The 67,044-nt window shown below is 39.2% G+C and overlaps 1 protein-coding gene and 1 long non-coding RNA gene across 2 annotated transcripts; one reads left to right on the top strand and one right to left on the bottom strand.

Annotated features, from left to right (window-relative positions):
* Nucleotides 1-7,843: 7,843 nt before the first annotated feature.
* On the top strand, nt 7,844-34,409 carry LOC139763390 (thioredoxin domain-containing protein 16-like). The gene is made up of 19 exons (XM_071689401.1): nt 7,844-7,853; nt 8,037-8,672; nt 9,813-9,898; nt 10,289-10,437; nt 12,348-12,469; nt 13,084-13,188; nt 14,194-14,336; nt 17,958-18,130; nt 18,610-18,700; nt 19,196-19,319; nt 19,723-19,866; nt 20,105-20,336; nt 23,314-23,447; nt 24,359-24,446; nt 25,605-25,740; nt 30,023-30,330; nt 30,530-30,708; nt 32,600-32,740; nt 33,722-34,409. The coding sequence occupies exons 1-19, from the start codon at nt 7,844-7,846 to the stop codon at nt 33,763-33,765; spliced, it is 3,045 nt and encodes a 1,014-aa protein (XP_071545502.1). The 3' UTR covers nt 33,766-34,409.
* Nucleotides 34,410-36,101: 1,692 nt separating this feature from the next.
* On the bottom strand, nt 36,102-53,782 carry LOC139763097 (uncharacterized). Its single transcript, XR_011716034.1, has 3 exons — nt 53,521-53,782; nt 42,650-42,784; nt 36,102-42,247 (listed from the first exon to the last, which is right to left on the bottom strand). It is a non-coding gene; the product is annotated as an uncharacterized lncRNA (long non-coding RNA).
* Between the last annotated feature and the right edge of the window lie 13,262 nt (nt 53,783-67,044).

Below are 67,044 nucleotides of genomic sequence, written 5' to 3'. Positions count from 1 at the left end.
ACACAGCTCACCCAGCCGTTCATCCTTCCTTCGGTTTGTGGTTCAATGGGCATCAATTAAAGCTGGAGTACGTGGCAGGTGTGATAAGCCTATCTGGTCAAAAACCTGTCACTCAGCCATCCATTCATATAGAAAAAACAATTACCACTTTCCGTTTTCTGGGGGGGAGGGGGGGAATAATTACCTCTGAATTTCGTCTGTCAGGAATTAATATATTATATATCTTAACTTCATAATAATGATATAAGGTTTGTTCACATGCATAGTGCCTGGCATACAAAAACAATCTTTCAAGATAAATTGGGTCACATAGTCCATACGGATAGAGTAATAATGTAGAGCATGGGTGTATAAGGACTAAATCCAAATACAGTATTCTGCAATGAGATATGTCATTGTATAACAGACAACTTAGTAGAAAGATAATAATCAGAAGAAACATCGGACGTTTGGCACTTGGAAGATAGACACACTAGAATTTTCCGGTACGACAACTGCGCGATCAATGTTTCCCTGAACCGGCATTGACGTAGTTGGGGCGGAGGCAACAGGTAGGTGGCGCTGCTGGAACCGTGATATTTATTACAATAGCGTTCTTCTACAGGATATCTGTTTTTGATTATGAATTTAGATGACGAAGAATATCCACTTAAAGTATGTGCCAACAAAATTGTCACTTATTAAAGTGATGAACGTTAGACCAGAAGGTATCAGAATTGCAGCCCTATTTCTGTGTAAAAAAAAAAAATTGTAGTGTTTCTAATACAGCTGTGAGATTTAAGTACTTATTTCAGTAGGCTTCAGTTTACTAGATCCATAATTAAGCCTCACAACAATAAAACTGTAACGCTAAAAAGTATGCTTTAAAAGTTCCCGTATGGTAGAGAGGCATTGCGCCTCTTGCTGTGGGTTTAGCTGCCCCGGGGAAATAGTAGTGTGTAACTATATTTTATCCCTGATATATTGACGTGCCACCATTACTCATATATATATAGTTAGCAGTCTATGTCGCATTGACAGTGCTCAGAATCTGGAATTAATGAGGGGAGTGTGCGTATAAAGATTGTCTTAACGTGAAACAATTTCATGTGAGGAGGCAAGACTTATTTTGACAATTTTGACACTAATTTCTCACAATATGTTACTTTAGTACTAGGTATTGTGTATGAGTTGGACCCCATAATTATTCTATTTCCACGTTGTTGTTTGCAAATGGATAGGAATCTCTTTTATTTCGATTCAGTCATGGAGGCTGAGGTTTCTGGCCTTGCTAACCTTATAGGAAATATTATAGGTATATCCTTGTGGTATAGTGACTGGAGAACATATATTAACATATTGTAGTGTCATCATGACTTTACAAGAAGGCCCACTGGGGCAAAATCTTCGCGGTCTTAGATGGAGACAAAAATTTTAGAATAATAAAGTAATTTATCAAATAATAGAAAATATAGGCTGTAAAAATAGATAGTTATAGGCTGTCATATATTGCCGTCTATCCTGTCCCGTGAGCCAACCACTCTCTTTCCCTAGGCCTTCGAGAGCGCTCTGGCGGCCATGATGACTGTGTAACGTAATGTTAGAAATAGTCGTGATAATGTTGACGGTAGGGCGTTTAAAGTACAGTAGTTGTGGTGTGACATTATTAATACTACGGATGATCGTCGAGAGGGCATATCATAAGGCGGAAACGTCTGATGGTAATGTAATTATGAAAAGAAGTGGTGTCCTGCATTGGTGTAGAATTGATGAACGCGGTAGCAATGGGCTAATGGGATACGGAGAAACGTTACATTGATTTCTGGTATAGCGTTCGTGTGAACGTATTTTGAAGTGTTATTATCAATGACAAACAAGGCCTCGTTGAAGCAATTTGGTAAAAAAAAAAAAGGATCTGAACATTACAGAAAATTTACGAATATCAACTCTGCAATCGCGGGATCCAGATGTATAATGGTCGTAAATGGGTAGTTAAGTGAACGTCTATACTTTTGACTTTGCTCTTGATTTTAGGAAGAAACTATCAGAAATCCTTCCCATTTTTTCTTAGATTTTCCAAAAGGGGAGCAGAGAAGAGGGGGCCAATGAGGATATTATATATATGTGTACGTGTAGGAAGAGAGGAAAGTGATTGGTTCTCAGTGAATGTAGGTTTGCGGCAGGGGTGTGTGATGTCTCCATGGTTGTTTAATTTGTTTATGGATGGGGTTGTAAGGGAGGTAAATGCAAGAGTCCTGGAAAGAGGGGCAAGTATGAAGTCTGTTGGGGATGAGAGAGCTTGGGAAGTGAGTCAGTTGTTGTTCGCTGATGATACAGCGCTGGTGGCTGATTCATGTGAGAAACTGCAGAAGTTGGTGACTGAGTTTGGTAAAGTGTGTGGAAGAAGAAAGTTGAGAGTAAATGTGAATAAGAGCAAGGTTATTAGGTACAGTAGGGGTGAGGGTCAAGTCAATTGGGAGGTGAGTTTGAATGGAGAAAAACTGGAGGAAGTGAAGTGTTTTAGATATCTGGGAGTGGATCTGTCAGCGGATGGAACCATGGAAGCGGAAGTGGATCATAGGGTGGGGGAGGGGGCGAAAATTTTGGGAGCCTTGAAAAATGTGTGGAAGTCGAGAACATTATCTCGGAAAGCGAAAATGGGTATGTTTGAGGGAATAGTGGTTCCAACAATGTTGTATGGTTGCGAGGCGTGGGCTATGGATAGAGGTGTGCGCAGGAGGATGGATGTGCTGGAAATGAGATGTTTGAGGACAATGTGTGGTGTGAGGTGGTTTGATCGAGTAAGTAACGTAAGGGTAAGAGAGATGTGTGGAAATAAAAAGAGCGTGGTTGAGAGAGCAGAAGAGGGTGTTTTGAAATGGTTTGGGCACATGGAGAGAATGAGTGAGGAGAGATTGACCAAGAGGATATATGTGTCGGAGGTGGAGGGAACGAGGAGAAGAGGGAGACCAAATTGGAGGTGGAAAGATGGAGTGAAAAAGATTTTGTGTGATCGGGGCCTGAACATGCAGGAGGGTGAAAGGAGGGCAAGGAATAGAGTGAATTGGAGTCATGTGGTATACAGGGGTTGACGTGCTGTCAGTGGATTGAATCAAGGCATGTGAAGCGTCTGGGGTAAACCATGGAAAGCTGTGTAGGTATGTATATTTGCGTGTGTGGACGTGTGTATGTACATGTGTATGGGGGGGGGGGGAGGTTGGGCCATTTCTTTCGTCTGTTTCCTTGCGCTACCTCGCAAACGCGGGAGACAGCGACAAAGTATAAAAAAAAAAAAAAAAAAAAAAAAAAAATATATATATATATTATATATATATATATATATATATATATATATATATATATATATATTATATATATATATATATTTTTTTTTTTCTTTTAAACTATTCGCCATTTCCCGCGTTAGCGAGGTAGCGTTAGGAACAGAGGACTGGGCCTTTTTTGGAATATCCTCACCTGGCCCCCTCTGTTCCTTCTTTTGGAAAATAAAAAAAAAACGAGAGGGGAGGATTTCTAGCCCCCCGCTCCCTCCCCTTTTAGTCGCCTTCTACGACACGCAGGGAATACGTGGAAAGTATTCTTAATCCCCTATCCCCAGGGATAATATATATATATATATATATATATATATATATATATATATATATATATATATATATATATATATATATACAAAATTTGTCATTTCACCTGTTGTATACTATGGAGTGTCTTAAACAAATGTACTTTAAGCAGAAAAGTAAATACAAAGAACGGAATGACAGATTTGGAAAAAGCAGTTGAAATAAGATGGGAAAAGATTAATTTAACAGTTTTCTGCGTCCAGCAGCCACTTAGTGAATCGTACTAACAAAAAACATGCAAGCAAGCATCTCTCGATGGCTGAAACGAAGTAATATCTGTGGAAGAAGGGAAAAGTACCAACATCGAGGCGTAGGGAAAATAGAACAAATGTTTGTTGACTTGTTCCTGCATGGAATAAAGAATAAAAGCCTAGAAACCTCGAGGAAAAATCCATGATAGGCTCGAAAAAAAAGTCTTCCTACTTATGAAGTTGAAATAATTGCAGAAAGACTTTTAAAGTGGGCGATCATCTACCTCGGTGGCAAATTTAGACTCATCTGGATGCACTACCAGCAAGAGAGGGACATGATAACTTCGTTGACTTCCATTTATGGTACTGATAAGTAAATCTGATGACTCTCATTCATGTTATTGTTATCTAATGGCTGCCACTTAATATTATTAAGTCTGATGTCTCCCATTCATGGCATGTCACGTTTTGCCGAGCACTGGCTCAATTTGCAAGAAACTGATTTGCAACAGTACCTGTCACACAGCAGTCTGTTTATGCACTTCGTTTTTATCATGATAATCTGATAAGACATGCTCTCAGCACTTGCATAAAGAATGCAAATGCCCAAAAGATCCCACGTAAATTTCGAAAAGATATTCGATGTCGCGTAATTGCTACCGTTTTTAATTTCCAGCTGCTCATAACGGCAAGACATTATTGTCTGTGTGGCTCAAGTCTTAAAGACAAGTTTGGAATTTTATTCTAAAGTTAAATGCTATTTTCATTTGCTAAGCTGATGGAAGTAAACAATCTCTTGTTCTTTTATATCCGATATTTTATTTTCCGATGTCGACCACTTTCAGTAACGAATAACTAAGAGAAAAAAACAAGATTTGTGGAATTTTTATAATAAAATCTTAAGAACCCAAGATTAGAAGTAGAAAAACATATAATAAAAAGAATTAGGATTTAACTACATTTGTTGTACTGTTCGTGGATTAAAGTCGGATTTTGGGAAATTTACGGAGTCGGATCTCCGGAGTTTAGACGAACGTAACTTTGAAACTTGAAAAGATTCTACGGCTCCAAGAACAATTGTTTTCTTTGTGATCTTTTGATAATACGAGTGTTGTGAAATAGTAATTGTGTGATATATATATAGACTTGTGACTCCTCTTACATGCTAATGATGATTTGATCTGATGGCAACTCAAATGACGTGTTAATCATGGCGTGATGTTGAAATGCTGTGTCTCCTGTGTTGTGGTAGTTATACCACAGTGACTGTACAGTGACAATCTGATGTGGTACTGTTACTGTCATCTTGCAGTACTGTGACATGACGCAGCAGTGATGGTAAGCACCTGTTTGTGCATTATGGGTTGGTAGTTTTACTCTCATGGGGCCCTTTGTCTCATAAAACATTCACAATTGTCCAAATTTAAATTTATGTATGGAGTCTGTATTGATCATGTCTTCAGTCATGCTATTCTTTTCATCTTCCATTCTTGTATTAGAGTAATAATACTTATTCACATTTTTTTTTTCATGTTACCTCCTTGGTTGCTCTATCCCTACATCTTTTGAAGAACTTTGGTTACCTTTTGGGTACCTCATGAAGTCCTCAAGGAATTTTCACATGAAACCCCACAGCCCTTAGTGGGCCCAGGCTGATGGAATGGGTCGTTAGTCGATCAAGCTGTTGGAAGCCGCACCCAACAGGCCGACACAGCATTGCTGGTTTGGTACACTTGTCCAGTGCACTCTTGAATTCTTTACTGTGCATCCCATGTTGTTTCTGATGGTAGATGATAAGGATTTGAAAAGTCTTGTGTCCCAATGGTAAAGTGTTCTCTGCTTTTGTGCATGTCACTTTTGGAGTTCAAAGGTTGTATTGTATTGTACAAAGTCTTCCATGCTTGTCAAGCCAGTGAGGTTGTTATTTCCAAATGTAGGTTGGAAACCATGTCCCCTAGGATTTTCTAGGTGCATATAATGATATGCCTCACCCATCTGCACTCCATGGAGTATATCCTCGGAGATTTCAATCATTTTCAGTACTTTAGTTCCTTTACCACATTGATATGAGCAATCAAAAAAGATCTCTGGACACTTTCTAAATCTGCGGTTTTGCCCACCTTACAAGATGATGTTAGAACATAACAGTATTCAAATTGTGAAAAAATAGCTGCTTTGAATATCACTATTGGTTTTTCTTCCCGTGTCTTGAAGGTCAGGAGGATCCATCCTGCCTTCCTTCTGCATGAGGAACCTTTGTTTTGTTTTGTTCGTTGCAGGTAAGGTTGTTAAGACATTATTACTCCAAGGTATCTTGCATCATTTGGCTGGCTTATGATAGCTTTTGTCTCGCCTGGTATTCTTGGTTGTTTTTGATTTTTACATTTTTCTCATAATGTAGGAGCTGAAGTTTATCTCCTATGAAAAGCATGTTGTTTTCGGTTGCCCAGTTAAAGACTTCTGTTATGTCTTTTGTAGCCTTTTGGCATTTTTTGTTGTGATATTTTCATACTTCTTGTATCATCTGCTACGGATGATATGAAACTGTGGTTTGTGCTTGTGTGAATATCAGATATGTTATTGAGGAACAGGAGGGATGCAAGTACAGTTTCTTGGGAGCCCTAGCTTTTTACTGTAAAGGAATTGGAGATGGCATGGTTTTCAATTAGGTTTTGTGATCTGTTAGTTGAAAAGTTATATATCCATCCCCTAATTTTTCAGATTGTTCCTGTATTTTGCATTTTATGTGCAATGATCGCATGGTCACATTTATTAGATGTTTTTGCAAAGTCTATGTAAATCATGTTAGCATTTTCTCTGTTTTCCAAACCTCAGTGTTTTCCAAACCTCAGCAAACTTATCGTAATGGTCAAGCAACTGAGAGGCAACTGTTGCCCTGTACTATATAGCTTGTTCATTCCTGTAGATTCATTCAGCTTGTTTATTAGGACTCTCTCGGATTTTATTGAGGTGCAGTGTTATTGCTGTCAGTTGATAATCCACTCTCCACTTTGTCAATCTCTTGTAAGAGTTTAAAGGTTGTGATCAAGTCACCCCTCATTTTATACTTTTTCTCAAAGTGGGTAGATTTAAGCCTCCAGCCTTCCCTTTAACTTAACTTTCTTAAGTCTCTTACTATCTTTGTTGTCCTCCTCTGGACCTTCTTTCTGAGCTCTCTGTGCCTCTTTAGATGTGATGACCATACCTAGGAAGCATATTTTAGCTTTATCCATATGTAGGATATGAATAACACTAAATATTTTTGCATCCATATACTTGAAAGCTATTCTGCTATTTTCCTGCAGACATCTTATCATCCCAATTATTCTTCTAAAATGGGACTGTGGCAACAGGTGAAGGATGATGTTGACTCTCTAGTCTCTTCTCACACAGAATCCTGACGTAATTTCTGCTAGATAATGATAATCTTGGGGCCTTTTTTTTGTCGTCCCATCCTCGTTACTTTATATTTGCTCTGGTGAATTTCACTAGCTTTACTTCAGACCAGGTTTGGATATTGTTTAAGTCCTGTTATAAGCTTATGCACTCCTTTTTCCACTCCTTTGGCACTATGTCTCTCTCCACTGACATCTTGAACAGAAATTTTAGTGATTCAGTGACAATGGTGATCATATTTCTCATTTCATGTTCAGTTCTTGACGTTTTAGCAGTGTCTAATTTCTTGTCATTCTGCGGAATAAGTAAAGATTTTATGCTCACTTGGTGTTCAATTGCTTGAGTTACAGAAGTGCATGGTTTTTAGTGTTGGTTCTCTGTATTTTTATTATTATGTAGATTTTATTTCATGCCCTTGATCTGTAGTATCAATTTACTTGATTTTTTTTTTAATTTCCTCTACCATTGTAGACAAACTTGCTTTTAGGGGTAAATAAGCAGATACATTACTCAGAGCTGAAACTTTCTGAAGACATTTTTTTTCTCAGCTTGCCAGAGATGTATGATATATAACCTTTACTCCTTAGCTTCCAATCACGAATTCCTTTTGTGCTGTGATCTTACCAATTCTGTATGATAGAATGTAATGTACTCCTTGCGCTATAATTTGCTGAACTTAAAGCCACTCTAAGGCATTGTAAATGCTTGAAATACATGTATATTTATTGGATTTGTGCTACATTTGATAGAAATCTCCCCTTTTTTTGTAAGCAAGTCAAAACTTTTCATTTTCAGGTATGTTGATGCTCTGGCTATCAATACTGAGTGTGTCTTCAAGTGTGCTGTGTAGTTCTTTGTACTGATCCCAACCAGGTCGTGACCTCTGCTATCCGTGATCACCCTCACCATGGTAATACCAACATCCACAATGAACACATCCACTCCCAACATGACTTTTCCTTCTCCCAGGCCTGCACCGACCAATATCAGAGTACCATCAGTGATGAGACTGTCTGCTCCCAGCCAGACAGAACTTGTGAAATTCACAAGATACCTAAATATTCTGACACTACTGCCAACGAGGACAGATTCCCCAGGACTGAGAATGAAGTGTCAGTATCAGATATAGATACTTTGCATGATAGATTATCATCACAGATACCAGAATGGGAAACCTTGGATCAAGAATCAAAAGGAACTGGTATCTCTGGAACAGATGATGAACAAAGTCAAAAAGATCCTGGAGAAATTACAAATGAGTTAGGTAACAGTTTCCGACGTACATTATTTCAAGATGGGAGTAATAGAGAGGAAATCACAATTTCTGTAGAAGAGGATGAGGAGTGTACTGCTGAAGGTGATGGGAACACTGAGGATGCTGTTAGGATCTTGCATCAAGTGGGAGACTTTGAGAATTTCTTGGAAAAAGGAGCTGTTGTTATTGTTTACTTCTACAGAGAGAGTAAGTCTATTACAGTTTCAGTTTCATTGATCCAAGTATTCATAAGAAAATATTAATGTATATATATTCTTTATTTCATACATGTTTGCCACTTCCTGTGTTAATGAGGTAGCATTTAGAACAGAGAACTGTACCCTAGAGGGAAAATCTTCACTTTGCCCCATCTCTGTTCCTTCTTTTGGAAAAGTAAAAACTGGAGGGGAGGATTTCCAGCCTGCTGCTCCCTCCCCCTTTAGTCGCCTTTTATGACATGCAGGGAATGTGTGGGAAGTATTCTTTCTCCCCATCCCCAGGGATAATTAAACTCTTTATGCTCATACAGTTTTTTAAACTAATGTATACTGTCAGCACTCAGTTTCGTCACATAGTTTATTCCTCTCATTCACTACTCTGATGCCATAAGATTACTTCTCTACATCTTTGCTAATGTATTTCTAACTTGATATCTGGATGTGACCTCTGATTGCTTTTTCTCTGCATTTTCGAAAGAACTGTTTACTGTAGACAGTTTCATATTGGTTTAGAAACTTCCATGACATGAGCAAGTCATCTCTAATTCTTGCTGTGGCCTGTAATTGCTTTTTGCATTAGAAAGAGAACTGTTTACTAATGACTTTGCCTGTTAGAAAAACTTGACAGTTATAATTAATCTTGCTTGGCAGTCAGCCCTATGATATTTATTGGTTTTTAAACTCACCTCATGTTACCCTCTTTGCAAAAATTGGAGTGGGGGGCTGGAAATCCTCCCCTCCAGTTTTTTTACTTTTCCAAAAATAGGAACAGAGAAGGGGGCCAAGTGAGGATCTTCCCCTTTAGGCTCGGTCCTCTTTTCCTAATGCCGCCTCGCTGATGCGGGAAATGGTGAATATGTATGAAAAAAATATATTGGAGAAATCATTGCACATGTTTGAGAAGGAGGCAGTCCTTCTATTATGATTATGTTTACATAAGCAAATTTGTGAAAGTTTACATTGACTCAGTACATTACAGGTGCCCAAACTACTCAGATTTTGGTCTACTCTGTGCTGTAAAGATTTTTTTGAACTATTGCACACAACACCTGTACAGTGTTATGTGTATACTGTTATAAATAGAATAAACTCATGGAGAAGAAAGATTGTGAAATTCCTTCTTTTTCAGGTGGGTCAGATGCCCTGTCTAGATTCTTGTCAGAGTATAGCAAGTCAGCTGAACACCTGTTGCAGTATGATGTACTACTGGCTAGGGTAAATATTGAACTTTATCATTCTCACCACTACCAGTATTTTCCCTCCTTTTATGATTTGGTTACATGCATTATTTGATTGCAGCATGAACATATTGTGACCAGGTGTAGGTGTATAGTAGTGATTTTTTTATATAAGGCAGGTGGCCCTTTTGATGCTGATTAACACTGATTTGACTAGTTCATTGTAATTCCTTTAGATTTGATAGATTATATATTTTGTATTCATCTTGGGAGAGACACCACTGAAGCATATTGCTCTCTGTTGATGAAATCAGGGTTAATGTAAGTTCTAGGCTAGCGTATTGTGAGGTTAGGCCAGTGAGATTTGCTGTGATGCTTAACCTTCTCCCCCTTTCATCACTAATTGCATTTCACTCTGCTTTCTCAGGTTAACTGTGCTGAATACAATGTGGCCACTTACTGCTTACCTGATAAAGTCAACAGGTTTGCATATGGGTTCCGTGGTGGTCAGGAGAAGATTGCTTTCCCATTGGATACCCTCTTCAACAATAACGCCATTGTGGCTTCTGCTCTTCAGTATGTATTACGGGCCTCTAATATTCATCTAACAAGAGTTTCATTTTTCAGCTATGTTTGGGTTTCATTGGGCATATGAATACATGAAAGTAATTTAGGTAATTTGTTTATGATTAACTTTATGTTACCTGAAAATTTATGAAACCATATGATTAAGTTTACTGTACCTGAAAATTTATGAAACCACACAGTAACTTGATAGGATTTTGGAGAAATTTTTGTTGTACTGCTAAATTGTCATTGAAGATATGGTATTTTGCTGACAAAGCTCAGCTGTGATTTATTTTTAAAGATTTTAAGTGAGTGAAGTAACAGAAGTGAATAAGTGAAGTGAGCTTTTCTCTCATTAATGCATACCATGCTTATGGTGATTCCTGATGCATATTTCATCTCTTTGGCTTCATGCCCACTTGTCTCTGAAGGGTATCCATGATTATTGTACACTCAAGTCCATAATTGGAGGTTTTCTATTTCTGTTGCTTGACCTAGCATATGGTTTTGCTTTGCAGTACAGCTCCATCCACTAGTATAACCTTGCTTTTGTTGTCAAAGATTGCATAGTTCAGTACTAGGTTGTCCAGTCACTTGTTGTAAATTACAATGAGCCTGACCTATGAAAATGGTACTTAGCGCCATCCCCTATCATAGCATGCCTATATCTGTTACCCAGCTCATTAGCATGGCTTAATCCTCAAAATTCAACATTGTCACATGAAAGCAACCCAGTCTAACAGTCAGGCCCTGATAAGTCTATATATTCTTCAGGCAGCATATATTGTCCCTCTTGTAGCCTGTATTTGATCAGTACTGCATAACCTGCTTGCCCATGTAACCCCATCACCAGACCCAAACCAGTTCACATTTTCTTCCTAAGGAAAGCCATGTAGTTTACACACAGTGGTATAGCTCCTTCCACATAAACTCGAGCAAAGTCAAATAGCCCAATTGACATCCCATCCCTCAGAAGAGCCAAGTAGCACGCTCATAATATCATGGCCTCTTCATTTTCTGTCCCGCAGCAAAGCCAGGTAGCCTTAGTGAGTAATGTAACCCCATCTACTTCCTGTACTGCAGCAAAACAATTTTACTCCATCTAATTATAGACCCTATCCTCGGAGTGTCTATCACTCTTAGAATTTACAGTAACATAGCCCTATTTATTCACCAGTACTGTGCATAGCCATATCATTTTGGCTAGTAAAATGGCCCCTCTCACCAGCTGGCATTCCATGAATCTTTTTAATCCCACCTAGTAATATACATCATCCTTAAATTGATCCATAATAAAGTCATGTAGCCTCAGTCAGTAACAAAGCCCCTTCTACTAATTTGGCTGTAATTGAGTCTCTGTAATGAAAATCAGTAACAATAACTCAGTCATGTACATGCCCATTTAAAGCCACATAACTCATCCAGTTACTTAATCCCAGTCATTAACTTGTCCAATGTAAGGCCATTTGATACATCCAAGTAACAAGAATTTTTCACTTTGTGTTCCTCAAAACAGGTTAGTTTATACTCACCTGCTAAATGTACTCTAACAGGGGCTTGTAGCCCAACCTACAAGTTAACCCTCTATATAGTAGAGTAGTTCCTTCCTTCTAAGTGGCTACCACCAGAGCCTTGTACCCTTATGCACTGATATATAGCCCCAGTTGTTTACCAATCCTTAGCAGATCTTGCACCCACTAACAAGGGCCTTCTTGCCAAAATGAACCACAACAAAACCATCTTACCCAACTCATTAAGTAAACCAGACCAAACTTCATAAGTCCTCAGCAAAACCTGTGCAGCAATCATTTAGCAATACCCTTTCTATTAATGCAGCTTTGTTGTATATACATTGACCTATCCACAGAAATAGGTCACTTCATTGGAAACTGTATCATCTAACAAAGCCTTTCCCACAGCCTTGCCCTGATCAACTCTGTACCCATCCTGCAAACATCAGGGGAGAGAAGGGATTTGGAAGCTCGATGTCGTGGCCGTTGTGACATCATTTTTTCTTTTCTTCATACCCTTGGAACCTTTGGTAGGTCGTTTGTATATGTGTTTTTAATCACTTGTTTGTACTGCACATGGAGGGAGTTCTCACCCCCATGCAGATCAGTTGCTTCCAGTCTATTTTTGTGCAGATATATATATATATATATATATATGTGTGTTCATCTGCTCATACAGGGTATCATTTCATTCCTCTAAGTGTCTCATTATTTTGCTTTGCCTTTATGGTTGAGAATATTGGGTCTGTGTTTCCTACCAATGCTTTGTCATAGGTAGGGTGTTTTATAGAATCTTTCTATTTCCCTTTCTAGGATGTTATTTGCATCGGAAAACCATAGGCCAAGATGGCAAAGATATTTGTCTGTTTATCACAATAGCTTAGTATTCCCAAGAGCAATAAATTTAACAATTATAACTAAATAACTGAAACGTAAGTGAGGTCCATGGTTAAGCAGAATCTTATTCACTTTCGTGCCCATATGCATGGTTATTACCTGATTGATTTTTGTTAATAATGTATTTTATAAAATGTGCCCATACATGTGCATTTCTAGTTGCCTGTGATTTCTGTTGTATTAAAGTGTATATTTGTTTTAGAATGAATATGAGTGAAAATTACTAACCTGGGCCCGTATTCTTCAGAGCATCGGATGTTCTTGGAAGTGGCTTATGCTCATCAGGACAGCTTTGTCTTTGCCATCACCACTTATACAGCTGGTACCCTTGGGCTCTCTGACACACGCCCAGGTATGAACTCAACTTACTTTCAGTTGCAACCACTACCTGCTTTCCTTGTACCATGACGTAGTTCTTTAAGTCCAGCTGTACCCTTAGGCTGTGACACACACCCTGGTATGAACTTGACATACCTTCAGCTGCAACCACTACCTCCTTTCCTTGTACCTTGATGTAATTCTTTAAGTTTCTGTGAAACAACCAGAACACTTTATATATTGTTGACAGTCACTTGCAGAACAATTAAATGTGAACGAATGTTGTTTTATAGGCATTATCCTTTATCAGTTTTATGATTCACATCTTACAAGCTAATATCTTTATGTTTGACTACGCGTAAACCATAACATTCATTCTCATAATTTAATATTTTACACAATAGTGGAAAAGAGTTTGTATCTGTTCTTGGCTGATGTTGAAATACAATCACTAACCTAAAATCAGCTAAGCAGAGCAGTAGTATTTACAGCATTTTCATGTAAGAGGAACAGGCAGACACACACACAGGATACCATGTATGACCAACTTATTTCATATATTTTTGTCAGATCATCTTATAAAACTGGGACATAAAATTGTCATTTACTTCAGGTTAATACATTTCACATTATGGTTCTTCCATCTGATGTTAGAACCCAAAACAATATCTTATATTATGTATTTGGTAGTTTTTGGTTGTGTGCTGTAGCTACATTCTTGGAATGTAAAATTAAGGGTATCTGTTAACAAGACTCCTGCCTGACAGACCTCCAGGTCCAAGAAATCCAATACATAACTGATGAACCTTCTGTGACCTGAAGCTTTGTGGTCATTTACTTGGGCAAGCGTGAGCTCTAATAAATTCAAACACCTTACAGAAATCATGAGATTACCAGCAAAGCTAGCAACCTGATAATGTAGCTACTAGCGTTTTCCACAAAGTAGTCCTTCATCCAAGTTGGGAGGTAATCCATATGTATTGTTTTACTTCTGATATGAAAACATTTGCAAACAGCCACAATTCTTCAATCCTAACAGATGAAGAGCGAGAGAACACCCTGTGGGTTGTTCACTGTGCAGACAAGGAAGCAGGTGAAGAGTGTGTTGTGAGCCACTATCGCCATAGGATGGAGCATGCTCAGCTATTACAGTTCATACATGCCCTCCAGTTACCAATGTGGGTAAGTCAGATGTAAAATATTCTGGGGATGGGCTGTAATGAATCACTTACTGGAATTTTTTGTATGTTTTTTATTGGAAAGCAGGAAAATTATGAGAGATATTAAGGATATAAGGCATGTGTATGGGTAGGAAGAGAGGAAAGTGATTGGTTCTCAGTGAATGTCGGTTTGCGGCAGAGGTGCGTGATGTCTCCATGGTTGTTTAATTTGTTTATGGATGGGGTTGTTAGGGAGGTGAATGCAAGAGTTTTGGCGAGAGGGGCAAGTATGCTGTCTGTTGTGGATGAGAGGGCTTGGGAAGTGAGTCAGTCGTTGTTCGCTGATGATACAGCACTGGTGGCTGATTCGGGTGAGAAACTGCAGAAGCTGGTGACTGAGTTTAGTAAAGGGTGTGAAAGAAGAAAGCTGAGAGTAATTGTGAATAAGAGCAAGGTTATAAGGTACAGTAGGGTTGAGGGACAAGTCAATTGGGAGGTAAGTTTGAATGGAGAAATACTGGAGGAAGTGAAGTGTTTTAGATATCTGGGAGTGGATTTGGCAGCGGATGGAACCATGGAAGCAGAATTGAGTCACAGGGTTGGGGGAGGGGGCGAAAGTTCTGGGGGCAATGAAGAATGTGTGGAAGGTGAGAACATTATCTCGGAAAGCAAAAATGGGTTTGTTTGAAGGAACGAAGAGAAGTGGGAGACGAAATTGGAGGTGGAAGGATGGAGTGAAAAAGATTTTGAGTGATCAGGGCCTGAACATGTAGGAGGGTGAGAGGCATGCAAAGAATAGAGTGAATTGGAACGATGTGGTATACCGTGGTTGACATGCTATCAGTGGATTGAACCAGGGCATGTTAAACATCTTGGGTAAACCATGAAAGTTGTGTGGGACCTGGATGTGGAAAGGGAGCTGTGGTTTCAGTGCATTATACATGATAGCTAGAGACTGTGAACGAATGTGGCCTTTGTTGTCTTTTCCTAGTGCTACCCAGCACACATGTGGGGGGGAGGGGTTGTCATTTCATGTGTGGCAGGGTGGCAACGGGAATGAATAAGGGCAGACTATGAATTATGTTCATGTATATATGTATATGTCTGTGTATGTATATACATGTATACGTTGAAATGTATAGGTATGTGTATGTGCGTGTGTGGAAGTGTATGTATATACATGTGTATGTGGGTGGGTTTGGCCATTCTTTTGTCTGTTTCCTTGCGCTACCTCACTAAAGCAGGAGACAGCGACAAAGTATGATAAATAAATAGATAAAATAAGGAAAGATAGAGAGTGGAGAGAAAAGATGATGGATAGAGGGAAAGAGACTGATATACAGATAGAGAAAAGTTTGTAAGGCCAAGTGGAAAATTAATGATAAGAGAGTAGTGAAGCGTAAACTGTACAAAGAGACCCTTTGAGTTCAGTAATATTATTCCTACCTGTCATTACACTGATTGAGTGGAATGTGGTCAGGATTGATTTTTTTTTTTTTTTTTTTTTTTTTTTTTTTTTTTTATACTTTGTCGCTGTCTCCCGCGTTTGCGAGGTAGCGCGAGGAAACAGACGAAAGAAATGGCCCAACCCCCATACACACGTACATACACACGTCCACACACGCAAATATACATACCTACACAGCTTTCCATGGTTTACCCCAGACGCTTCACATGCCTTGATTCAATCCACTGACAGCACGTCAACCCCTGTATACCACATCGCTCCAATTCACTCTATTCCTTGCCCTCCTTTCACCCTCCTGCATGTTCAGGCCCCGATCACACAAAATCTTTTTCACTCCATCTTTCCACCTCCAATTTGGTCTCCCTCTTCTCCTCGTTCCCTCCACCTCCGACACATATATCCTCTTGGTCAATCTTTCCTCACTCATTCTCTCCATGTGCCCAAACCATTTCAAAACACCCTCTTCTGCTCTCTCAACCACGCTCTTTTTATTTCCACACATCTCTCTTACCCTTACGTTACTTACTCGATCAAACCACCTCACACCACACATTGTCCTCAAACATCTCATTTCCAGCACATCCATCCTCCTGCGCACAACTCTATCCATAGCCCACGCCTCGAAAACCATACAACATTGTTGGAACCACTATTCCTTCAAACATACCCATTTTTGCTTTCCGAGATAATGTTCTCGACTTCCACACATTTTTCAAGGCTCCCAAAATTTTCGCCCCCTCCCCACCCTATGATCCACTTCCGCTTCCATGGTTCCATCCGCTGACAGATCCACTCCCAGATATCTAAAACACTTCACTTCCTCAGTTTTTCTCCATTCAAACTCACCTCCCAATTGACTTGACCCTCAACCCTACTGTACCTAATAACCTTGCTCTTATTCACATTTACTCTTAACTTTCTTCTTCCACACACTTTACCAAACTCAGTCACCAGCTTCTGCAGTTTCTCATGAATCAGCACAGCGCTGTATCATCAGCGAACAACAACTGACTCACTTCCAAGCTCTTCATCCCAACAGACTTCATACTTGCCTCTTTCAGGACTATTGCATTTACCTCCCTAACAACCCCATCATAACAAATTAAAGAACATGGAGACATCACACACCCTGCGCAAACCTACATTCACTGAGAACAATCACTTTCTCTCTTCCTACACGTACCATGCTTTACATCCTCGATAAAAACTTTTCACTGCTTCTAACAACTTGCCTCCACACCTATATTCTTAATACCTTCCACAGAGCATCTCTATCAACTCTATCATATGCCTTTCCAGATCCATAAATGCTACATACAAATCCATTGCTTTTCTAAGTATTTCTCACATACATTCTTCAAAGCAAACACCTGATCCACACATCCTCTACCACTTCTGAAACCGCACTGCTCTTCCCCAATCTGATGCTCTGTACATGCCTTCACCTCTCAATCAATACCTCCCATATAGTTTACCAGGAATACTCAACAAACTTATACCTCTGTAATTTGAGCACTCACTCTTATCCCTTTGCCTTTGTACAATGGCACTATGCACGCATTCCGCCAATCCTCAGGCACCTCACATGAGTCATACATACATTAAATAACCTTACCAACCAGTCAACAATACAGTCACCCCTTTTTTTATAAATTCACTGCAATACCATCCAAACCTGCTGCCTTGCCGGCTTTCATCTTCCGCAAAGCTTTTACTACTCTTCTCTGTTTACCAATCATTTTCCTAACCCTCTCACTTTGCACACCACCTCGACCAAAACACCCTATATCTGCCACTCTGTCATCAGACACATTCAACAAACCTTCAAAATACTCATTCCATCTCCTTCTCACATCACCACTACTTGTTATCACCTCCCCATTTACGCCCTTCACTGAAGTTCCCATTTGCTCCCTTGTCTTACGCACCCTATTTACCTCCTTCCAGAACATCTTTTTATTCTCCCTAAAATTTACTGATAGTCTCTCACCCCAACTCTCATTTGCCCTTTTTTTCACCTCTTGCACCTTTCTCTTGACCTTCTGATAAAGTTTATAAATCTTTTCCTTTAGTTGGTTCTCTGAAATTTTTTATGAATGTATTAAATCTCTCATTTGGGAGGTAAAATACTTAATGTTCATAAGATACATATTGTATAAAGTGGTTCTTTTTCAGCATGAGTTGGCATTATTGCCAACTACCCCAGAAGTGGTGACACCTTATGATGGATCGGGGCTACCATGGGTACTCCTATTGTATGACACGTCTTCACGTAGCCGTGTCAGGAGCTTGGCTCCCCATCTTGCTCAGCTGCTGCATGGCTCTGTTGCCACCATCACAGTCAGCTTGTAAGTTACATCATAGAAGCATCATCCTTTTTCTGAAAACCTTTTTGTGTCACTTCATAGTCATCATTACTAAAGTTCTGTCACATCAGTAAAACAGTCACAATAACCGTTCCTTGCCACACCACAAGAGAATTTCCGCACCTTAAAAGCAGTTACATAGTTTAAACATTGTCACATTACCCAAGCACAGTTGCATCATAAAAGGTTTGTTATACCACTGATGCAGTGTCATCTCACAAATGAAAATTATAGTACCATAGTTTTTTATATAACACATGATTGCATCATTAAAGCTATGTCACATCATGAAGCTATTTTCTCAGCAAAGTTGTCCCATTACGAAATCCCTATCACATCACCTCATCCTTCCCATTTTAACCAGAGGCTAATTAGATATGTTTGCATATAGTCTAGTTGATATGCAGACCTTCCTGATGTGATGGTAATATTTGCATCTCCTTTCTATCTAATTATATCAGAGAAGTAGTGAGTGAGGCAGCCCTCATGAAGTTGGGTTTGGCAAGACACACCATCACTGCCCCTGCTGTTGCCTTCCTTCAGCCTGGAAAAGTGAGCCTCATTAGCTTCACTGTGCTTTGGTCTCACACTGTTGCATTCTTCTCTCTTATTTGTTTTTGAAAACTGGAACTGAGTTGTGAGTAGAAATTAGAAGCTGTGAGTTCTGAATTTGCTCACACAAGAAGAGAGTAGGTGGGGGAGACGTGATTACAACTTTCAAGTAGCTGAATGAAATTGATAATAATGTATGTGAATCATTCAGTGAATTAAGTGAAGAAAGATCAACAAGGAGGCATATCAAGAAACTGACCAAAAAAAAATCTAGGAAAGATGGTGAAGAACTACTTCAGTATTAATAGAGTAGCAGATGTATGGGAAAAGAAAGGTGATGAGACTGAATTCAGACATTATAAGGAAACATGAAAAGTTATATTTAGAAGATTTAGAACTCCTCTCATGACAGTACAATTAGGTATTTACAGCTATTGTAAGTGAATATGTACTTGAATGCCCTCACACAAAATATACATATAGATTTTTCTGCAGGAAATTGCATCACTGCTGAATGACTATGATGATGCGTTGGAGTGGGTGAATGAACAGTTATCTGCAATGATGCAGCAGACGCCGCTTAACAAAGAACAAAGTTACCTGCCTGTCCAAGCACTGGGTCAGTTTAACTTCACTGTATTTTTCCTCTAGTGATCCATGCTTACAATCTTGCTTGTGAACTCTTCATCAGAAACATTTGTCACTTTGGAATACATGACTCATTATTTTGATTTGGAAGATTAAGTACTGTCACAAGTTTTTTGGTGAGCAATTTAGCTAATAATTATCATCCTCAGCATATACAAGTCATTAGTCATTTCTTAACAACAACAAAAGTATTGACAATGTGACCATGACAATAAGAATAGGTTAATATTCAATGTCATCATGAGCACAAAAAAGAAAATGTTAATTATGTATTGTTTGTAAGAGCAAGTGCTGTACAATAAATGAATTATATAAAAGTCCAAGTTCTTGATTGTAATGTATGATTGAACTTTTGTTTTCTTTTGTGTCCCCAGAGGAATTACAGCAAGATGATGAGGTGGTGTTGGATATGGTGAAAGAAGATACCTTCACCAGTGTCCCAACCCTTGCAGGTCCTGATCCCTATGCTTCAGCCCTTGACACCAACACCCTTTCAGTCTTTGCCTTCTACCTGTCATGTAAGATTTGTGCTGTAGTTATATTTTTCTTTTTTTTTAATATTCATGTTTTAGAAGGCTGTAGATACTGACACTTAAAAGTGACGCCTTGTAATTTGCTAATCTAAGTTTTATAGTACACACTTGAAACTTTGGAAGTGTCATATTATATATAAATGCTTTAAGAATTCCACAGAAGTGCATGATGGCTTCAGATATTTCATTGGTCAGGTATCCCATAAAGGACATACTATTTCAGGGGACCCAGTCAGTAATGCATTGTTGCAGCATCTGAATGCCATTGCCTCCACACTTCATGATTACGGCAGTCAGGCTTCCTTGCATCGCATTCATTGCTTTGATTGGCCAAATTTCTGTGATGCCATGGGAGTTTCTACTTATCCTGTCCTTCGCCTTCATCCTAAAGGAAGGCGTAATATAACCTATGAAGGACCCATTCATGGAGATTATATCTTAAAGACTATATTGTTGTAAGTTATCTAAGTGTCTTGTTTGTCATCTTTTTATATGATAACTTGTTAACTTAGATATCATAGTACTAGAAGTGTGAATGAAAAATGAGAATGATAAGAGTAGGAAAGTTGGGGAATGGAAGTGTGAAACTTAAAATTACAAAGGAGGAAGTAAGATCAGAAAATCCTTGGAATGGAAAAGCTAGGGATATAGATGCAGTGATAAGTGAGATTGTGAAGAGTGGACATGCAATTACTGAAAAGTGTGTCTGGAAAGTGCTTATGGAAGCATGGGAAACTGGACAGATGTGATGGTAAGGTGAAGGTAGTAATATTTCCACTGTATTAAGTAAAAGTGATTAAGAATTATTGTGGAGTGAATATTCTTAGCTTCGTTGGCATGGTGTATGGCAGGGTAGTGATTGACTGTGTTCAGCCTGTTTAGTTCTAAAAAGGTGTATGCAGCATTTATGGATGTAGAAAAGGCATTTGATAAAGCAAATAAGAAAGCTCTCTGGCAAGGTCTGACTTCATATGATGTGCATGGAAGATTTTTTGATGCTGTTTAGAGATTTTATGATGGAAACCGTGCATGTATGAGTTAGTAGTGGTATGAGTGAGTAGTTTTGGATGTGTCATTGCCAAGGTTGTTAGATGTCACCATGTTCATTTAATGTTCTGAAGGCTAGGGCATTGTGTGAGATGGTGAAATGGGATGATTGCAGTGTAATACTAAGTCAGTGAGAAACAAATTGGAAGTTGCATCCTTTTTTATATGCATATAATACTTTGTAGTTAACTGATATAAAGGAAGCACTGGATGGAAAAGTGGGTTGATGCTGAGAGTGAATGCAAAGGAAAGTGAGATGCTAGGCTTTGACTGGGATGGGAAACCAAAGTGTAATATCAGTTTGCATGGTGAAAAACCGAAAATTATGGATTAGTTAGATATTTTGGAGTAAAGTAATGGGAAGCTGAAGTTGAAAGTAAAACCATGCAATGGAAAATTGGAGGTTCACTGATAGTTCTGGTGAATGACAAAATTTGATCACAGAATTTGCACGAAGCTTGTATGAAGGAGTACTTGTCTTAGTTCTGATGTGGGCTTGTGAAACTCAAGTTTACATAAGTCAGGATGCGTTAGAGAGGAGAGGAGTAAAGATGGACAGCTTTTAAGTCCATTTGGAATGAGTAAACTAGATGAAATGAAGTAGTGGTGTGAAAGATTTATTAGAAAGGAACATGAATAAAAGTCTCTCAGGATGATGTGGCCATGTAGACAGTATGGCAGATGATAGGTTAGTCAAGAAGATATACATGGGTACAGTGGAAGGTACAAGAAGGAAAGGTGTAGACCATGGAAGAGATGGGTAGATGCCATGAGAGATTTGGTTCAAGCAGGGGATATTCCACATAAAGATGCTCAAGGAATGACTAGGGATTGGAGTCTGTGGAGGTATTTTGTGCATGGAAGTGGTGTGCAGGAAAACACTGATCTGACTTAATGAATCAAATTTTTATGCGAAAAAAGAAAAAGCTGGAAGTTTCACTTTAACACACTGGGCATGGATTAATGATGTGTATGAGTGATTTTAGAGGCTTTATGTATGTAATCCACTTTGTAATTTTAGTCATTTAAGTTAATAACAAATTGTACAGGTACACCACCAAATTTCCAGCTACATATGGTTACGGTACCTCCTTAATCCGGACAGAATTATGTGAGGGAAATTGAAATTACCACAGCCACCAGACTAGTTTACTGGGCGGCCACAGATGGCATTGTGTGTAGGAAACGCTTATTTACACTCTTTACACTGCACTTGTTGGTGGTGATACTGCGATTCTTTGAGATTCTTTGCTTATTTTGCTTAAATTTAACCCTGGCTGTGGCCTCTAAGACATGTGAGAGTGTCAGCCGTGGTGTCAAACGTAAACACCAGTCCATGTTGATCCTAGATAAAGTAGAACTGTTGAAAAAAAATGGACTGTGGTGTTTTGTTGCATAAACTATGTGACATCTATAGTACTGGTTCGTCAGCTGTTTATGATATAAAGAAGCAAAGGGAGAAAATATCGAAATTTTATGCAAACAGCGATTCCAAGAAGCAAATGACGATTAGAAAAACTATGAAAGATGGTAAGAGCACTGAGAACGATCAAGTGATGATGGAATGGTTTCTACAGCACCATAGTGATGGTTTGTACTTGTCAAGTAGCATGATAATGAACCAGGCTAAGTTGTTACATAAAGAACTTAAATTACAACATGAGTGTAACTATTGTGAAGGATTGCTTCAAAGATTCAAGAAGTATCATGGAATTTCCATGAATAAAGTGTGCCGAGAAAAGTGGTCTGCCAACCACAAAGGAGCTGCCGAGTATGTGGACGAATTTGCAAAACTCGTAGCTGATGAGCACCTCAGTCCTGAGCAGGTGTATAATGTATTTCATTTATTCATTTGATTTACATTTAATATTTGTTTGATTTAAATTTCTAACTATCCATGGTATACTTTAGATGCATGGGAGATGTATAATTAGCGGGTTAGAGGTTTGTTGATGAACTATTATTATGTGACCACGGTTGATCCGGTAAAATGGTAAATGCGGCAAGGCTTTGGAACCAAGCATGCCAGAAAATTGGTGGTGTACCTGTAGCATGATATTTGGTAAAATGTTATTTTTTGAGTAAGAAAAATTTAACAGGTATGAATAACTTTGAGGCTTTTCATAATGCCTTAAATCTCCCCTTTGATTACTAAAAATAATATGGGAGAAGATAAACCCTATTTATCAGTCCAGAATCACTGATTCCATTAACAGTGGCAAATATATAACAGTTAAATTGAATTTTAGATACTCTGGAGTAATGTAGAACCTATGAAACCCATTAGAAATCAAATTAAGCTGTAGGTTTGCCATAGTGTCTAGTATTATTCAGATGTCCTTTATGATAATTTAAATTTCATAAACCTAATATTTGTATTTATAGGTGTGAGAGAGCTACACCTTTAGAGTTGGTCAACAACAGGGAACTGGAAGGGCTACTTGCCTTAAATGAGGACCTTCATCCAGGCCTCAAGGTTACCTCATCCGCTGCTGTTGGGATCTTCCCTTCAGTTAAAGGTAAGATGTGAAACAGACTTTGTATAAAAGATATAGCAGATTAGTGTCAGTGAAAAGTTTAGAGCGGAAAGGCCAAATTATGTTCATGTTAAAGGAAGGGCTTCTTGTGTTCATGATAATAAAAAGATCCTTATATTGGTGTTGATGGAAGGACTTCTCAGGTTGATGGGATATATATGGATGTTTTTGTCAATATTTCTGGAAGGACTGTTGTTGTAGGAAGTGTTAATGTTGGTTGCCTTTGGAAAATTGCATTTGTTAATGCTACTGGAAGATGCATTCATGTTAGTGGAAGAAATTGATGATGTTAATTCAACTAAAGAGAGGATTTGTATTTGTGCTACTAGAAGAAAACAACATTTGCTTTATTGTTTGGTAGAAATGGTTGTGTGATCCTACTGGATGAAATAATTTAAGTGCAAATGGAAGTGCTGCTTCACTAGTGATGCAGGCAGGAAAGTAATCATATTGATGCTACTGATAAATGAATATCTGTGTTATAAGGAGTGCCTTTGTCTCTCTCTCTCTCTCTCTCTCTTAGAGGGAAATTAATTACATTTAGAAAGAGATGTAGGAAGAAGTTGAATTTTAGCATTTAGAGAGAGATATAGGATAAATTTAACCAGGTCACTGCTTCCCCATTCCAAAATGTTGCACAGGTCCAAGTTTAGAGTTTCTCATATTTGCTTCCTGTAAGCACCTGTAGATTAGATCTAAAGCTTTATGTGATAATGCAAAGATTCCAAACATTCATCATTTTATACATTTTATGAGTGTAGGGTGATTTTATTTATTTCACTTCCCTCTTTTAGGTTTTTCACCTGACAAGCAAAAAGGGTTAGATAGCTGATATAATACTACTGTTTTCATTGGCATTTTTAATCAGATGCACAATTCTTTTTTCCTCACAGATTCAATGGCATTCACTGAGGCTTCTCACATTCTTGAGGGCAGCCATCTCATGGGACGGCACATCTCCCCACATGGTGTTCACACCTTGTTAGTATTCTTGCTTTTTAGTCATAAAGATGTCTTCACATGCTAATATATACAAACATTACATGTACAGCTTTATAAAAACGTCTGTTTCAAAATTAATATATTGAGATAGCATCACAGATGTATCAGGGGCCAAGTTCAGCAAATCTCTTTCACGAAAATGAATTTTGAACCCATGGAAAGCTACTTCTGAGAGAGGATGCCAATGAGTAAGGAAATGGGATAACCCTTAAGCTTAATTGTACTAATATATTGTGGTTTATCTGCCACCTACACATAAAGGCAGGATCTTTATGCACAACCCATTGATCAGCACTGTCCCTATGTTGTCACCATGAAGCCAGAGCTGCAAACTAGCCATATGAAAGGCCTGATCTCGTTCTTGCAAAACTCCAAGCTACACTGCAGGAAGTAAAAGAGAGTAAAGAGAGGAAGCAGGGTTAGTTGAGAGAGAAGACTTACTCAGAAGGCTCCACTATATGAAGAAATGGCTTTCAAAGATATCTGAACTCTTTTTCTCCCAAAGGGGATTTAGCCAGTGAGCAGTATGAGAGCATACTCAAATGAAGGATAATAAAGATAACAAAAGGAAAGGAGTCATAAACTGGTTAAGGCAGAGATGCCTTTCAGAATCCCCTAAAATGAAACTCAAAAGCAGTTAAATGAGGTGTCTGTTAAAAAAAAATTTCAGTAAAGCAGTTGAGAAAATTGAGTAGTCAAAGGAAATCCTCTGGAGACAAAAATTGGTTTCACAACGTGGTACTTTTTGACTCCATTGGCAATAACTGAAAGGATGATTTTATATTAAACCCATTCCCTTCATGTTGAAAGTTTTAGCCATGCTTTTCAGAGTAATAAGAGTTTTATCTAAACTGGAAACTAAGAATTTCCAAAGAAATGGGTTAAGGTTGTGAAAAGAGGTAAAATTCATACTACAAAGTGTATGGAATGATATCAGCATTTGCAGCTCATATATAGCATTTATCAACCATTGATCAGATATCTATAAATTTTGCCCTTTTTATGTTTTACTATATTAATGTTCACTTTGTTATGAGTGACTGGCTAGAGATATTGACAGTTTTGCATGCGATCATTTTGTTTTTTTGTTAAAAAAGAATTAAAGCATTGTATTTTTTGTCTGTGATTTCTGTAAAGGTGTGAAACAAACCATGGATGTGTGGTGGTATCTAAGCCTGGGGACAAATTCCAGCCCCGCCGAGTACTGAACAAGGAAGTTGACAAACCTGGAGTTATCACTCGCTTTGTATCGCATGCATCACTCCCAGTTCTGGTTAGTTTCTCCTCCTATTTGCTACTTCCATTGCTTCACTTCCATAATTCACTGTTCTTTGCCTCAACCTAAAACCTAAACTTGCATGTAGACCTTTATGCATGATTACCTTAATAATAACAGTGTCACCTCTAATGCATGGGGTTATTTGTGACCTGGCACATTTATTTTCCTTTGGATCAATTTATTGGTGATTGATTTTTTTTTTTTTTGTATGAAACCTACTATATTTTTATGTAAAATTGGTTGTTTTTTCACAAAACAGTAAAGAAGCAAATTTTTTTTTTTTTTTTTTTATAACATGAAGTCATCTGTTTTAGTTTTCAATTTAACTTGTGTTTTTCCTAACAAAGACTAAGTAAGCACAATAAGTGTTAAATATGAAATATGGACAATTTAAACCTGTACATTGGTGAAATTGAAAATTTGACATGAGTAATACAAAAGGCTGACAGATTAATTAAAAAAAATGTAAAATCAAGAATATTTTCCAAAATGGTTTTATATATTTTTTTCATTTTTTTTGGGGGGATAGGGGAGAAAGAATACTTCCCACGCATTCCTCATGTGTCGTAGAAGGCGACGAAAGGGGATGGGAGTGGGGGGCTAGAAACCCTCCCTCCTTGTATTTTAAGTTTCTGAAAGGGGAAACAGAAGAAGGAGTCACGCAGGGAGTGTTCATCCTCCTTGAAGGCTTATGCACATATGTATATGTGTGTGTGTGTATATATATATGTATGTTGAGATGTATAGGTATGTATATGTGCGCGTGTGGACATGTATGTATATACATGTGTATGTGGGTGGGTTGGACCATTCTTTCGTCTGTTTCCTTGTACTACCTCGCTAACACGGGAGACAGCGACAAAGTATAATAACTATATAAATAGATGAATAAGACTGGTGGATATGTGGAAAAAATTGTGAATAAACATATATGCAGAGAGCATTTGAATGTAAAAAGAACTTTTATCATGTAAAGGAGAGGTAAGAAATGGGGTCCTGTGAAAGCAATTTTTATTATACATTGTCGCTATCTCCCGCATTAGTGAGGTAGTGCAAGGAAAGAGATGAAAGAATGGCCCAACCCACCCACATAAACATGCATGAACATACACGTCCACACACGGACATATACATACTTATGCATTTCCACGTATACATATATATACATACACAGACATATACATATATACACATGTACATAATTCATTCTTGTTGCCTTTATTTATTCCTGTCACCACCGTGCCACACATGAAATGCCCCCCCCTGCATGCACACAAGTTAGTGCTAGGAAAAGACAACAAAGGCCACATTGGTTCACACTCAGTCTCTAGCTGTCATGTATATTGCACCGAAACCACAGCTCCCTTTCCACATCCAGGCCCGACAAAACTTTCCATGGTTTACCTCAGATGCTTCACATGCCCTGGTTCATTCCATTGACAGCACGTCGACCCTGGTATACCATATCATTCCAATTCACTCTATTCCTTGCATGCTTTTCACCCTCCTACATGTTCAGGCCCCAATCTTTCAAAATCTTCACTCCATCTTTCCACCTCCTGTTTGGTCTCCCACTTCTTGTTCCCTCCACCTCTTACACATATATCCTCTTTGTCATCTTTCCTCACTCATTCTCTCCATGTGACCAAACCATTTTAAAACACCCTCTTCTGCTCTCTCAACCACACTCTTTTTATTACCACACATCTCTCTTACCCTTTCATTACTTACTCGATCAAACCACCTCACACCACATATTGTCCTCGAACATCTCATTTCCAACACATCCACCCTACTCCACACAACCCTATCTATAGCCCATGCCTGGCATCCATATAACATTGTTGGAACCACTTTTCCTTCTAACATACCCATTTCTGCTTTCCAAGATAACGTTCTCGACTTCCACACATTTTTCAACGCTCCCAGAACCTTTGCCCCTCCCCCACCCTGTGACTCGCTTCCGCTTCCATGGTTCCATCCACTCCCAGGTATCTAAAACACTTCCCTTTCTCCAGTTTTTCTCCATTCAAACTTATCTCCCAATTGACCTGTCCCTCAACCCTACTGTACCTTATAACCTTTTCTAATTCAAGTAGACTCTCAGCTTTCTTCTTTCGCACACTTTACCAAACTCAGTCACCAGCTTCTGCAGTTTCTCACCCGAATCAGCCACCAGCGCTGTATCATCAGCAAACAACAACTGATTCACTTCCCAAGCCTTCTGATCCACAACAGACTGCATACTTGCCCCTCTTTCCAAAACTCTTGCATTCACCTTCCTAACAACCCCATCCATAAGCAAATTAAACAACCATGGAGACATCATGTACCCCTGCCACAAACTGACATTAACTGGGAACCAATCACTTTTCTCTCTTCCTACTTGTACACATGCCTTACATCTTTGATAAAAACTTTTTACTGCTTCTAGCAACTTGCCTCCCACACCATTAACTCTTAATACCTTCCACAGAGTGTCTCTATCAATGCTGTCATATGCCTTCTCCAGATCCATAAATGCTACATGCAAATCCATTTGTTTTTCTAAGTATTTCTCACATACATTCTTCAAAGCAAATACCTGATCCACACATGCTCTACCACTTCTGAAACCACTCTGCTCTTCCCCAATCTGATGCTCTGTACATGCCTTGACCCGGTCAATCAATACCCTCCCATACAATTTCCCAGGAATACTCAACAAACTTATACCTCTGTAATTTGAACTCACTTTTATCCCCTATGCCTTTGTACAATGGCACTATGCATGCATTCTTCCAATCCTCAGGCACTTCACCATGAGCCATACATGCATTGCATATCCTCACCAATCAGTCAATAACACAGTCATCCCCTTTTTTAATAAATTCCACTGCAGTACCATCCAAAACCACCGCCTTTTATCTTCCGCAAAGCTTTCACTACCTCTTCTCTGTTTACCACACCATTCTCTCTGACCCTCTTGCTTCACACACCACCTTGACCAAAACACCCTATATCTGCCACTCTATTGTCTAGCACATTCAACAAACCTTCAAAATACTCACTCCATCTCCTTCTCACCTCACCACTTCTTGTTATTACCTCCCCATTAGCCCCTTCACCGATGTTCCAATTTGTTCTCTTGTCTTATGCACTTTATTTACCTCCTTCCTAAACATCTTTTTATTCTCCATAAAATTTAATGATACTCTCTCACCTCAATCTCATTTGCCCTTTTTTCCCTCTTGCACCTTTCTCTTATACATCTCCCAGTCATTTGTACTATTTCCCTGCAAAAATTGTCCAAATGCCTATCTCTTCTCTTTCACTAAAAATCTTGCTTCTTCATCCCACCACTCACTACCCTTTCTTATCTGCCCACCTCCCAAGCTTCTCATGCCATAGGCATCTTTTGTGCAAGCCATCACTGCTTCCCTAAGTACACCCCATTCCTCCCCCACTTCCCTTACATCCTTTGCTCTCACCTTTTTCCATTCTGCTCTCAGTCTCTCCTAGTACTTCCTCACACAAGTCTCCTTCCCAAGCTCACTTACTTTCACCAGTCTCATCACCCCAACATTTTCTCTTCTTTTCTGTAAACCTCAACAAATCTTCACCTTCGCCTCCCATTGCACCTCTTAGCACATTAACATCCAAAAGTCTCTCTTTCACCCTCCTATCAATTACAAGTTTTTTTTTTTTTTTTCCATACGATTCGCCATTTCCCGCATTTGCGAGGTAGCGTTATGAACAGAGGACTGGGCCTTAGAGGGAAAATCCTCACCTGGCCCCCTTCTCTGTTCCTTCTTTTGGAAAATTAAAAAAAAAAACAAGAGGGGAGGATTTCCAGCCACCCGCTCCCTCCCCTTTTAGTCGCCTTCTACGACACGCAGGGAATACGTGGGAAGTATTCTTTCTCCCCTATCCCCAGGGTTAATTATGGTGTGGATAACTGCACGTTATGAGTATGTGACAGAATGATGTCTTAAATGTGATCCTATTCTCCCTGTACAAGTACTCATGAACAACAGTGTCCCCTCATTAATTAATGGCAAAAGTCTTTATTATGTCTTGTCTTCAAGAAAAACTTAAGAAATACGGGTGCTTGATGGTAATTCTTATATTTTATTACTGACCAGATTTGATCTTTATGCTATTGATTGCCCTGTATACACATATGTTTCTAAGTATGAGAGCTTTTAGAAATTGTTACATAAATTTCCTTCACAATCAGATAATTTGAATAATTTAGAAATCTGTTGAAAGCAACTTGTTAATCCCTTTGTGACAGGCTCCATTGGACCCAGAGCGATACTCAGCTTTGCTGGCAGGAGTGGAAAAAGATGAGGAACACTCCCCAGTTTCCAGCCAACACCTCATCATTCTGTTCTTGCCAGCCAACTCCTCTCTGCCTAGCTTAGGTGGGAAGGAGTTTGAATCAAGAAAACAAACTTCACAACATCAAGCTCAAGAAGAAAGGAAACCAAATAAAATCAGTAAAGGTGTCCACCGCATAAATAATGATGACATGTGGACCATCATTGGTCACCTGGCAGCTGAACTTTCAGAGCCTGGATTTGTTTTTTCATGGTTGCTATGGTTAGTTAGTGTTCACTGTTACAAGAACTGATTTGTGTACAATTTCTTTGCAGTTTAATCAGATCTTGAAGGCTTGACATTTAAATTTTTGTAAGATATTTAAAGTACAGTGAAAAATGTGCATGGCTGAGATACTATTTTGAAGGATTTAAATTTAGTATATTGCTGGAGTGCTAAGAATGAATTAATTCTTGCCTAGTGATGACCCTCTGGCAACCGAGTTACTTCCGGTGTATGGATTATCTATGGAAGTGTGGTCCCTGGTGGGCGTGAGTCAGAGAGAAGGCATAGTTTATGTCTTTACAGGAAGGAACCCCTCAGAGTCTGCGGTTAGGGATTGGCTGAACAGACTTAGAGGTGGAGACCTTCAGCCTTCCAGTAAGTGCTTCTCTCTCCTATTTGTCAAATGTACCAATCTCCAAATTTTGTGGAATAATATTTCCTTTTAAGTTCTTATTGTGTCAGTTTGATCATACAAATTTGTTGTATTAACTAATGAAATGAAATTTCTTTATTTTGTTACTCAAAGCATTTCCACATGATTTATTTTTGTAATAATCTTCCACATTTCTCCAATAACTTAAAAAATGTAATGGCTGTAGTTTATATTTCTAATGAAACCTCCTTTAATGCAAGGTTAATTTTTTTCTTTGGAGGCCTGAAAGGTTATGTCCAAGGCTTCCTAATGATCTAGCTTTAAAAATTTACCTTGGCCATTTCGCTGAAAAAAAAATCTTAAGACCACTTCAGCAGAAAAAAATGTCATGTCAGTTAGCTGCTTCATTCTCTCATATTTTCATAGATCCATTGGTTTTCCCCTCTTATACACATACTTTTTTCTGACATGACACAAAGTATGCCTTCATTTTTTTCTGACATGACAGGCAAAAGTATGCCATAGTTTTAGCCCAGTTAGTTGAGAATGTAACTGATTTAGGCTGCTCAGCTATTGTAGACTCAACATTTGAAGATAAACATAGTAAGGACTAGGGAAAGATGTTAGTAATTCAATGCATTATACTGTTCTTTAGAATAACCATTAGCTCACATGATTTGGGAGAGAACAACCTCTTGGTTGTTATGTGAGGAGGGCTGATTGTGAAAGGAGTAAAGGCGTCAGAGCAAACTGTAGTAGTAAGCATAGTTTGAGAAAGCTACCTAAGGTGTGCATATGGAGAGTACGAGTGAAAAATGACTGACAAAGTCTGTCTTCACGGCAGAATTGGAGGGAAGGAAAGAGTAAGCAGAGAGATGGGAAGATAGTGTGAGAGTCTTTGAGTTGCTGGGGCCTTAAGATTTAGAAAGATGAGATGTTCATACGACAGACAAGATTGGAATGGTATTGTATGGTATGGAGAGTGGGGCAAATGTACTTAGTGGGCTGTACCAAGGCAAATGAAGCAGTCAGATAAAGTATGGAAATGGGCTGTGGGGTTTGGCAGCACATGGGGGTTACTGGTTTTGATGTGAGCAAATGAGGCCACTGTTTTGTCTGTTCCTGGTGCTACTTTCCTAATGGTGAGCATGAAAAAAATATTTCCCCCCATTCATGCTCGCTATTTCCCGTGCAAGCAAGGTAGCGTCAAGAACAGATGACTGAATCATAGAGGGATAATTTCTCACTTGGCTCCTTGCTCTGTTCCTTCTTTTGGAAAGTAATACAGGAAGGGAGGATTTCCAGCCACCTGCTCCTGCCCTTTTTGTTGTGTAGGCAGTATTCTTTTTCCACTATCCCAGGGAATAGGGTGAAACATTTTTTTTCTATTATTATCACTTGTTCCTAAGGGTAAAGGACAAGAATGTTACAACGTTCTTTATCTTGTTAAAGGACTCTTAAAGGAACAAGGGACTGGGAGTCAGACCCCTCATGTATCACACTTTCTAATTGTAGGGACAGAACAAAGTGTGAAGTAGTAATGGCTTTTTCTTTGAGGATTAGATTTGTTTCCACTTTCCAAAGCTGGGAAAAGTGAGCAGTTATAAAAAGAAAATCATTTTCGTTATTCATATTGAAGATATTTGCCTTGGCTCTTGGTTTGAAGACCCCTAAAGACTTCATAAAGTTGTCAGTGATTGGTCACAAGGGCATTGGATATGACCATTCTGAATATGATGAAGAATTTTTTGAATTTTTTGTATGGCTCTTACTCAAAAAATAAAAAAAATAAAAGTACCACTCTTCACTTTGTAATACTATATGCAATACTGTATTACATGAACATGTTAGACCCATTCACCATATATAATTTGTGTGTAAATCTTTCTCCAGTTAAACTACCAGGACGGGAGTGGGAGCCTCGCCTACCAGGGTTTGACTATCTTAAATTCATGCTTGAGGACCAGGACCGTGATGCAGAAGATCACCTTTTACTTGAGATGGAGGCTGACCTCAGTGCTCATCACCACCAAGGTAAAGGAAAAGGAAGACTGTTGATTGCTGATGATATTCTTTGTGGACCTGGCTTTCTTAGGTTTGCTACTTCTGTATGGAAACGGGCACTTGTCATTTCTAACATGACAGTTAAGATCATGCTTATAGGGTTCCTATGGTAATATGGTAATCATAATCTGCCCGAGGCCATGATTTTGGCATGTAAAATACCTAGAATTTTTGTAATTTTTCTTCAAAAGTTAGGTTTCCTCTAAAACCTTCACATAGGTAACATTTTCCACTCTGAACAAGATACTGGGGTCAAAATGTTCTTTTGCATCCACCGAGTCCTGAAATTATGCTTTGATGTAATTACAACAATAATTTCACCATTCCCTACTAAGTTGCAGACTTCAGTCAAGTACATGCTTTTCATTCTCATATCCCCAGATATTTTATTATAAGGTTATATTTCCATTCATTATGAAGGTACTATATCTTAGTGTAAAGTTACTGTCTCAATAAAGTCACTGTGCCTCTAATAGTGATATCGTTAATGTAAAATCACATTGCCTCTAGAAATGAGGTGGCTATTTTATTAATTGTTGGGTCATTTTGAGTCAGACAGCAGTTACCAAACCTTTGATAGTGAACTCATCACACTTTCACTATAAGGTCACCATGCTTCTGATGATAAAGTTACCATACCTTTGATATTGAGGTCACAGTTCCTTTCATCAAGGTCACCAAGCCTCTCATAATGGAGTTACCTTGTCTCATTATGATGTAACTTTTCCATTGTTACTGTGCCTCTCTTTGTTAAGTCATCAGTGCCTCTGATGGCTAGGTTACCATGCCTTTGATGGTAATTTCATTTATTATAAGAAGGGATAGCAGTGTTAAAGTCAGATAATACATGATACAGTTTTCACGTTTATGTTTTGACCATGGAACTTGGTTTGTGATGTTACTGTGTTGTGAATATTTGAGATAATGATGTGTCTTTTGTATAATTGACAGAGGGAAGCAATGAGCGGAAAAAATATTCTCACGAGGAACTTTGAGGAACACAAGACAGCCTCTTTATATGTTTTCCATAATCTACTGCACCTATAAGCCCTTTATGATGTTCCACACCCCCATGAGAAGACTACAGAGATCTCCTATACCATCAAATATCACCCTTGATCTGTTACTGTCACAAGACCTTATTGATGTAAAAGAACCTTTGTGATCTGCTTAATATGAACAGTATTTAAGGAAACATTTCAACCAGTAGAATACTGGTAGTAAGTATTTCATAATCCCGTCATTCATTACCTTTGTTTTAAAATGCAACAAAATGACTGTATTTTAAAGTGTTGACGGAGAAATTCAACTAGCCCAGAAAAGATGGTTAGAAGTATGTGAAAAAATACATATTTTGTTCCTTGTAATTATTATCCTACAAAGATGTGTAAACATGATTGAAAGTCCTCATACTTGATCAGATAAACTTAGTGCTCAGTTGATGTGCATTTTCTACTGATATATGCATTCACAACATTACAACACTTTATAATCTCTGGTCCGAACTGGTGGGTGTACAGCTTCCTGAGTGCTGCAGGATCCATATAACAACAGAAGGGACTCCTGGGACAAGGAGGTAAGGTGTGTGTGTGTATATATATATATATATATATATATATATATATTATATATTGTGTGTGTGTATATATATATATATTATTCACTTCCTGCCCCAGTAGTTCTTTCTATCCTTATGTGGCACCTGCAGCATGAAGGAAGCTGACCACATCAACAGGTTATAAAGCATTGTTGTCTTTTGTGTGCATATATGTGAAAAAAGTGCAAGTCAGTTAAGTAATAATTGCTTGTCTTCTTTATAGTAGTTGCAACCTGGGCTTGGAGGGCCTTGGGATATTTTAAAGTAATGTTTATAGTGATGGGTGATATCCAGAGCATTTCTAGATGTGTCTGGTGGGTTAGAGCTTATGACTTTGTTGGGAAGTTGGTTATTTAGTGCTTGTCAGATTATATATATATCTTGCATTTACCTTCTTGCCACACGATTCCTTTTTATCCTTATGAGGCTTGTAGCATTCAGAAAGCTGGCCAAACTCAGCAGTTTGGACCATAGGTCATAAAGTTGTGTGTGCATTTTTGTGCAGGGAACATCAATAGTAAGATCTCCATATTTTCTTTATGGGAGTTGTATTTCGGGCATTGTGTTGGGATATGTTAAAGTGGTGTTGAATGGGTGATGTCAGAGTGTAAATTGTAGTGTGACGTGTATTTCTTGGGAGTAATGTTTCTGATGGATGGATTGGAATTGAAAACTAAAATGGCAGGTCAGTTTTTTAGTTCTTGTTGGATTACTTCAGTGTTTATCATTGTTATTTTTGTTGAGAGTGGGTGAGATTTGTAAGAAGAGGTTACTGGAGTGTGAGACAGAGGTAAGCTTTTTATTTCTACTGGGGAACTTGTGATTATTTTTTGAGTGGAAGGGGTTTAGAGTGCTGTTGCATAGAATTGACCTCTGAGAGTTTTGAGGTGGGACCCTTATCAAGAGGATCTTTGTTTCTTTGTGAAGGTGTAGAATATTTATTGTTGCTAGGCAGCTGTTGATTGTTTCCAGAGGTTTGCAGCTTTTTGAGGTGGTGTATGGGATGCTGAGGACATCTTTTTCATGTCCAAATCTGGTGCCAGTTTGTGTTTTGAGGGCGTTTAGTTTGTGTTCTTAGTGTGGTTAGTGATTGTCATGTGTACTGCATTGAATGGTTATATTTATTTAGTAGGAGAAACTATTCAATCAAGGTAACTGAGGGTGTGAGCTGGATTCATGCTTGTTTGAGGTTAAGTATGATTAAAGTCTGTCAAATGCCACCAGCACTGTACTGTCCAGGAAGTGGGATGTTGTGTGGGTGTAAGTGGGATTTTCATTTGTAGCTCATTATCTTGTAGAGTTAGGGTACTAATAATAGAAATGATAGAGGGTGGTAGGTGGAAAGGGAGTTGGGTGGTATTATGTTGGCATATTTCCAGAAATTTAAGAATCTGTGTGGGCAGAAGTGGTTGAAGACATCTGCAAATGCTTGGCTTATAAATGGGCCATAATATTTTGTGGAAGTTCAGTTACATATAATATAAATAATAGTCATGGTTAGGCTGTACCTGCAAGAGGTTATGCCTCAAGTAAAAGCAACAAGACTCCACCTTTGGCAAGGCTGTATTATTGAGAGGAGTTTCAACAAATAACCTCACTACAGGTAAGCCCACATTTTGTGGCTACTGGGAATATTGCAACAGGGCTACTGGAGCCTACAAGTGGCATGCTGGCAGCAGAAAGCTAGAGCTTTTGAAATCCTGGTAAGGAATGTACAGGAATAAACAAATGATTTATAATGTAATATTTTTTATATAAAGCAGAAAGAACTGAGTTCATCCTTATCCTCAATTTTCTAAGCAAAATATTAGAAAAACTATATTGAGTCAAGACTTTTTTTCCTGAGTTAACCATTTTCTATGATCACTTTTTGATACTATTTATTTCTTTTAAGGTGGAAGGTCACAGTTGCTGGGAAAAGACATGAAAGGTAAGAGTTCCAAAGCTTTGAGGTGTACAGAAAAAAATGCATGAAAACACCACACCCTTTAGTTGCTCATGGCCACAAACTAATAATGTAATGCAGCAGCTTGCCAAGCATTGCATGGTCTAGCTAGTGGTGTGGAACAAATGGCAAATTTCTGGGAGCATAAAGCAAGCAGACCAAATTTTGAGAATTTATGAATTGGACTACTTTTGACTCAACTCTTGTCAAGTATGGCTACAGAGCAGGAACCAACCACATATGATAGTAGCACTCCATACAAGGATGAATCAATTTTACATAAATAGAACATCTGTTCAATAAAGAAGAAATCTGACATGTAAGTATGACACCCAGTTTTGTAACAACTATATTCATTGAGCCAAAAGGTGGAATTACAGAGCTGCAAGGATTTTTTGATGGAAAAAAAATGATCCTGGAGTCATTAGCAGTATTTAACTTTCATTTACCTCATTGGGATTTCCAGAATTTATCGAGAAAGCTGTGTTGAGATGCAGACTCAATATAGAGGAGTGTGTTGAACTTGGTTATTTGTGCAAAATCGTTTATGAAAATGTTTAGGAGGTAGTATATTTATACTTGTACTTAATCACCATCTCCCACATCAGCAAGGTATAGTACATAATTTTTTTTGGCCCTCTCTCTGTGCCTTCTTGATCAAATTCTTTGCAATATTTTCAGTTTGCTCTGGAGGTTGTGCAAGGTACTTCCAAAGGCTGTCTCAAGGTTTTGGTATTAGTTCATCAAATCATCTTCAGGAGCATATGAAGCAGGTGTAGCCAGGAAGTTGAATATAAAAATGTTTTTATATTCTAATTCAGGTACAAATTAGAATATAAAAACGTTTTTATATTCAACTACCTGGCTACACCTGCTTCATATGCTTCTGACGATGATTTGATGAACTAATACCAAAACCTTGAGACAGCCTTTGGAAGTATCTTGCACAACCTCCAGAGCAAACTGCAACTTAAGGCTGCATTACATACAGAAGCAAAAAAGACTGCTCTGGGGTGAATAGTTCCTTGATGAGACTGTGCTCCCAATGGTACAGCCTCACCAAAGGTGACTTTGCTCTCAGTGTAACCTTAAGCAGGTGGAGTCTAGTAACACAGATTAGTATTGATGAAGGGAGGAGATGGAGGGGTATTTTGAAAATTATTAAATGTTTAATATTAGAGAGGCAAATGTAAGTGTTTTGGTTGGGGTGGCACGTGAAGTGATGACATGGACAGTGTGATGGTGAAAAAAGAAGTGTTGGTGGAAAGTTGTATAAGATGAAACAGAGCAAGGTGGCTGGGGTGGATGGTAATGCAGTAGAATTTATTAATAAAGGGGTTGACTATGTTGTTGATTGGTTGGTAAGGATTTTCAGTGTATGCATAGATCATGGTGAAGTGCCTGAGGATTGGCAGAATGCATGTATAGTGCCACTGAATAAAGACATGGAAGATAAAGGCGAGTGTTCCAACTACAGGGTTGTAAGTTTGTTGAGTATACCTTGTAAGTTTTATGGGAAGGAATTGATTGAGAGGGTGAAGGCATGTACAAAGCATCAGAAAGGGGAGGAGCAGTGTGGTTTTCAAAAGTGGTAGAGGATGTGTAGATCAGGAGTTTGTTTTGAAGAATGTGTGAGAAATAGAAAAATAGATGGATTTGTTAGGTTCTGGAGAAGGCATTTGGTAGGATTGACAGAGATGCTTTGTAGAAGGTCTTAAGAATATATGGTGAGAGAGGAAAGATGCTAGAAGCAACAAGAAGTTTTTATCAAGGGTTTAAGGCTTTTCTACGAGTAGGAAGAGAGGAGAGTGGCTCCAAGTAAAGGACAGATGAAAGTAGGGGAGTGTGATGTCACATGACTTCAATTTTCTATGGATGGGATGGTGAGGACAGTAAGTGCAAGAGTCTTGGAGAGGCAAGTATGCAGTCTGTGGAGGATGAGAGGGCCTGGGAAGTGAATCAACTGTTGCATGCTGACGATACAATACCTAGTGACAGATTTGAGTGAGAAATTGCAAAAGTTGGTGAATGAGTCTGTAAGAAAGTGTGAAAAGAAAAAGCTGAATGTGAATAAAAGCAAGGCTATAAGATTTAGCAGGGATGAGGAACAGGTTAGTTGGGGTGCGGGTTTTGAAAGGAGAAAAACTGGAGGAACTTAAGTGTTTTAGATATCTGGGACTGTACGAGGTAAAGATGAAATGAAGCATTTTTGGAGAAATTTGAATGACTGTATACACGGTTTTGAGAACGAGAGAAACATGACATGAATGCAAAAGTGGGATGAGATGAAATTGGCAAGACAGTAAATGGAAAGTGCCTAGAGTAAATGAGAATGGAAGTTATCTTGTGGATGTCTGTGCTGAGAGGGGTTTATTCCTTGCAAACACTTTTTTTCAAAACAAGATGATCCACAGGTATACATGGACAAAGAATCATAGAAGACTGACTATGTGGAAGTGGATGAAAGACTGAGAAAAGTCGTCCTAGATGCTAGAGTTGTGAGAGGATTCCGTGTGTTGGAAATGAAATGTTTGAGACAGTATGTGGTGTGAGGGGGTTCGATCGAGTATGTAATGAAAGGGTAAGAGAGATGTTGGAAATAAAATGGGTATGGTTGAGAGAGCAGAAGAGGGTGTGTTGTGGTTTGGACATATGGAGAGAATGAGTTGAGGAAAATTTACAAAGAGGACATATATGCCATATGGTAAACATGTTTACCAAATGGCGTCCTAGCTTCGTCTCTTCGATGTATATCAACTGACTGTTATATTTCTCTCTTGTGTCTCCCCTGATGATGTGATTATTACACGAAAGTGCACTTGGGAACTTTTCGTGTTTCATTTTTCCTGTGGACTCATAGGAATATCTTGATCACGCGCAAAATTGTGATCCTTTCCAACGTGTATATATGTATATGTCTGTGTGTGTATATATATGTATATGTTGAGATGTAGAGGTATGTATATTTGCATGTGTGGACGTGTATGTATATACATGTGTATGTGGGTGGGTTGGGCCATTCTTTCGTCTGTTTCCTTAAGCTACCTCACTAATGTGGGAGACAGTGACAAAGCAAAATAAATAAATAAATAAATGTTAGTGGATGTCTTTGTCTGTTTCCTGGTGCCACCTCATTGCTGTGGGAAACAATGATCAAGTATGAAAATAAAAAAGTCTATCAAGAGAATGTATGCAAGAATGATGATTGATAGAGTGATGGAAGTGACTGAATGCAGAATAAGGAAGGAGCAAGAGGGTTTCAAGAAGGGTGGGGGATGAGTAGGTCAGAGTTCCGAGGTAAAGATGACTGAGGAAAAGTATTTAGCAAAAGGTAATAAGTTGTATGCAGCTTTTATGGATTTGGAGGTGTATAACAGTTATGGGATGTATTAAGGATATATGGGTTGGGAGACAACTGTTACAAGGTGTGTAAGCCTTCTATAGAGGAGAAAATACATGTGTAAGAGTGGATGGAAAGATGAGCAAAAGTTTCAGTATACATGTGGGTGTGAGGCAGGGCTGTTACGATTAGAAAGATGAAAGCAAAACTAGGGAAAAAGGGGTGCAGAGATGGAGTGTTGGAAGTGAGATATGGTGGCAAGTGGCAAAACTGTTTGCAGATGATACTGTGTTGTTTGCTGAGAGTGAAGAGGAGTTGCAGAAGGTTGTAAGTGTTCTTTATGATGTGTGTAAACATAGGCAATTGAAGGTAAATGCAGTTTAAAGTACTGAAGTCTGAAAAGGAAGAGAGTAAAAGAAAAGATTTTGTAAAACCATACAGAAAGAAGACAGTGTACTAAACTGTGCTTTGGACATGGGGGGGAGCAAGACTGGAAAAGGTGAAAAAATTTAAGTTTTTGGGAGCTGTGTAAGACACGTTTGGTGATATAAAAGGAAAGTGAAGGGAGGGAGATCAGTACTGGGTAGAAAGGACATTTGATCCCTTAATTGAATAATGAAGGGAAGAGGTGTAAGTATGGAATTGAAGAGAGAGTCAAAGGACAGCATAGTCCTCCCAACCCTGACCTATGCAACAGAAACATGGCCATGGAATTAGTCACAAAAGTCAAGAATCCAGGCTGTGGAAATGAGCTATTTGATAGGAGCATGTGGTATGAGAACATGGAATGCAGAAAGGAATGAAGGGATGTATGAGAAAGGTGGTATGGCAGGGAATGCAAAGGGAGTGAATTGTAGAGTGGGTGAAATGTAATACTCTGAGGTAGTTTGTGCATGTGGAAAGAATGCAAGACTGGGAGTTTACAAGGAGAGTGTATGAAAGTACAATTAAAGGGGTTAGTGTGAGCAGAAGACCAACTGTGACATGGGCAAATACAGTGGAAGAATACTGGAGGGAGAGAAACATGGAAGAATGCCTCAAATGGTTTATGTCAGAGAGGACGTAAGGACAGGGATAAGTGGAGACCTTTTTGCCATGGCCGTCCCTTTAATGGGAGTTCCCAAAGAGAACGGGCATCAAAGATATAGATAGACAGATATGGCAGCAAACAGAACAATGGAAGCAGAAGTGAGTAACAGGGTGATGGAGGGGGTGAAGGTTCTGGGAGTGCTGAAGAATATGTGAAAAGAAAGAACATACTCTTGTGGTTAAAATGGGTATGTTTAAAGGAAGAGTAGTCCCAGCAATATTGTATGGATGTAAGGCATGGGCTAGAGAGAGAGCTGTGCAGAGGAGGGTGGATGTGTTGGAAATGAAATGTCTGAGGACAACATGTGGTGTGAGGTGGTTTGATCAAGTAAGTAATGAAAAGGTAAGAGAGATGTGTGGTAATAAAATGAGTGTTGTTGAGAAAGCAACAGAGGGTAAGATGAAAAGGTTTATATATATGGATAGAATGGGTGAGATAAGGTTGAAAAGGAGGATATACATGTCAGAAATGGAGGGAACAAGGAGAATGGAGAGACCAAATTAGAGATGGAAGGATGAAGTGAAAAGAATTTTGAGTGATTGAGGCCTGAACATGCAAGAAGGTTAAAGGTGTGCATGGGACAGAGTGAATTGGCAATGATGTGGTAACTGGGCCAATGTGGTCAACAGACTGAACTAGGCATGAGAAGTGATTTGAGTAAACTATGGAAAGGTCTGGGGCTTGGTTGTGCATAAGATTTGTTTTCAGTGCATTACACATGAAAACTACAGAATGGCTGTGAGCATATGTGGCCTTTCTTCATTTGTTCCTTATGCTACCTCAGTAATGTGGGAAACAGTGATCAAGTATGAAAAAAAATATAAATAGATATAATAATCCCCAAAACAATTTATCTGAGAGTCTTTGTGTTACCCAGGATGTTTCGAAAGGTCCTGTAGCCCATGTCTGCACTATTACCAGGAGAGGGGAAATGTAGACTTTAAAGTAAGAAGTTCTTTGACAAGACTGTACTCTTATTACAGGTATAACCTTGCCAAAGGAGACTTTTCACATTCAGTGTAACCTAAAGCAGGCAAAGTCTGATAACAACCATACGTATGTATGTAAAAGAAGTAGGATGCATAATATATGAGAGGATTGTAACACTCCTACCAGTAATATCAGTATAAAGAATTCATAAATGGTAATAAATGGACAAAGCCACTGTATTGTTTGAACATTTGATATCCCTCAAGTGGATGTTGACAAGATCAATCTATCCACGAGGATGCAACCATGAATGAGGAATGTCCACCATTCACAGAACTATATTTCTGAAAAGTTATGTATGCATGTTTCATTTCAGAGGGTACATGTTCTTGAATCTCTCTGATCATCGGAGTCCCTCACTTGAACCAACTGCATATGGACTTCTCCCCCCTACAGAGGCCTCTTCACAAATCACCAAAGATTCCATGGGAAACATCTTCCTTCTTGCAGTCACACAGAACCATAAGGCTGATACTCTTCTCCATTTGCAAAACAATCTACCCGTTTCCTATTCTCTGAAAATAAATTCCCTTCATTACTTACATATAAATTTAAATGTGCTACAGCAAAAATTCATGTTTCACATTCGAAATACTACTGTACTCATATAGCTATTACATCATATAGCTATTACAATGTTGATCTTACCAAGCCATTCCCATATGGGCAATGTATTATGTGTACTGTAACAAATAAGAATTTTTTGTCCTCATATTTCAAATTCTAAGGCTTTCCCAAGGGTTATATCATGGAGAGGCTCTCCTGTAAGGTTTGAACATTGTACATGACCAGTAAATTACAAGCCTAAATATCCTGTCTCAAAATGTCAATATTCTCCACAATGCTGCATTGACAAAGGTGACAGCTACAGCAACCTTCTGAATTCAAGACTACATAACATTTATGAAAATATATACCTTCACTGATTAAAGACTCAAGAGAGGAGTCTCTGAAGCTTCCCTTCATGGCAATACTTTCTGAAGTTATTCATATATCTTCTGAGATCCATTCTTATTTATATCTCTTCTGAGATCCATACCAAGAGCAATCACCTGTAAAAAGAAAACTGAATATTAAAATAGGTACATAGCAAACAACAATGTACATATTATGTTCTTTGGATAATATTTCTTTCAGCTTTTGAAAATCATTAGGCACCAGATGGAATAATCTACAGTGCATTCAATGAACAAAAATTACTTACCACTGCTTTAGTTAGACATTTGATGGCAACCATTACTCATAACGTTTAAATAAAATTTTGAATACATTGGTTTGCATTGGATACGAAAGAAATCTAATAGCTACATTAGGAACAATAGTGCTCTTTTTAAGGGCAGAATGGTGCACTTTCCATGGGGAGGATGACACTCCTTCACGGGAGAGAATGGTGCTACTACCAGGTGCATAATGGTGCTGTTTCTATGGGCATTATGATGCTGTTTCCAGGAACATTATGGTGTTGCTTCCAGGGGCAAGATGCTGCTGCTGCCAAGGTCAAGATGGCATTGCTTATAGGGGCAGGCCTATGCTGCTTCCAAGGGTAAAATGGTTATGCTTTCAAGGGCAGGGTAACGGTCCTTCATAGGGAAGCTGGCATTCCTTCCAGTAGCAGGATGGAGTTGCTTCCAGGGATAAAATAATCCTGCTTCCAAGGGCAGGATGGTGCCAATTCCAGGGGCATGATGCTGCTACTTTCCGGGGCAGGATGGTGCTCTTTCCAGGGGAAGGGTGCCACTACTTTCAGAGGGAGGACAGTGTTGAGTAGTGCTGCTTTCAGGGAGAGGATATTGTTGCGTCCAGGGGCACAAAGGTGCTCCTTTCAGGGTCAGAATTGCACTCCTTTCAGGGACTGGCTGGCACTGTTTCCAGGAGGAAAATGGTGCTGCTTCTATGGGAGGGATGGTCCTGCTTCCAAGGGCAGGATGGCATTCCTTTAAGGGAGAGGATGTTGCTGCTTCCAGATGCATAATGGTTCCATTTACAGGGGTACGATGCTGCTGCTTCCAAAGCACAATTGTGCTCTTTCCAGGGACATTGTCCAGCTACTTTCTGGGCAGGATGGTGCTCTTTCAAGGGAAAGAATGGCACTGCTTCTCAAGGGATGATGGTGTTGCTTCCATTGGCATAATGGTCCTGCTTGCAGGGGCATAATGGCAAGGCTTCCAGGGAGAAGGCTGATGTTGCTTTCAAGGGCAAGATGATGCTACTCCCAAGGGTAAGATATAATTCCTTCCAGGGGTAGCTTCTAGATGCATAAACATGCTGCTCCTAGGGGTATAATGGTGTTTCTTGGGGCATAACAATGTTCCTTCTAGGGGCAGGTTGGTGCTGCTTCCAAGGTCATGATGACATTGCTACTAGAGGCAGGATTATGCACTTCCAAGGGTAGAATGGAGTCGCTTCCGAGGGTATAATGCTGCTGCTTCCAGGGACAGGATGGTGGTCCTTTCAGGGGCAAATTAGTGCTCTTTCCAGGAACAAGATGATGCTACCAAGGTCAAGATGGTAATGTTTCCAAGGACAGGATGGAGCTTCTTCCAGGGGCATGATGGTCCTCCTTCCAAAGGCAGGATGGTGCCAATTCCAGGGGCATGTTGCCATTGCTTTCAGGGACAGGACAGCACTACTTTCAGGCAGAGGATGGTGCTGCTTCCAGGAGCATAATGTTGCTCCTTCCAAGGACATGATGGTGTTGCTTCCAAAGGATAAGAAGATGCTGCTCCTTCCAGGAACAGGATGATGATGCTTTTAGGGTCAAAATGACAGTGCTTCCATGGGCAAGTGGAACAGCTTCTAAGAGTATGATAGCATTGTTTCTATGGGCAGGGTTGTGCTGCTTCCAGGGGTAGGATGATGCTCCAAATGTCAAGATGGTGCTGCTTCAAGGGGCACCATGGGGGTTTCCAGAGGCATGATACTACTGCTTCAAAGGGCAGGATAGTGCTCCTTCTAGGGGCATGATCCTCCTCCTTCCAAGGGCAGAATGGCGCTTCTTCCAGGGATAAGATGATAATGCTCCCAAGGTCAAGATGGCAATGTGTCCAGGGACAGGATGGGGATGCTTCACTGGGCACAATGGTGCTGCTTTCAGAATCACAATCCTCTCCCTAGAAGGAACGGCACTATCCTGCCCTTGGAAACAAGACACCCCCCCCGCGCCGGGAAGCAGCGCCATCATGACTTTGGAAGCATAATTATTTTGCCATTGGAAGGAGTGCCATACTGCCCATGGAATAAGTGGCATCATGCTCCAGGAAGCCGCACCATTCTCTCCTTGGCAGCAGCATAATCCTGTCCCTGGAAGTAGAACCATTTTACTCCTAGAAGCAACACCATCATGAACCTTGGGAGCAGCAGCATCCTGCCCCTGGAAGCAATGCAAGCCTGCCTCTAAAAGCAATGCCATCATGATCCTTGGGAGCAGCAGCATCTTGCTCCTGAATGCAACACCATCCTGTCCCTGGAAGTAGCAAAATTCTGTTCTCCACGGAATTACCTTCCTGCCCATGGAATCAGCACTATATTGCCCCTAGAAGTGGCACCACTATGTCTATAGAAGTAGCACCATCCTAACCCCAGTAGGAGCGACATTCTGCCAAGGAGCGCCATTCCAACCCATGGAAGAATCGCTATCATACTCTTCTGGAAGCGCCACCATCCTGACCGCAGGAATAATCATCATATTACTACTGGAAGTAAAATTATTTTGTCCCTGGAAGTGGCAACATTCTGTCCCTCCAGGAATTACTATCCTGCCCACAGTACAATCCTGTCCCTGGAAGCAGCACCATCTTGGTCCTAGATGCGGCACCATCCTGCCCCTGGAAGGAGCGCCATCCTGCCCAAGGAAGGAGTGCCATCCTGCTCATGGAAGGAGTACCATCCTGCCACTGGAAGCAGGACTATCCCTCTGGAAGTGACACCATCCTGCCAATGGAAGCAGCATCATTTTGTCCCTAGCTTCTGCACCATTATGACCTTTGAAGTAGTACCATCTTACCCCTAGATGGAGCGCCATTATGCCCGTGTAAGGAGCGCTATTCCGACCCTGGAAGCGACACCATCCTACCAATGGAATAAGCACAATTTTACCCTTAGAAGCAGCACCAACCTGCCAATGGAAGCAGCACGATTTTGCCCTTAGAAGCAGCACCATTTTGCCAACTGAAGCAAAGCATTTACGCCTTTGGAAGCAACACCATCCTGCCAGTGGAAGTAGCATGATTTTGCCCTTAGAAGCAGCATCATCTTGCCAATGGAACCTATACAATTTTGCCCTTAAAGGCAGCACCATCTCGCCAATGGAAGCAGCATTACCCCACTCCTAATACGAGTGTCATCCTGCCCTTGAAAGGAGCACCAACCTGCCCATGATAGGAATGCCATTCTGCTCCTGGAAGCAGCTGCATCCTGCCCCAAGAAGCAGCACCATCTTGACCTCGGGAGCATCATCTTATTGCCCCTGAAAGAAAAACATTCTCCCCAGAAGTGGCAACATTCTGTACCTCCAGGAATTACTATCCTACCCATGGAAGCATTATGTCCCTAGAAGCAGCACTATCCATCCCTGGAAAAAACACCACTCTGCCCTGCAAGCAGCACCATCCCACCCTTTGAAGCAGCACACCTTTACCCCCTAGAAGCAACATAATCAACCCTGGGATAGCATAATCTTGCCCCTGGAAGCAAGACTATCTTATCTCCGGGAAGTGGCAAAATTCTGTCCCCCCCCAGAATTACCATCCTACCCAAGGAGGCTGGAAGTGGCAAAATTCTGTCCCCCCCCCCGGAATTACCATCCTACCCAAGGAGGCAGTACCATCCTGTCCCTGGAAGTAGCATCATTATGCACCTGGAAGCATTATCACTGTGCCACAGGAAGCAGCACCAACCTGTCTCTGGAAGCACCAACATCCTCTCCTTGGAAGGAGCTCAATTCTACCCCTGGAAGGAGCGCCATTCTGCCCCTGGAAGGAGCGCGATCCTGCTCCTGGAAGCAGGACTATTCCTCTTGAAGGGACACAATCCTGCCAATAGAAACAACACCATTTTGCACCTGGAAGTAGCATCTTCCTACCCCTAGTAGAAGAGCCATCCTGCCCCAGGAAGGACTACCATTCTGCTCCTGGAAGCAGGACTACCCACCTGGAATGCAGCACTATTTTGCCCTTAGAAGTGACAACATTATGCCCCTGAAAGGAGTGCCATTCCCCCTAAGAAAGGAGCACTATCATGCCCCTGGAAGCGACATCATCCTGCTAATGAAAGCAGCACCATTTTCCCCCTGGAAGTAGCACCATCCTACCGCTAGTAGGAGCGCCATCCTACCCATGGAACGAGCGCCAGTCTGCTCATGGAAGCAACACCATCCTGTCAATGGAAGCAGCACCATTATATCCCCGGAAGCAGCATCATCCTACTCCTAGCATGAACGCCATCCTGCCCGGGGAAGGAGCGCCATCCTGCCCGAGAGGAGTGCCATTCTGCTCCTGGTAGCAGCCCCCAACCTGCTCCTGGAAGCAGCACCATCTTAGCCCTGGAAGCAACACAATCCTATCCCTGGGAAGAACAAAATCTTGATCTTGGTATCAGCATCATACTGCCCCTGGAAGCAACATCAACCTGTCCCTGGAAGTGACTAAATTCTGTCCCCTAAGAAATTATCATCCCGCCGCAAAAACAGTACCATCCTGTCCCTCGAAGCAGGACCATTGTACCCCACGAAGTAACACTATCTTGCCCATGGAGGGAGTCATCTTGCCCCTCGAAGTAGGACCATCGTACCACTGGAAGCAGCACAATCCTGCCTTTGAAAGAGTGCCATCTTGCCTCTACATGGAGTGCCATTCTGCCCCTGGAAGCATAACCATCCTTTTCCTGGAAGCAGCGGCACCATGCACCAGGAAGGAGCCCCATTCTGCCCCTGGAAGGGAAAACATCCCCCCCTCCCTTTGGAAACAGCACCATCCTATCCTGGAAGGAGCGCCTTTCTGCCCCTGGAAGCGGCACTAACCTGCCCCTGGAAGCTGCACTAACCTGTCCCTGGAAGCAGCACAAGCCTACCCTTGGGATTAGCTTCATATTGCCCCTGGCAGCAACACCAACCTGTCCCTGGAAGTGACAAAATTCTGTCCCTAAGAAATTACCATCCCGCCACGAAAACAGTACCATCCTGTCCAAGGAAGTAGCACCATCCTACCCCTGGAAGGAGCTTCATCCTGCCCATGGAAAGAATCATTCTGCCCCTGGAAGAAACATTATCCTACTCCTAGTAGGAGCACAATCCTGCCTTGGGAAGGGGAACCTTCCTGCCCCTGAAAGTGGTGCCATTCTATCCCTGAAAGCAGCACCATCCTATCCCTGGAAGGAGCACCTTCCTGTCCCTGCAAGAAGTACCATCCTGCCCTTGGAAGCAGCACCAACCCCCTGTAAGCAGCACTACCCCCCCCCCCCCCCCAAGCAACACCACCCTATTCCTAAAAACTACGCTATCATGATCCTTGAGAGCAGTAACATCTTGTCCATGGAAACAAAAGCATCCATTCCCTGGAAGTGGCAAAACTCTGTCCCAAGGAATTATCTTCCTACCCATGATATCAGTCCTATTCTGAATCTGGAAGCCACAATATCAGTACTATTCTGAATCTGGAAGCAGCACCATCCTACCCCTAGTAAGAGCGCAATCCTGTCTTTGGAAAGATCGCCATCCTGCCTCTGAAAGGAATGCCATTTTGCCCCTGGAAGCATCACCACCATTTCCCTGAAGCAGCACCCTTGGAAGCAATACCATCCTATCCCTGAAAGCAGCACCATCCTATCCCAGGAAGGAGCTCCTTCCTGTCCCTGAAAGGAGATCCTTCCTGCCCCTGGAAGCAGCACAATCCTGCCTATAGAAGCAGCACTAACTTGCCCCTGGAAGCAGCACCACCATACTCCTGGAAAGAGTCCCTTTCTACCCCTGGAAGCGGAACAACCTGTCCCTGAAAGCAGCACCATCCTACCTCTGGAAGTACCGCCTTCCTCCCTTTAGAAGGAGCATCTTCCTGCCCCTTGGAAAGAGTACCATCCTACCCTTGAAAGCAGCACTATCCCCCTCCCCTGGAAGCAACAGCATCCTACTCCTGGAAGCAGCAACATCCTACCTCTGGAAGCAGTACAATCCTGCCCCTTGAAGTAGCACAACCCGCCCCTGGAAGCAGCACCATCCTACCCCTGAAAGCAGCACAATCCTAGCCCTAGAAGCAGCACCATCCTACCCCTGGAAGTGGCAAAATCCTGTTCCCCCAGAAAATTACCATCCTACCCATGGAATCAGTACCATCCTGGACCTGGAAACAGCACCATCTTACCCCTTAGGAGTGCCATCCTGCCTCTAAATGGAGTGCCATTCTGTCCCTGAAAGCACCAGCATCCTTTCCCTAGAAGCAACAGCACCATGCCCCTGGAAGCAGCATCATCCTCTCCCTGGGAGCAGCCCCATCTCGACCTTGGGAACATAATCATATTGCCCCTGAAAGTAAAACTATTCTGTCCCTCCAGGAATTACTATCCTGCCCACGGAAGCAGTACAATCCTGTCCCTGAAAGCAGCAACACCCCATCCTGGAAAGAGCGCCTTACTGCCCCTGAAAGCAGCACTAACCTGCCCCTAGAAGCAGCACCAGCCTATCCCTGGAAGCATAATGCGGCCCCTGGAAGCAGCACGATCTCCCCTGGAAGCAATACCACCTTGCCCTGAAAGCAACACCATCCCATCCCTGGAAGCAACACAACTTTGCCCTTAGAAGCAATGTAATCGACCTTGGGAACAGCATCATTGTGCTCTTGGAAGCAACACCATGCATTCCTTGGAAGTGACAAAATTCTGTCCCCAAAGGAATTACCACCCTGCATAAAGAGGCAGAACCATCCCAAGTGCAACCATGAACAACCAAAGTCCTGTTGAAGTTCTCAATGGACTAGCCCCAAAAGGAATCAAAAGATTCTTCCTCGATAGACACTCCCTAGTGCACCAACAACAAATAATTTACAGGAGGCATGGGTACTCTTTGTCTCCACCTGCCGTTGACAAATGGTCCTATTGTCTTCCTAGATCACAGAATTACATACGTATAGGGCATCCTCAGAACTGCTGAAAAAAATAATGATGCAAGTTGACCCAGCATACGAGAAAAAGCAGCAGTCTGCTGACGGAAAGGTGAAGACACTGGTAGATGATAATCCATTTTGGCAAGAAACTAGCAACAACACATGGATAACTGAAGCATACTGATCACAGTTCCAGTACAGGCAAATGCTTTTACTCAAGACAATCCATAAACACCTCTAAACCTAAAGTCAGCACAAAAACTCAGAATATTCTCTGAAACACAAATTTGGATCACCTTTGAGTGACAATCTCATGTCTTATGAGCTTTCTGTTATGGTATATAAACAATGATTCATCATTTCTTCATTTAATTAAAGAGTTGAGGATTTTGTGATACTGTATGTTTTGAATATTCATTCCAAAATTCAAAAACATCCATGTCCCATGGAACCCAAACCTTACAAGACACTCTGTACATAACTAAGCAGTTAAGAGTAAGGTCTACAAACACCTGTGGGGTTCTGAATAATTATTACATCCATTAACTTTACTTTTTTTTCCTTCACCTCAGATGGCCTGAGATTGGGAAATGTTTTGCCTATTTCCATGTCAGTATCATCAAAATCAAAGTTATGTAAGATTGAAATTTTCTATCTAACCCTAGTCTTACCTTGTGCTTCCAAGCCCTTCTCACTTTTGCAGTTACAATTAATAAATAATAAATACCTGACATTTACCATGTTTATTTTCCTTCCAATGTTATAGTACTACTACTAATCATAATTAAAATTATAAATAAAAGTTAATGAGCAACTGATTTTGTTAAAAGTGAGACTAATAATCATAATTAGAATTACATATAAAAGTTAATGAGCAATTCATTTTATGTTAAAAATGAGACTACTAATCATAATAAAAATGATCAAAAAAATTTAATGAGCAATTCATTTCATGTTAAAAATGAGAAGTTCATATCAGGAGGATAAGTGCTATATCCAGTCACTGCTACTCCCTTCTCCAATCCTTCAATCTTAAATCAACCCCACAATGTGGTGACAATATCCGAGATCTTGAAAACTTTGGGGTTGAATACTATATAACTATTAGTGAAAATAATACAAACTAAGTGAACCTAGACTAGAGCAGTCTTTGCTAAAATAACAAACTAACTATCTTTAAAACGGACAGAAGGGTGTAACAGATGTCCCATTCACATAATTGTCACCACTGTGAAACAATCAAATGTCAAGCTAGGAATTCCTAGTCAACATATTCTGATGGGAGATAAAATAACAGTACAAAAACCTTATGGTGCTGGTCCACATTCTAGTAAACTGTTCAAAAAAAAAAAAAACCCACTGTGCTTGAAACAAGTTCACAAAAACTAATAAAAAAATCTTAATATCAAAATATCACATAAAACTAACATATCAATACTTACAAAATTAATAACTACATAATATATCCATAAACAACTGGCAAAGAATGCTATCTTGAACTTATATCCACTGTCGAACAATGTTAGATGAAAAACTGGAGAAACAGCCTCTTCATACATCTAGTGCGAGACTCATGTCTTCTATTTTGCTAAAAATCTAACTTTGACATTTTCTACCAAGACAAATATTACTCTTGCTCAACACTTATAATGACTATGAATAAATATTCTTAACTAGGGTAAGTTCTGATATAATAATAATCCCAACCCAACCAAGGCACTAAGACAGCACAAATTCAGAAAAGAAAAAAGTGAATTAATCAACTCTTCATATAGAAGGGATGTTGCAATAATTGAACTGGGCAAACTTGATGGCAGGAAATCACTTAAACGTAAAAAAAAGTGACTATGTTAAGTCCAGTACAAGTTGTTTGAGATATGTTTATTGTTTCTTTAACTGGAAAAATCATATATTAACTGAACCTCACCAATCTTACCTAACCTAATATAACTTAAGAATTCCCAGTAGTGATCTTCAAAGGCAACAGATATCAATTAATAAAACATATATATATATATATATATAGCCATTTGTCTGCAACTGCGTTCAATGTGCAAAGTAACCCTTGTTTCTTTACGGACAATTATTCAACTAACTGGGTCCAAAGAAAATAATACGAGAAACAATTGGTAGAATTAGCAGTCATATGAATAATAAAGAACAAACCAATTCACATCTAAACCTACAAAGTGCACAGTAAAAAGCCACTGTAAGAACAAGACATGGAAACAGCTCTCCATATATGACTCGCAGTTAAGGTAGCTGAACTAATTTTATTTTTCTTTAGAAGTAAATGCCTCTTTTGGCTAGTTGGTTGGGATTTAGGCCTGTCAACTACCAGGGACTATAAGAAGGCTGTCAGTATCAAGCTACACCCACATAACGATTCATACTCAGACCTTAGTTTGAATCTTAGGAATGGCAGTTAGACAACAGCCAACCCAGCTCTTTGTCCTATACTTGGGGCAGGTCGATAAATGTGTGTGTGTGTGTGAGTGTGTGTGTGTGTGGTGTGTGTGTGTGTGTGTGTGTGTGTGTGTGTGTGTGTGTGTGTACATAAAGTACATGTATACTGGGTTAAGAGACTTGGCAACACAAATTACTATTTGTAACACACTGTTCACTATGTGACAGGCATGAAAACAAGTTATTATGAAATTTTTACTACTTTAAACATTAAGATAATTATAGATGATATGGGAAGCTCAGGTTTTCATGATGTCTGCTTTCTACGTTTCCCCTTCCTGTATGTCAATAAAAACAACATTTTCCCAGAAATTCACGATCATCTCCATATTCATATGATAAACCACAGTAATTTTTAACCATCATTGTGCTTAGGCATTTTTCTGAATCACTTCTAGTGAATGACAGGCATCCATCACTATGGATTTCTTCCACTTACAGAATTATCTCTTAGATGCCCTTAAAGTAAAACATTTCCATTAGAACTACTCTTTCTCACTTATGTACCAAGTTCAATACTTACAATAGGTAATGATACTTTTCCAGCTTGTCGGAAATACATCCTTTGACACACCTTTGCTAAAATTAGTTGGTGTCAATGGAGGATATACTATAAAGACTAGTTGGCAAATTAGCCATTTAACTCACTGTTCCCAAATTCATGAATGGTTGAAATGCTTTTTTACCTATTAATTAGCCAGCCCAGGCATCATTATATTCTGCTAACGATCCCAAATGAACATAAGCAACTTAAGACCAATTTTACGCAAAATAGCCCATACTGGCCACCTTCCTGTCCTTTGGCATAAGGTTCAAGTCTATGCAGTTTAATGGGTAATCCTCCCTTAAGGTGACAATACGTCTCTCGGGGGTCATGACCACACGAGAAATCGAACCCTATTGGTAGGGTCATATATATGGCGGCTTAATGGATGATGCACAAGAGGATTGGGTTGTTAATACCATAAAAATAATACCACCATTTATCGAGCATGATACATTACATCCAACTGAACTTGGTAACTGTGATGACTGAGAGCAAAAGTACAATGGTGACGTCTTGCCCACTGACAATAGTCTTAATTCTTATTACCGTTTCGAAATTCCTTTGAACTTAAGGCCCACTAATGCACAGTAGTCACTGCCAAAGGCTATTTTGCCAACTAGTTGACATAATAACAACTTCATGCACAAAATAATTCATAAGTACGCGCGTCCTTCTGGTAACTTACCCATAGTTCAATGCGCTGACCACTGCCAGAGAGATGGCCGTTCAAACCCGTCTAGACACACCAACGTATTTAACCTCCAATTGGCACCACTAGTCAATGCCATAGTCCATATGTTCTTCTGCACATTCTACAATAATATCGGCACAATATGGCACTCAATGCGTACTGGTTGATATCTAAAATACCTTCAAAATTGTCAATTCTTTAAGAGCCATGACGAGTGGTCTTTGTTTACAACACCGTGATAAACAAAACACTGCCACCTGGCGGCCAACTTCGAACTACATTTTGTCAACATTCATGCACGTGATGAACTTATACGAAAAACAAATATTGATATAATAAATCTATAATATAGAGTGTTCTATATACTTTTGTAATAAATTTATAATACAGAGTATTATATATATATATGGTTATTATTATAAGCTTATAATACAGGGTGTTCTATATACTGCTGTTATAAGCTTATAGTACTGGGCGTTTAGAGACCTTATACGAAAAACAAATATTGATATAATAAATCTATAATATAGAGTATTCTATACATTTTTATAATTAATTTATAATAGAGTATTATATATATGGTTATTATCATAAGCTTATAATACAGGGTGTTTTATATACTGCTGTTATAAGCTTATAGTACTGGGCGTTTAGAAGACCGCCAGAATTTGTAATTAAATGCAATTAACTGTGTTCACTTAAAAGGTCAATCATTTCAAAGTTTGTTATGTGCTACAACTCATGTACCAAAGCAATTAGCAACGAATCACCATACATTTTCTTCCTGAGAAGTTTGAGAACACCATTCTGTATATATTCCCCCCATATATGATCTTGAATATATAGACAGATTATGAATGAGGAAACACTGAAAATATCTAACATCCAACTGTTTAATGTGACCTCATCTTTCTGACATGTCACGTCTTACGCTTGAGGTCATTTGAAGTATAATAAGATGGAGACACAAGCTTGCTTTACCATATAATATTAGAGGCCAGAACGTGAGATTTGGTCCTATGCTCTCGACCCTGGCTGGCCAGTCAATGCATCATGGTCAGGAACGCTAATTGCTACACCATGTATGTGTATAAAATATATTATTGATATTTCTGAATTTCTATAGTCAAATTACTATAAATTATTTATACAATAGTTCAGAAATAAACTTATGCTTATTTTTGGTAAATATCATGTTTGGCTCCAAAGATTTTCAAAGGGCGTTAAATTTAGTTACTATTTTGTAATCAGAATACACAATAGTGTAGTTAGTTTTTTTTATTCTATATCATTAGAGGTGTATCTGTTTTTGTCTAAAAATAAAAAGAGGTTAAATTGATATGGCACACTATTTTTGTCTACGCTTAAAATGTATGACAACCACAAGATAAATCTTCTAAAATTGTCAGGACATTAAGATGTAGATAATTCCTCTCATTAATGAATTATTTTAAGTACCAAGTACAAAGAACTAGAATGCTTATAGTACAAAAAGTATACATTTAAAAGAATACGATGTTTCCCTTTTCTGTTCAGAAGTATTCTAGGAGACGAAGACAGACCCTTCTTACAATTAAATCTTAGCTTTATCAATGTACAGTTCTGGTTTTCCCTACTGCTCTTTGTAATTTATTACTATTAGGAATAAGCTCTTGGTACTCAGACAATTGTAGTGTAAATACAAGCATAACAAACCTTTTCTTTTAATTTTGGAGGAACAATGAAAATTGCATCTTTCCGATAGCCTTAGAATTCTATTGTACGTATCGTCATTTTTTCTCATATGTTTTTCCTCAATAAAATATACCTGTCTAAAACATGAGTGTATAGGCCATCTTTTGTGTAGTTTCAGCTGGGGGCCAAATGCCTTCAACATTCTTTGGTTAGCAATTGATGTCTACGAAAACGGAACAATCTTATTCAAATAGTGAATAAGATGAAAGACCTCGGAATAATAACACGTCAGAACAGCAGTTGCTTCATGTAGAAGGATAGTCGGGTGGATCCTGCGGACCTTCATGACAAAGAAAAAAAATCATTGCTAATTCTTTCACGAATTGAATATTTTCGAGTTCTAACATCTCCCTACCAAGGCTGGCGAAACTGCGGATTAGTGTTCACTGTTCTTTCACATCCCTAATTAATGAGGTACAGGAACTAGATTACTGGGAATGGCTTAAATCTCTAAGGCTTTACACTCCCTGGACCGTAGACGCGATAAGTGTATCATCTGTATCAGAAAAATCCTATGTGGTACGGTGCCCAAGATACATTTACCGAATTTAATTACATAAAAAAGTCATGATGCCGCGACTCGCCATGTTGCATACGTATGAGATCTGTTGTTTTGATTCCACATAATGTAATTCATGGTTATGTGATCTTTTTTTTCTTGTGCAAGTTTACTTCCTGGTAACCTGGCAACACCCGTGGTTCGATCCCCGTTCAGTTTCCTCTCCTACTACAGGCTCTCTCGCCACTCTCTCTCAACTCTCACTCGTCTGTCGTCATCCAAGTCGACCAATGGCTTTTGAAGGAGAAAGGTGTCTTATGCTCCACGTCTGCCGTGTCTGTGTGACTTGCGCTTCGATTTCCGCGGGTCTTTTCTGCTGTAGCTGGCTCACAGTGGGTCTGCATGATGCGGAGACAAAGGAAAGCAAAGCCTGAATACGGCAAATACTAAAGATGGAAGAAGCGAACAGCAGCAAAGAGCGACAACAAACGAAGAAGCGGCCATCCTTCCGCAGAAGGGACCTTCCCTAACTACGCCCATCCGCGCTCCATTTAGCACGGAGAGTTGGTAGAAACTGACCCCCAGTGATAACAATAAACAAACAATCGACACCAAGTATGTATGGATCTTGTTGAAGAAAGAGTGGGCTGTCGATATCGCAAATTCCACTATGTGAAATATTGCAAGAGATGAGACCATTTGGAAATCTAATTACTGTCAGGCAACTTGAAATGAATTGCTCCTTCGTCACCCACAATCACTTGTGTCTTTCTCGATAGTTATTTACATTTTCCTTGCAAATTCTTGACTACTTTTTCATCCGATTTTCATCATTCTTAATTTATATTCATGGAGTTGCTCGGTACTTAAGGAATGATGTCTCAGTATATATAATCAAGGTTCCAATAAAGACTTGGTATGTACATGTATGACTGACCTTGTCTACAACTAGATGCATTTTTAATGCATGGGATGATAAAGTATTTGTAATGGACACTTTCAATGCAAGAGTAAGCAATGTGGTGGCCGATGGCATAATCGGGAACCCTCTGCATGGGGTACCCGTTGTAAATGATAATGGTCGACACAGCTAGAAGAATTGTATGCTGAAAAAGGATCGATGGTTGGGAATACCTGGATTGAAAGATTAAGGTGGTTGGGGTTCAACGGGTTATGTACTAATTGACTGGCGTACAGAGGCTGTGAATGTGTTGGCAGGGATATGTGGAGGGTGTCTGATTACTTCGACGTGGAGGCGAGTGTGAAAGTTTGTCGTGCTTCTGAGAAAAGAGGAATGGCACAGGTAGGAGGTGGTGAGAGTGAGTGAGCTTAGAAAAGAAGCTCGAGTGTGTAGATGTAAAGAGAGATTGGGTGAAGAATGGAACTTAGTTAAAGTAAACCAAAGTTGGGGAGTGGGTATCTAAGGAAGTACTGCTTACATGTGTAGGTGATTGTTTAAGATGTAGAATATGAGCTGTGGGTGCTTGAGAGAGGGTAGTGAGTGGTGGAATGAGGAAGTAATGTAGCGAGTGACTGGAAGATATACAAGAGAAAGTGGCAGGACCAGAGGGTCAAGATAGGAGTACAGAGACTGAAAAAGATGGCAACTAAGAGATGGGTTAAAAGGGTATCAGCAAACTTCAGGGAAAGAAGGAAAATGTTTTGGAAGGAGGTGAATAATGTTAGGAAAACAATGGAACTAATGGGAATAGGTTGGGAGTTATGCATGACAAGGAGAGACTGTAATTTTGTGGACAGTATGTCAGCAGCCCATGTGTGGGTGAGGCTGAAAGGAAAGGGCTACCTGGGTTTAAGTAGTGAAACTTGAAAACCACTCAAGTGCTGGCTCACTACACAGCCACTGCTAACCCTCCCCATACACAGGTGGGTAGTACTGATAATATACCTCCCTGGTCAGTGACTGCCTAACATTTACTAACTACAGGGTGTATTAAAATGGTTTGGTCATTTGGAGAAGATCAATTAAGAGAGACTGAATAGAAGGATATACCTGTCTGAAGTGGAGTGAGGAAGTAGGAAAGGGAGATGGAGAAGGTGATGGAAAGATGGAATGTAAAGGGCTTTGAATTATCAGGGCCTGAACATGCAGGGGGATGAGGCATGCAGGAAACAGATAAATGGAGTGGTGTGTCATACAGGGGACCAAATGCTGTAAAGTGGCCAGGGGAAACCGCAGTGTAGTCTGTAGGGCTTGGCTGTGGACTGGTGGTTCTAGTGTATGTGCATCATATGTGACAAGTAGCAAGATATGAGCAAATGAGGGTAATTCATGTTCCTAATGCTACCTTACTGAAAGAAAATAGGTAAACTATCACACTCTTGCCTTTATGCACAGCTTGCATAAGACACTGTGAACTGCCATGTGATTGGCCTGCTGAAGGACTCCATGCCATTGACAAGTGTTATCCCACATAAATTTCTGGGCACAATATTTGTCAAGCAAACATCACTGATGTTTTATGGGAACACATCCAAACCCAAAAACTAGTAAAATTGGGCACAGATAAACAAAATGAAATAAACTATTATCAACTTTTATACAATTGTAAAACTATGACTAGAGGTCTGAAGTTGGGCTTTCACTTGTTCTGAGCTAAGGTGAAAAACAACTTTAAATTCTCCATACATCTGAAATACAAGATTATTAATAACCTTATATTTTCCTGTATAAAATATTCCTACAGCAAAATTCTGTTGCTTTTGTAAGAAGTCATAATACCCATTACTTAAAACAAACTGCTTGAACTAAGGCTCAACAGACTGATTAACTCTTGACATATCTCCTGAACAACCATTATTTAAGGCTTAGAGACCTGATCGCTTCAAATCCTTACACCTTGTGCGGCTGGGAAAGATCTGCAGATTTCTCATAAAATTTCAGATAACTGTGTAAGCTGACTTAGCCAGTCTCAAAATAACTTATGTCAGCTTGCCTATGCAAAATTTGTCAGTGCAGTATTGTGTGGAACCAGGAGTTTGACATGAGGTATTAATTTGTAAGGTCAAATGCATCCCCTTTAATGACTTAAGCAACCTGATCTATTAATAGACATCAAGGTCTGTGAATGTATAAATCAATGATGATTTAAGATGTTTTATATTCACCACACAATAAAGCCGTATCTAAAATAAAAGCAATTTTAGCAGAAAGTTGCATAATTCTAACACACTATGATTTAGTGTAGTGTATGCTCTGTATAAGAAAATAAAATCTAACAGCAACAATTATTGAATTTTGAAAAGCTGTATAGAATGGGAAAATCATATTATCCAATAAATACCATATATATGTGAATTGTAATTATTATAAAGAATTTTTGAATCTTAGTAATGTCCCAAAGTGATGAAGTGGATGTTTGGTACCCTGAAATCTAACTGTCGCTCACACATCAAAACTTGTGACTCCAAGTTAATGAGGAGAGAGTAAATACAAGTAAAATTTATGTGCAAATGAATAGGCAGTCTTATAAACATGGTAATACAATACGAGCTTTAATGATACAGTCCTCTCCTTCACTAACATTAGCACCATTTGAAAAAAAATAGTCTTTCTTCCATTATGAGGAGCATTTTAAAAATATGATCTCCCTTCCTTAAAGACTTGTACTCTGAAAAGTGATTATCAAAGTGAAACTGGACAAAGGTCAACCCAATGCACTGCCCAGGATGGAGGGCCACGTATCGCTCATATCAGTAAGAAGGATTAGTCAATACTCTATCAACTGTTTAAATGAAGTGTTAGCTAAGTTACAATCAGTTGTAGTGGATGGACCATTATCATTTAAGTTCACCCTGGACAAGTTAAGAAAGCCTATAGTATCCATGGCTTACTTGGGCTTGGGAAAAAGAGCAAAGTAGGTTCAGGAGGAGCAACTAGCGACTGTTATGTATTTTTGCCATGGTAAGTCCATGTGATCACTTTTCAGATGAAGTAAGCTTTGGGGGTGAACTAGGAAACCCACTGATCGCTGATCAATGGCTGCTGGATGGTTGGATGAATATGAGGAGATAAGTTTGGGATTGATCAATGCAATCTGATGTTGGCATATGGGTGATCAAGGGTGATGAACAGTGCCTTGTGACTTGATACTAAAGAAGAGTAAAATATATCGTTAACTGCGATGGTTTGCAAGTTGGTCATTTATTATCAAAGCCCCAAGATAATTGCTCATTACATAGGATAATGTAACCCAAAAACATTTTAGTTTGTATTATGCCTTTCTAACAAACACAGAAATGTTGACAAATAAAGAAATAAGTTGGTCATAATTTCCATTGGTATAAACCTTTAGCACGATTAACTTCTTGGACATTTGGCGCTCACTCTATATTTCCATTGAAAATTACTGTATGTATACTCCAAGTTTTTCAAGTCTTTTTCCTTTTAGAAGATTATCAGTCATTCTCATAACATTTATCTTTGCAAAACTGAGCAAAAGCAAACTGAGCAAAGAGTGGAACATCTGTGGCATTGGAAAGGTATGTATTTTAGGAAATGATTTACATCAAACTGAGATTTGAGAAATCTATACAAACTGAAATTCTAAAAGATATTTAGGATTCTAAAAGACTATATATACTTTAATAAATATAGTACACATCTGACTGTCCTAAGTAATCCTTTTCTTAATGTATATACAACCCATGCAGACTCTTATCAAATATTTTGGTCACTGTGCATCTCCACATATTCAAAAGATGAATGCACATATTGTGCAAAACTTTTGGCAATGAACTTTGCCCTTTGCAACCGAGAAGAAACAACTGCATTTTAGTGTAAAGTTAGGAATGACTGTGAATCAGCAGCATCCCAGATACATACAAATGACAAATAAATTTATACGTTAGTAAGTGGGTATGAAGTAGGATGTAGCAAAAGAAAGTGGCCCAAGAATGTGAAAATGGGGCTTTACACTGATTATTCATCCTAATGACAACTACATCCTTCTCTCACAATAGTGCTCCTATGGAAGTGAGGAAGTGATACTAATTATCTGCTATTATCTGCCATGAAAATATGTTGCATCGATATGCAATTTTGAAACCACTGGTAACATAAAGTTGTATTTCTCATCATTTACATATGTTTTACTGCAATTTTATTCTCACTCAAGTATAATTTTGTGTGATAGGAGTAATGTGATGTTATAAAAATAAGCTCCTTATGAAGCAACAGTGCAAAGATGAACTTGAGAGAATTATGGCCAAGACCCCCAGCTACACAGATGTATACTACTTTTTAAATCTTCCCATGCACTTTCAACCAGTGATCATGTTTACAATATTTCTTTGGCAATCAATATAGTATGTTAAAAAATCAGAGAACATAAAACTCGGACAGTCACTGTAAACATGTTCTTAAGATCAAGAAGTACCCTGCTCTCATGAAATCCATGCACTTCAGGAGGAACCTACCAACAGACTGCCAAGAGAGACCCACACCTTAGCTGACAGGTTAATCATATTTCACAAAATAAATTCCAAAATATCTTTATATGGACATGATTAGTTTTGTTATGGATACTGAAACTAATATAATCACAGATAATGTGATGGGTGGTTGCACAGAGGTTACAGGGAGTGTTCTATCTTATGTTGCAGCAATAGTAGAAACACTGTTACCTATGTGCTTTTGATGACAAAAACTAGTGTAAAAAAAATTGCTAAAAAAGCTCCTAACTCTAAGAGTGTGGAGCTTTTGTCAAGTTGGCCTTAGTCTGATTCTTAATAGAAGTAAATAATAATTCTTTTCTCATCCAATCAATCTATTCAATTTATGACATTTCTAACCTTTTTCAATTTGGTCTTGATTTTTTCTCTTATTCCTGTGGCAGAATTGAAGTAAATAATGATCCACTTCAGGTACCCAATATCCTTTGCACCATTTACACTAAAAAAAATATCAATATGCCCATCATACTAATAATGTTATAGCTTTCTTGTATTATTAGGCCATAGCACATTATGAATAGTATAAAGAGTGGAAGTCTGACTATCCAATGGTGTTTAAGACTTTCACCATGTAGGATAACTTAAAAGTTGGATTCTCATAAATCCTTAATGACATGTTAAGTGAAGAATCTATCTACTCACATCTCTAATACCTGTTCCCTTTGGGAGCTCCCTCAAGGGGGTGGCCCATGACAAAAGAGTCTCCATAGCTGTTGAATTCATGCTACTTCTTAGCCTTTATGTTCCCCCCTTAACAGGCTGATGGCAGAGGGCAACTAAAGCACATTTTCAAAGGCTCCTACCTAATGTTCCTGTAAACTACTTTTACTAAATATTCCAACCTACTACTTTACTTCTACTCAATGCACCCAGCTAATGCTCCTACCTACTACCTCTACCTAATGCTCCAGACTAATGTTCCTACCTACAGCTACTATATATATTACTCCTACCATTTTGCCAAAAGGAAAGGCTTATGCAAAGCACTCACAGCAGGAAAATCTAGTTGCAAAGAAGAAGATGTGTGAGTTAAGTGTTGTCAAGTCGGTGGCAAGGATATATTGTATGTCTGTGGACAGAATGCTGGCAGTGCACATTTGGGTGAGGAAGAAAGAAAAGACAGTTAACTGAGTCAAAAGAGTGCAACTTTACAACCACTGAAGTGCTGGCTCACTATGCAGCTGTCACTATCCCTCCCAATAACCAGGTGGGCAGTACTGGCAATATAACTCCCTGATTGGTGGTTGCCTACCAACTGTGATCAACCTTCTTAATTATGTGTAATAAATGAATAATAAATATATCTATTCACTTATTACACTTGATAGCTGTTTCCCATGTCAGCGAGGTATCACCAGGAAAAATGAAGCATGGCCCATCCACTCATATATAAATTCCCATACATGCACATATACATACATGCACATATCAACATATACACAGATACATATGCATACATATGTTCAGGCCCCGATTTTTCAAAATCCACCTCCAATTTGGTCTCCTGCTTCTCCTTGTCCCCTCCACCTCTGACTCATATATCCTCTTTGTCAATCTTTCCTCACTCATTTTCTCCATATGTCCAAACCACTTCACCACACCCTTTTCTACTCTTTGAACCACACTTCTTATGTCCACACATCTCTCTCACCCTTTCATTACTTACTCGATCAAACCACCGCACACCAGATATTGTCCTCAAACATTTAATTTCCAACACATCCATCCTCCTCCGTACAACCTATCTATATCCCATGCCTCACAACCATATAATATTGTTGGAACTACTATTCCTTCAAACATACCTATTTTTGCTCCGAGAGAACACTCTTTCCCTCCACACATTCTTCATCGCCCTGAACCTTCACAGTGACCCTCCCCACCCTGTGACTCACTCCTGCTTCCGTGGTTCCTTTCACTGCTAAGTCCACTTCGAGATATCTAAAACAAATCACTTCTTCCAGTTTTTCTCCAATCAAACTTACATCCCAATTAACTTGTTCCTCAACCCTGTTGAACCTAATATAAATATATAAACAAAAATGGTGATGGAGTTTCATTCAAGGTCTTGCAGCAGAGGTGCAGCCTCTATACAAATTGTCTTACATGTGTCTACCTTACAGCTGTCTAACCCTAAGATTAGAGTGCTTTTACTCTTTCACTGTACTGTATGATGTTAATTTTCTCCTGAATACTGAACTCCATACACTTCAATTTCTTTGTAAAGGTACCCAACAAAATTATCAGTGTCACTGCACCTTTCTGAGCTGACACTGTGAAGATGTGACATTTTTCCTGATGAAGTCCAAAATCCAATGAGCAAAGCCACTGAGAAACATCCAGCCCCTTAAGCCCTTTTGTTAGTTTACCAAAAACTATCATAACCTCCTAGCAATACCTGAGCTGAATGGCTGTCTAAATCCAATAAATTGTTATCTATTTATTCATTTACAGAGAAAAGGAATTCAATAACGTACACAAAAGCAACTATAGATGCATGAAGAGCAGCCCCCACAGTGGTAAACTTACAAAACACAGCACAAACTCCATCTTCAGATCTACAAGTTGCATGCCCAAACTTTTGATGGATAATCAGCAGTTATCAAATTTGGATGAATCCTGATGTTTGGATGGAATAACTGGGCACTTGGATGTCAAATTACAAGATTTTTTCTGAAGTTAATTTCTTATTGTATAGAGATAGTGTGCTGTGTTCTTAAAATCTTTGGTGATAGTGTATCTTTTTTTCACACTCACAAATTGCAAAAACAGAATTCAGTAAATTAAATTCCTTGCCTAAAGAATGATATGGCATTTCAAAGATCTCAAAAAGCACAATAATTTTTGTAGTAACTTCACCTGGGTGGCAAAATATGCCATGTAGTATTTCAGGCTGCCACTGTAGTGGCAGTGCCAATGCTACTGTCATTTGCAAGAGCTACAGAGTAACCAAATCTGAATCTGGATCACTATAATTCTCATCAAATAACCTCTAGATTTTACATAGTGTAAGTGAAAGATTGTGGTGACGTGAAGTGTGCGTGGTGCTGGAGGACGTGGGACTTGGCTGTTGATGATTAAGGACCTGCCTCCATGACATTTCTCACTTGAATGAGGATCCAACATCTGGGTAATCATCCCGGCCATAAGAGTCTTCCTGTATCAAAACATTCCCACTGCTTTAGTTGGGCTTTCCAAAATTTAACTTGGGAACATGTTCACAAAAGTAATGTGTGGGAACTGGGAATGCATGTTCACACATGCACCAGAGGCATTAATGCAAGAACCTCTCTCTTATCACATAATTCATGCAACTGTAACAGAGTTCATTGGTATGATTAGTTTGAGTTTCTTTCCTATGTTTTTCAAGAAGAGAAAGTAAAACACTTGCTAGCTAATCAGGAAATCACTTCACTAAAAAATGGAATTTATGGACAGTATTTCATTTTTTTTACCATTCATTGCAGTAATGCATCAAAACCTGTACTGCCTTCAAAGCGAAACATCATATTGTCATGCAAAATTCTCATTTTAAAAAATACATCACCTTCCACTTTATCTTTAGTCTGCAACACCTACAGCACATAATCTTGCTTAGATATTCAGTGCTAAAATGAGCCTTCCATAACCAATTTTTTTATACATCGATGGTACTTTAATATTTTGACTCTTAATCAACAGAACATCTATTTTCTTAATCTTTTCTACCTACTTTCCTAATTCCACCTCCACCTTTCAAGCAGCATGTCCCAACTGTGTACATTTAAATGTTTATATTGGATTGTACATGTAATTCCAACATAAATCACAATACTTTTATATTTTTTGTTCACTTTTCCTGGAGCTACAGTACTTTATCTGCTTAACCCTGGTATCTAGGTAATGATTCTAATATCTGTAATAAATACATTGCATAAAAAGATGTGTAACTTCTTCATTTTCACCCTATTTGCAACAGTAATCAGCAATTTTTATAAAAACTAATATACATTTGATTTCATTAATATAAATTTTTTATTTCAAATAATGTAGATTACCTTTGTCTTTATATATGAATAATGAAAGTGAAACATTCAATACCATCTCCTTTGATACTCTGAATCCTTTTCCCTTTACTCATTTTCCTAGCTATAACCATATCATAATAACACCACCAGAAACACTCAAGATCATGGTTAGATTATACATCTTATCTGCATATCACCATAAATCAATATCACCATAAATCAATCAGTGTGAAGTTTACTCTGGAATATATTCTGCTCTCTCACAAGGAACCCATCATTCTATACTCATTTTATGCTGCTGCAAAAACTATACAGAACCTAATGAAAATCATCATCCCTAATCCATTACTTTTCTTACATCACCCATTTCTGTTTTACCTATGTGTATAATTCACTTACAGTTGATGGTACTCTTTTCAATATGTTTCCATTCCTTAGGGAACACGCTGTAAGCAACTGCACAAATACTGACCATATAAACCAGCAAGATTTCTTTGGCATATATTATGTGCATGGTTGGTGGGTCCTGAGCAACAAAATAATAAACAAACTTTATGGTTAAGGTTCTTCATGTACTGCCCCTCTGAATGTGTGAGATATCTAATTTGAATGATAAAGGTCTTAATGTGTCCCACATAAAAAATACATAACTTTTCATTAAATTTCTCCTATATTCCTAAATAAGATCTCCTGACACTCTGGTTAGGATCATATACATCAGCTCATCATTCTCATTTTACTATTAAGAAGTCACCTTGAAAAAATATTCCACCAAGAAAGGTTGCCAACAGAAGCCACCATAAGGTCAAATCTTTATTATTGAATTTTCAACATAGCAGGATGTTCAACTGCAATTCAGGATCTTGGTAACACAAAGTAGAGTGACTGGGAGACTTAGGAGAAGAGCAAGCACAGCATGCCGGAAATAACGAGTGACCATGTGCACTCGGGAGGTAGCAGATTTTTTTCAGGGGGTGAGGATGGAGGGGAGGAGATCTCAGATTGGAGGGCAGCTTCTAGTTGGGATTGTAAGTGGAAGTAAACCTTAGTCTAAAACTTTGGTATTTTAAGTTGCAAAATGTGATAGGTTTAGCTATTTTCAACCTAGGATGATACTTCAACAAGGCTCATTTTCACTAAAATATGAACTGGAAAAAGAACATTATCAAAGTCCTATTGATGGCCCAAAATTACCAAATATATCACATTCATTTATTTAGATTTTAAGAAATTCATCAATACCCTTCACGAACTTTGTCACTTTACCATGGAGACAAAACGGGGTGGGGGGTGGGGAGTTGGAAATCAAGCATAAAAATGTAATAGTGTTCTGTGTCCAAAAATACTAAACCTGACTCAACCTTTCTAGGTTGTGTATTTTTGGTACAGAATGCTCAACTATAATGTCACACTTTCCACTACGGTCTGATATGTGCAGTACCAGAAGCTGCCACAAGGGTTCATTAAAGCTCTCTTCACCACTCAAGCATCAACAAAGCCTTTACCATCTTCAAGTTACAGAAAGAACATTTTTTTAACTAAATGAACACCTAATGATAATTTTGAGCACAAATCTGAGCTTTTTTCTGGATATACAGCAAAATTGCATGTTGTAATTTACAAGCAATAGTTAATATTGGATCAATAGACTTCTTGGTTAGATCTACAACATTTAGCCATAAAATATCAGGAACAGAATTAATATCAATGCATTTATCATAAATTTTCTTCCTCTCCATTAAAAGTTCTCCTTTACAGAGAACATGAATGTGTACTAATTGTCCTGTCTTTTGCCTGGTAATTTTT

The sequence above is a fragment of the Panulirus ornatus genome, chromosome 46, assembly GCF_036320965.1.
Source record: "Panulirus ornatus isolate Po-2019 chromosome 46, ASM3632096v1, whole genome shotgun sequence".
NCBI lineage: Eukaryota > Metazoa > Arthropoda > Malacostraca > Decapoda > Palinuridae > Panulirus > Panulirus ornatus.
The sequence above is the reverse complement of the archived record's forward strand: the minus strand, read 5'-3'. Positions and strand labels throughout refer to the sequence as shown.

Excerpts from the sequence above, each read along its gene's own strand:
- LOC139763390 (XM_071689401.1), top strand. Across the intron at positions 18,701-19,195 it reads CCTTCCTTCAGCCTGGAAAA|GAAATTGCATCACTGCTGAA; the intron begins GTGAGCCTCATT and ends ATTTTTCTGCAG. Across the intron at positions 24,447-25,604 it reads CCACATGGTGTTCACACCTT|GTGTGAAACAAACCATGGAT; the intron begins GTTAGTATTCTT and ends ATTTCTGTAAAG.